Raw genomic sequence first — 69380 nt, 5'->3', positions numbered from 1 at the left:
CCTGAAGGAAGTGCCATGTTGGGACCCCAGCTTCCAGCTGTATGGCCGTCAGAGGCCACCCTCAGTTCCTGGCCACATCAGCTTTCCAAGCGGATTCATTAAGGCATGCAAGCTGTGAAGACAATGCAAGGCGGTTTCAAGAAATTCATGGACAAGGAAATTAATTCTAGTCTTGTGACTGGCCTTACACCTTGTACTTGCTTTTATAACACATAATGTAACCAAAAGCTCCATAAAGTCATAAAATATAAATATAGGCAGCTAGTTTTTGTCCTTATGAAAGCCAAACTGAATTCTTTTAAGACTTGGTTAGAAGAATTAACAAAAGATAACTTCAGCTGTTACAGCTGTAGCCGAGACAACTGGAAATAACTGGGGATAAAATAAAAGCTTCACAGAAACGCGCAAGGACCTTTCACTCACATTACCTCCCAAGCACTTTCAAGGTCTCCACTTTGGGTATACCACTGGGACCAGCATTGTGACACAGCAGATAAAACTGCCACTTGTAATGCTACATTCCATACGAGTGTCAGTTGGTGTCCCAGCTGCTCCACTTCTCATCTAGTTCCTTGCTGATGGCTTAGGAAAGTAGCAGAGGATGACCCAAGGATTTGGACCTTTGCTACCCACATGGGAAACTTGGAAGAAGCTCTTGGCTCCTGGCTTTGTACTGGCCCAGCCCTCGCCATCTTGGTCACCCAGGGAGTGAATCAATGGATTGAACATCTCTTTTCTACCCTCTCTGTAATTCTTTCAATAAACACATAAATCTTAAGAAACAAAAACCTAAAAATCATTGTGATTTAGGCCAAAAAAGATAATGCAGTAAACATTGGTAACTCTACATTTTTTAAGTTAAAGAACTCCTCAAAATATCATTTTTATGAATATCCATTTTAACCATATTTTAAATATTTCATTAAATAAGCCAATTGTAGATCTCAACTTTTGGGAAAACAAAGTTTCCAGCTTATCACTGACTTTCTTATTCCTCCTGTGCCAGTTTGGCCTGTTCTACTCCATTCTCCAACTTGGGATTCAGCAGAATTTTTTTACAATATTTTTTTTAGCAAGGTTTTTAAAATTTGCATAAGTGTAGGTTGGTCAGACTTTGCTGCAGCATCATCTAGCAAGCGCTGGGACTGGGGGACAAGCCCTGTCAAGCTAGACTGCAGAACCACCTGGAAAGTGCAAGGTCTGGGGCTGGAAATGGGCCTAGTAGAGAAAATGCGGGCACCTCTCTGATGGGCTGCAGCTCCCACGTGAGCATGAGAACCAGGGTTAGAGGCCTGTCTAGACAGGCAATAGCATTACCATGATAAAGTGTGGGCTGGATAGTGAGGTTGGTCAGTCTGAGCTAGGCTCCAATGCCCATTAATATGTATGAGAGCTGAATAGAATGTGGGACAGACCGGACCAGTATGCTGCACACATCATCATACGCAGGAACCATGACTAGGGCAGGCCTAGTGGGGGTTATTGGGGGCCTTTCTGACTGGAGTACACTTCCTGCTGGTGTGCATGAGGGCTGAGTGTGTGGTTGGCAGGGTTGGGCTGGGCCACAGCATCCATTGGTTTATGTAAGAGATGGGACTGGAGACAAAACTCACCCAGCAACTGCAACTATCAGTGTGTAGGCCGATTATGGTGATGGATGGAGTCGGACCCCACACTGGCAGCTACACACAGGAGTCAGGTCTGGGTTCATCTCAGATGAAGGTGGGATCCCCCAACTGAGCCACTGGACTCAGAACTCCAACCACAGGGAAAATCGCAGGATCTGTGATCTGACCATGGAGTGCGTGTATCAGAACTGGGCTTCCTTAGTTGCCGAAGCCGGTACAGTGGATGACATGCCCAGATGCACATGGGGCATTGGGCAATATGTGGAGGCCTCCAGAGGACATCTAATACCATAGCAGAGGATGGAGGGCAGAACAAATTGGACAACTCTCTCAGCCAAGCATTGACAGCAAGTGTTTGGGTGAATGGAGACGCTAGGCAGACTAACTCAGCCGACAGACCTTGGAAGGATTTCCTTATGCTTGAAGCAATGAAATCAACAGCATTTCAGAACTATCAAAATCATTTGAGCAGAACCCTCAGAGCAAGCTCCACATCAGGGATGATATCAGGTGTCCATGCCTCATGCCTAAGTACCGATTTTGTTAGGATGATGGGTGTGGCTTCTCCCCTTCTCCCTGCCTTCCCTCAGACACAGGATAAAGGAAAAGAAAATTGGAAACAACAGTCTCATCCACTTTCACCTATTCCTCTACCCTACCTACCCTAATCAGTGGTCCACAGGGACATGCATCTTTCTTGACTTTGTAAACATCATCAAAAATAAAATCAGGGTCTGACACGATAGCCTAGTAGCTAAATCTCTACCTTGTGCGCACCAGGATCCCATATGGGCATTGGTTAAACTCCTTGCTGCACCATTTCCCATCCAGGTTCCTGCTTGTGGCTTTGAAGGGCAGTCGAGGACAACACAAAGCCTTGGGACCCTGCATCCACATGGGAGACCTGAAAGAGGCTCCTGGCTCCTGGCTTCAGATCAGCTCAGCTATGGCCATTGCAGCAACTTGGGGAGTTAACCAGCAGAAGGAGAATCTTTCTCTGTGTCTCTCCTCCTCTCTGTAAATCTGACTTTCCAATAAAAATAAATAAATACAACTTCTTAAAAATTAAATTTTAAAAAAGAAAAAAATAAAACAAAAAAAGCAGAGTCACAGAGAGAGAGACAGAGAGAGAGAGAGAGAGATCTTCCTATCTGATGGTTCACACCCCCAAATGGCCACAATGGCCATAGCTGGCTGACCTGAAGCCAGGATCCAGGAGCTTCAACCAGGTCTCCCATGTGGTTGCAGGTGCCCAAGCACTTGGGCCATCCTCTGCTGCTTTCCCAGGCACTCTAGCAAGGAATTGAATGGGAAGTGAGCAACCAGGACATGAAACAGCACCTCTATGGGATTCGGGCTCTTGAAGTGGAAGGGTTGGCCGACTGAGCCATTGCACTGAAATCCATTAATATTTGTTTCACGTAGCTAGATGCTTTGGCATTTGGCACATATACATTTTTTATGGTGATCTCTTCTTGCTGAATGGCTCCTTTGATCATTATGTGGTGTCCTTCATCTTTTTTAATGTTTTTCACATCAAAGTCTATATCTGATATAAGAATGGCTACACTCTCACATTTTTCCTTGCCTTTTGCTTGGAATATTTTTTTCCATCCTTTTACTTTTGGTTTCCTCTGATCTTTGTTAGTGAGCTGTGTCTCCTGTAAGCAGCAGATAGATGGGTTTTGTTTTTTGATCCAGTCCTCTAATCTATGACATTTGATTAATGAGTTTAAGCCATTTACATTCAATGTTGATATGGATAAATGGCAGTTTGGTCCTGTCATTTTAGCAATGGGTTGTTCTTTGATTTAGTCTTCTGCTTGTCTTTTAGTGGGATGTTCTCCACATTTGCCTTTGGTTTGGGTAGCTGCTATTCCTTTTCTCTTTTACAAGAACATCTGTGAGTTTCATTTGTAGGGCAGGTTTAGAAGGGGTGAATTCTTGGAGTTTTTCTTTACTGTGGAAGAATTTTATTTCATTTTCAAAGACAAAGGAGAGCTTTTCAGGATATGTTATTCTGGGCTGAAATCTTTTTTCCCTTTTAGAATCCGGAATATGTCATTGTGTTCTCCTTTGGCCTGTAATGTTTCCTCTGAGAGGTTAGCTTGAGTTTGATTGGAGTTCCTCTATAGGTCACTTAATTTTTTTCATGTGCGCATTTAAGAATCTTTATGTTCAACTGAAGAGAGCCTGATTATCATGTGTTGCTGTGAAGATTGCTTTTGATCAACTCTGTTGGGAGTTCTGTGAGCCTCCTGTGTAGTGTTTTCCAATTCTTTCTCCAGATTAGGGGAGTTCTCATTTATTATCTCATTGAATGCACTTTTTTTTTTCGTAAAAAGATTTATTCCATTTTTATTACAAAGTCAGATATACTGAGAGGAGGAGAGACAGAGAGGAAGTGGAGCTGCCGGGATGAGAACCAGCGGCCATATGGGATCAAGGCGAGGACCTTAGCTACCAGGCCACGCTGCCGAGCCCTGAATACACTTTTAATACCAGCTTCTCTTTCTGCACCTTCTGGAGCTCCCATAACTGGTATGTTGGGTCTTTTAATCATATATTTTAATTCTTGGATATTTTTATTAGCTTGACCCAGCTCTGCTTCCAGCTTTTTTTCTTTCCTCCTGGTGACAGGAAATATTTTCCAATTCTGAGATTCTTTCTTCTGCTTCCTTCATTGTATTTTGGAAACTCTCCACTGTACTTTTGCTTTGTTCCACTATATTCTTAACCTCTGATATACCAGCTTTCATTTGATTCATTTTCTGTGTGACATATTCCTTAAATTCCTTGAACTCCTGAATTAGGTACTTTTCATTGTTGCACAGAAGCTTTATAATGATTTTTCAGAATTCTGTGTCCCCCATTTTCTCAATGCCTTCCTCATTTAACTCTGAGGATGGTAGAAGCTTTGGCTCCTTTACTGGAAAGTCTTCAGTAACATTCATAGTGCCTCTGTTTCTTCTTTTACCTTTTGACATTTCAATTCTGGTTGGCAGATTCTTCTCCGTAGTGCAGGTTTCCAAGATGTACTATCTACAGGTCTACAAGTCAATTTTTATGTTCAACCAGTGTCCCAGATTAGGAAGATGCCAGGTGTCCTAAGTAACTAGTTTGTCGGCGGCGCTGATCTTGTCAACACGTGCTGGCCATTAAGTTTGAGTGCCACCTGAAGTTATTGTGGGTGGAGTCTACAGAGTGCCACAACTGAACTGTTTTTTTGTTTGTTTGTTTTGTTTTGTTTTGTTTGAGGAGGAGCCTGTGCAGTGCTCTATGCTGGAAGTGATTTTGGTCCCAGCTTAGCTCTTGCGCAGCTCAGCTGTCCTCCCTTCATTCTAACAGTGCCTGGTCCCGTGAAAATGGCATCTGAATGCTATTGATTTAGCACATGCGCAGTTTGTGTACCCACACATCGGCAGGCCAAGGACTCAGGCCTGGCGACCCAATTCCCGCCAAACCTCCCACCCCTGAGGCTCAAAGGCCTGGTACTCACCATGTAGGCAGGCCAAGGACCTGGGCCAAGTGACCAGGTCCCTCACACTCAGGATACACACACCTGGCCTCCATCACCTAGGCAGGCCAAGGACCCAGGCTATGTGACCTGGGTCCCACCAGACCCCCTGCCCCTAAGGCTCAAGGGCCTGGTACCTACCACATAGATGGGCCAAGGACCTAGGTCAGGTGGTCAGGCCCCTGCCAAACTCCCCCCTGCCTTGCCCAGAGCTCACATACCTGGCACCCACCATGCAAGTGGGTCAAAGACCCAGGCCAGGCAACCTAGGCCTTGCCAGGTCCCCTACCCTGGGACTCATGGGCCCAATACCCACTGTGTAGACTGGCAAGGACCTGAGCAAGGTGACCTGCACCCTGCCACACCCCCAACACCCTGGGGCTCATGGACTTGGCCCTACCATGCAAAGATGGCCAAGGACCTAGACCAGGTGACCAGGACCCTGCCGGACACCTCACCCCCAGAGCTCACATGTCTGGCATCTCCCGAGCAGGTAGGCCAAGGACCCAAGCCAGGCAACCTGGACCCCACCAGACCCCTGCAACTGAGGTTCACAGACCTGGCACCCATCACACAGATGGGCAACAGGCTCTGGGCCAGACAACCCAGGCCCAGAGTGTGCTTTTTTTGTGTGGCTGGGGTTGTGCCTCACAGGGTTGTAAAGGGTTGATGGATAGGATTGTTGGAATCACAGGGAATTGGTAGGCTGGCGAGGATTAGAGGGAGGGGCTGCAAGGGATTGGTAGGAGGGTTTATCAAGAATGATGCCATGAGGTTATAGTAGCTCAGTGGGAACAGGGTTACAAAGTTACAGCGGATTGGCAGACAACAGTATTTAAAGCTGAAAAGCGCACTAATCTTTTTTTTTTTTTTTAAAGATTTATTAGTGGAAAGCCGGATATACAGAGAGGAGGAGAGACAGAGAGGAAGATCTTCCATCCAATGTTTCACTTCCCTAAGTGAGCCGCAACGGCCGGTACGTGCCAATCCGATGCCGGGAACCAGGAACCTCTTCCAGGTCTCCCACGTGGGTGCAGGCTCCCAAAGCCTTGGGCCGTCCTCAACTGATTTCCCAGGCCACAAGCAGGGAGCTGGATGGGAAGTGGAGCTGCCGGGATTAGAACCGGCGCCCATATGGGATCCCGGGGTGTTCAAGGCAAGGACTTTAGCCGCTAGGCTACGCCGCCGGGCCCAAGGCGCACTAATCTTAAGGAAGCCAACCTAGGGGAAGAAATATTTAAAACAGTACCAAGTCCAAAATGGTGGGGACCTTCAGGGCCGATGTGTGAGTCACTCCTCACAGGTAACACAAAGTCAGCTGAGCTAAATCAAAACAATGTTCCCCAGTACCTCATCTCTTGGCTGACAAATGAACTGAAATAGGTTTCAGAACAGCAGGTGTCATGAAACCCCAGGCAGACACAAAGTCCCCCCTTCCCAGCTCTCTCCTTGGAAACTCTCCAGCGAGAAGCCAATCACAGGAGGAAAACCCTCTAAAACAGGCTCCCCTGCCAGCATCAAACTGCTAATGAGGGACCTTCAGTACATGCCACAGGTGAGATTATACACCATTATATGTGTTGGAGAGAGAGCAGTCAAGGAGGACTTCAACATGCACAATGGTCATTTTTTAAAAAGATTTATTTATTTTTATTTGATTTTTACAGAGAGAAATGAAAAGACAGATCTCCCACCTTCTGGCCTACTCCCCAAATGGCCTCAATGGCCAGAGCTGAGATGATCCGAAGCTGGGAGCCTGGAGCTTCTTCCAGGCCACCCCTGTGAATGCAGGGACCCAAGATGGTGGGCCGCTGTTTGTTCCTTTTCCAGGAAGAGCTGGATTGGAAGTGCAGCAGCCAGGACATGAACCGGCTCCCATTTGAGAGCTTGCAGAGAGGTGATTAGCATGCTACACCACTGTGCTGGTTCCCATGATAGTCTATTTTACATATCAACTTAACTGGATTAAAGAATACCAAATGACCTGGAAAATCGTTATTTGGGGTCTGCATAGGTATTTCTAAACAAGATTAGTGTGTGGGTCTGAGAGACTAGGTGGGAAGACCCAGCCTTGTCATGGGTGAGCTCCACCAATTGGCTAAGGGTCTGGAGAGAATCGATGCAGGAGGTGAAGTGGTCTCTTGTTCAGAAGTTGCGACAAGTTTCACTCACTCAACTCCTGTCTTGGATGTCAGAACTCCCAGCTTGCTGGCTATAGGACTCCAGGACTCACCAGTAGCCGCCTTGCTGGCACTCAGACTTTTGATCTTGCACTGAGACTTAGACCTGCAGCATCCCTGGTTCTCAGGTCCCTGGACTTGGGACCAAGCTACACACACCAGCATCCCAGGTCTCCATCCTACAACCCCCTGGTATGGGACTTCTCACCTCTGACACACATTCATGCTAGAAATGCATGAATCCATTTCCCTAATGAATCCTGATTAATACACAGTGAGTATGCTTAAAATGTTCAAATAAAGCAAAATATCAGATGCAAAAAAGAAGAGGACGTGTGAAGAAACCTCCTCGTGCCAGATCTTCTATAAAAGATCCTAAAGCTGATTATTCACTACCAATCCAACCCAGCTCCACTGTTAGGGAAGAGCCCCTCCCACTCTCACTCCCCCACACCCCCTCTCCCCTTTACCCCAGAAAGACCTCAGTGACTCACCACCCACCCACCTCACAATGGCCCTGCTGTACTGCCCAGCCACCTGGTGAGAGATGGGCTGGGAATGCAAGCTGAGATAGTCGACCGACCACACCCAGCACAGCAACTGTGATAATTCCTGCTTTGTTTCCTGCTCTCGCTGATCCCTTAAATCTCCCCCAGTCACCTCTGAAAGCATTCCTGGACAACTGCAGTCAGTAAAGCAGTCCAGGAGGGAGGCGAGTCTGGACCGGCTGGGCCCTGGGTTATGGGTGAGTCCAGCAGTCTGCGAGAATGAGCAGGAGGAAGCGAGGGTAACGCGGGTTCCCTCGGCCCCACCTCACGGGGCTGAGGAGGCAAGCAAGGCTGGAGAAATGCTTCTGTCCTCCAGATTCACAGGTCACCCTTCCAATAATTCAGTGCCAGCGCTAAACTCGATCTGTAGAAATGCCAGGGCAGTGCAAAACAAAATCCACTCAGGGGTGCCCCAAGCCTGGGCTAGAGACAGACAAACTTTGAGCAGAGAAAGGAGCATAGATGTGACAATGGGGAGAGGTGAAAATGACTGTCAAGGACTCTGCAGCGATGACTGCTTCCTAGGTGCTAGCTCACCCCCGTCCGTCCTCCTCACCCTCGTCCGTCCTCCTCACCCCCGTCAGTCCTCCTCACCCCCGTCCATCCTCCTCACCCCTCAGTCCTCCTCACCCCCATCCGTCCTCCTCACCCCTCAGTCCTCCTCACCCCTCAGTCCTCCTCACCCCTCAGTCCTCCTCATCCCCCATCTATCCTCCTCACCCCTCAGTCCTCCTCACCCCCGTCAGTCCTCCTCACCCCTCAGTCCACCTCACCCCGTCTGTCCTCCTCACCCCCGACAGTCCTCCTCACCCCTCAGTCCTCCTCACCCCCGTCCGTCCTCCTCACCCCCGACAGTCCTCCTCACCCCCCTCAGTCCTCCTCACCCCCCCGTCCGTCCTCCTCACCCCTCAGTCCTCCTCACCCCCCTCAGTCCTCCTCACCCCCCTCAGTCCTCCTCACCCCTCAGTCCTCCTCACTCCCCTCAGTCCTCCTCACCCCTCAGTCCTCCTCACCCCTCAGTCCTCCTCACCCCCCTCAGTCCTCCTCACCCCTCAGTCCTCCTCACCCCCCTCAGTCCTCCTCACCCCCCTCAGTCCTCCTCACCCCTCAGTCCTCCTCACCCCCCGTCAGTCCTCCTCACCCCTCAGTCCTCCTCACCCCTCAGTCCTCCTCACCCCCTCAGTCCTCCTCACCCCCCTCAGTCCTCCTCACCCCCCTCAGTCCTCCTCACCCCTCAGTCCTCCTCACCCCCCGTCAGTCCTCCTCACCCCTCAGTCCTCCTCACCCCTCAGTCCTCCTCACCCCCTCAGTCCTCCTCACCCCCCTCAGTCCTCCTCACCCCCCTCAGTCCTCCTCACCCCTCAGTCCTCCTCACCCCCCTCAGTCCTCCTCACCCCTCAGTCCTCCTCACCCCCTCAGTCCTCCTCACCCCCTCAGTCCTCCTCGCCCCTCAGTCCTCCTCACCCCTCAGTCCTCCTCACCCCTCAGTCCTCCTCACCCCCCTCAGTCCTCCTCACCCACTCTGGACCAGCTGCTTCTCCCCAGTGCTGCTGTCACTCTCCTTCAAGTCAGACAAGTCCTCACTCCGTCAGCAAGTCCCGGAGCCTGATGCGCTTGATGTGCAGAGCTGGTGGACACTGCTCATGACCCCGAGTCCCCTGATATCATCTCCTTCCATACCACATGGTCTTCTTCCTCCCATCCTTGAAGTCCTGGGTTCTGGCCCCAGGTTTGACACACATTACTCCTCAGCTGGGGAATCCAGAGACCACCACCTGCCCTGACTTCCTTGTTTTAAGACTCAAGGAAATAGAACACGGCTGGGAAGGGAAATCTAGACACTAATCAATGTTTTTATCTCCTGTCCATTTTTCCTTTTTATCATAGAAAATTTCTGTGAAAATAGACTAGGATAGTCCAGCTTATACATATGTCTTGCACAATCTATACATTATCCATTGCCACCTCAAACCTGAGTTGTTTCTAATTCCAGAAAATACATCATTTCATTCATTTCAAATGTATCTTTAAATTATAAAGACTCTTATTTTTACAACAAAATCATGTTATTCAAACCTGGAAAGGTGATGAAATTCTTTGTTAGTTTTCAAATTTTTCCTGTCTCATCAGTGTACTGTCATTTTTAATAATTTGCTTAATTCAGTGCAAACTCGCTGTATTGCAACTGATGGATGGGTATCTTACATTTATCTTTTTTAAAATGTTTAGTTATGGGCCCAGCACGGTAGCTAGTGGCTAAAGTCCTCGCCTTAAACATGCCAGGATCCCATATGGATGCCTGTTCTAATCCCGGCAGCCCCATTTCCCATTCCAGCTCCCTGCTTGTGGCCTGGGAAAGCAGTCGAGGACGGCCCAAAGCCTTGGGATCCTGAACCCATGTGGGAGACCCAGAAGAACTCCTGGCTCCTGGCTTCGGATCAGTGCAGCACCAGCCACTGCGGTCACTTGGGGAGTGACTCATCAGACAGAAGATCTTCCTCTGTGTCTCTCTCCTATATAAATATATATATGGCTTTGCAATACAAATTAAATAAATCTTTAAAAAATAAATAAATAAATTTTTAAAAAGAGTGTTTAATTATCTATTCTTAATTTATTTGAAAGACAGAAAGAGAGGAGAGAGAACTTCCATCCACGGGTTCACTCTCTGAAAGCCTACGATAGTCAGGGCTGAGCAAGACCAAAGGCAAGAGCCCAGAATTCCACCTGGGTGGCAATGATCACCCACTGCCCCCCAGGACGTCCGTTAGCAGGAAGCCGCATCTGAGGCACAGCAGCCATTCTGATATGGACCGGACGCAGCCACGGATGTCCCACATAGTAACTTGAGCAGCTGTGCCAAATACACGCCCCTTACATCTTTCGCAGTTTGCTTCTCTCTCTAGAGGTCTCTTTCCCTCTTCCTCCTTGCCCCTTGCATTTTGTTCATTGAAAAAGAAACACCTTCATGGATCTTGTAGCATTCTTCCTAGTCTGAGCTTGCCAGTTACATCCCAGTGTTCATGTTTAGCATGCTGCCCCTTGTCTTCCACCTTCTCAAAACTGAAGTTGAATCGGAAGTGATATCAGATTCAGGGTTGAGTTTCTGGTAAGATTGCTCCAGACCCATGCCTCATCAGAGCACCTGTAACAGCCACTTTCTTCTCCTGTTTAGCAGCCATCAAGGCTCAGGGGCTAGTTCACTAGAGCTTGTAAGATCAAAGTAACTTTGTTCTGTTTTCCTTATTTAGTGAACAATTATTTCACAAAGAGAAACTTCTCATTGGTGATTTGTCCAGCCTAAAGGACAGTTTTATATTGGAAGAGCAGGGTAAATACTTGTTTCTTTCCTCTTATTTGCCGGTATTCAGAATAACAAATAATCCTCTATTACCCACTGAAATTAATCAAGGAGAACAGATTAAATGTTCATTGTTGACACTGCTGTATACAATTATTACGAACACGTGGATTTAAGTATATGCGATATGTTTTTGTTATTTTCCTTACCGATGCGTACACTGAGGTCCTACATCCCTTTAACCCCGGTCATCTTTGCTTTCTGATCTGGTGAGACACTGCTGACTCCTCCTATACCGGACCTCTAGGCATCCCTGCTTCCTTGGCAGCCTCACATTGGTTTCTGCTCCCTTGGAGTTCCCTTCTCCCTGTGCCTTAACCGGCTTCTTCCCCAAACTCTGACCTTACCATCTTGGGGAAGACCATCACCATCAGTGAAAGTCCAGTCAGGGGCCCAACTTGATGATTCAATGGCTAAATCCTCATTTTGCAAGCACCAGGATCCCAGTTTGTGTCTCAGCTGCTCAGTTTCCCACCCAGCTCCCTGTTTTTGCCTGGGAAAACACTATAGGGCAGTCCAAAGCCTTGGGACCCTGCACCTGCCTGGGAGACCTAGAGAAAGCTCCTGATTCCTGGCTTTGGATCTACTCAGCTTTAATCATTGCAGCCATCTGGGGAGTGAAACAGTGGATGGGAGATCTTTCTGCCTCTCCTTCTTTCTGTAAATATGCTATGCCTTTCCAATAAAAAATTAATAAATCTTTAAAAAAAAAGTCTAGTCACTCCTATCTTCGACTATACACCACTTCAGGCTGATCTACCTCCTCATTCAACCTTGTTTGCAAGACCTGCCCCTCCCGTTGTGCCTTTGCTGCAGCTTCCTTCACACAGAACTCCACTTGTCACAAAGCAACATTGACATATGGTCTTCCATGTCCTCCGTGCTGGGCCATTGTTGGGATTTAATAGGATGACAATAGCTCATAACATATTAGGTACTTACTATTGCGCCCTAAACTCTCCAAGAGCTTCAAACGCATGATCTCTTTAATTCTTTTTACAATCCTATCACTAACCCAGTTACTGACATCCGTCTTATAAATGAGGAAACTGAAGCATTGAGAGACTCAGAACTTTTCCCAGGTGCCACAGCACACATCACAGCCAAGGCCACTAGAAGGCTGAGAGACAGAGGACTGGATATTGATGCATGTGAATTCTAGGTTATAGGCAAAAATGACAGGTACAGCGAAGCCACAGAAGACAGAATCAGCGCTGCCCATGGAGTAGGGTGATAGCCCTGTGATGCTGAGGTGGGGGATGCAGTGAAGGTGGGAGAGAGAGGTGAGCTGCTGCAGGCTTGACCTGCAATGGTACAGGGAGAGCAGAGATCAGAGCAAACCCTGAGAGAATCTACAGGCCACCCCTGCTGAGCTGTGGACCAAGGAGAAAGGAGCCCGCACCATGAACCAATGCTGGGAGGAGGCACTGGTTCAGGAAGGAAGGTGCTAAATGAGTTACTCGGCTGCTGGTAGGTTTTCAAGAGGAGAACAAATTGCCTTGTGATTCAACTGTCTGCCCCTCCTCTGGCTCTCCAACTCTGTCTTCCATCTCTGCCTACCTATACCTGCTATTTCCCCAGACGTTCCCTGCCCTTTTTCTCTCAGCTTCTTCATACATGTTACTCTGTACCCACCCCCATGCCATTGCCCTCATCCAGGCACCTGTCCCACTGCCCTACTGATGCTTGTAGAATCTGATCCAGTCTGCAACACTCACTTCAAATCCTGCATTCCCCCATGAGGTTGGGTCCTAACCATGAGGGGGCTTGGAGTTCTGAATTCCTGCCAGGCTTATTACCTACCTCCGTGCCACACTGGCCATACATGCTACCTCACATTGGAGCTTTTTCTTTCCTTTTATTTTTTTTCCAAACATCCTTGGCATTCCGGTGATCCTCTCATGCAGCTGTCATGGTTGTTACTCTAACCACAGAAAGGCAGAGTGGGGTGTGGCAGGAGGGGAAGGTCTCAGACTAAGGTTATGGGGTTCCAATAGGGCTGGACCTGCTCGTACCCTCAGGAAGGAGGTTATTTAACCTCTATGAATGTTCTTTCTGCATCTGAAAGCAGTCTCTAGATCTATTTATGGCTTAGAGGCAACACACGTAAACCACAGTGACTACTAAGCAATTTAAACTGCTTCTTGGCATCAGGCCTGGGATCATCTCAGACAAAATTTCTTTGGGGATCTCCCCAATCGAATTGCCGGACTCAGAACCCCAACCATGAAGAGAAATTCAGGTTCCATGGTCTGCCATGGAGTGCAAATGTCAAAGCTGAGCCTCAGAGGCTCAGACGGAGCAGCGAACAGCATATCCAGGTGCACATGGAGGATATGGCAGTCCATTGGAACCTGCAGAGGATACCTGGTACCACAACAGAGGACAGAGGACAGAACAAATCAATCAGCTGCCCCAGCCATGTGTCAGCAGTGAAAGTCTGGGCAAACGGAGACTCTAAGGTGGACTATGTCAGCCAGCGGATTCTGCAGTGGTTGGCAAGATTGGCAGCAATTCAGAACTGCTGAATTATCAAAACCACTTGAGCAGGACCCTCAGAGCATGTCCCACATCAGGGACATGGGATGGGCGGGAGACTGGGTGGGGCTTCTCCCTTTATCTCCCCTTTTACCCCAGAGACAGAAAAGAAAAAGCAATAATGTGGAAACAACAGAGTCTTACCCACTTTCCTGTAGCCCTTGACCCTTTGTAATCAACTATGTAAAGATTGTCAAAAATAAAGAAAAAAAGGAAAAAATAAAATAAACTACTTCTTGGGATAAAACCAGATAACACATGGCACAAAACTCCATAGATGGTGAAATTATGATGCCAATTTTAATAAGACTGGAGATACACTTTTGAAAAATAACTGAAACATTTATCTTACCCACCTTCCTCCACACTTCGACTCCACACCCTAATCAGAGGCCCATGCGCGTATGCATCCCACTCAACTATATAATCAATATTTAATAAAAAGTTAAAATAAATTAATAAAATGCAGATTTTAAAAAAACACACTCTTTTCTTATATGATATGACTGATGTAGATCTAATGATATCCCCACCCGTTACCAGCAAGTGCATCCCTCCAACACAGCTAGGCACTCCTACTTTCCACACACCCGTGCTCCAACCCGCCAGAATGCATTTGCTTCAAAGCTGGTCGATAAACCTGGCTGAATTCTATACCTCGGCAGCAACCCTCGGCTGAGAAAAACATCTGTTTCTACTTTTATTTTTTGGCATACACAGAGCACGACTTCTTGCTGCTGAATGCTAGAAGAAAACTTCCTACAGTGGGAGCAAAAGGGGGACCTAGTGCCAACTTAAATCTCAACCTCTGCCTCAGGCCAACCGGGTAATCCCTGCCTCACGTTCTTTCCTCTGCTTTCCACACTTGGCTTCCGGTCCGTTAGCAAACCCCACCACAGAGCTACTCTCTCCGGCCACCAGGGGGTGCCACAGCCTCAGCTAGAACGCAAGGACACGCCCACGTCCAGTTGGAATCTCCGACCTCAAACCCCTCGCCAGCAGCGCCGGCGCCTGGATCCCGGGGTGCAGGCCTCATCCCCCAGCAAGCAGGATTTCACAAGGTCGTGGAGTCTCCGGGGCTCCACGGAGTCCAAGTTCTTTGCCTCTGAGCCCTTCCCAGCCACGTTCCAGCCTCAGCAATGAACAAGAGGAATCTGTGGCATGAGTGACCAGGATTATTTTTTGTTGTTGTTCTTCAAACCTATTCATTTATTTTATTTTATTTTATTTTTAACATATTTTATTGCATTTCCTTTTTTAAAAAATTAATTACAACCCAAGTATCTATGTAACTGTGTCACATAATACAATGTAATTAATGAAGTTAAATTAAAAAAAAATTAATTACATTGCATTATGTGATACATTTTTTTATGCACTGGGATTCCCCCCGCCCCTCCCAAAACCCTCCCCCCACGGTGGATTGCTCCATCTTGTTGCATTTCCATAGTTTAAATTCAGTTGACATTCTTTCTTTTTTTATATATAATTTTTTTTTAATGATACAAGGCACTTCTTTTTTTGGACTTCATTTAGGAAAAAAATGCTACATTGGTTTATTTTCTTTACAACCATTTTGGACAAAGAAAAAAGGGCTAGGCAACTCTGAAAGGAATATAACATTTGGCTTTTACAAGAAAATAAAGGAAAAGTCACTTAAAATCTAACACTATCCTTGTAATCTTTAAGTATCTGATACTATAAAGCAAAACAGCTTCCTTTCATCATTTTTTTTTCCTGTAGAATAAACAAGTTAGGAAGGTAACCGGAAGCATTAGTTAACTGGATATGAAAGCAACAATAGTTGGCTAAGTTCATGATTTAAAGATTGTTAACAACAGGGACTGAAGAAGAAAATGGCAAATTCTTGCATTTTGCTAATGTTTCTGTAAGAGGCTCCACGCTACAACTAAACTAAGATTATCTTAAAAATGTAATATATAGAACAGAAAGTGAATTTTTAGCAAATTTTTAGGAAATTCTTGTTATAAATTACCCAGATTTTATAAACAAATCCCCCCTAACTTGTGTTTTGTTTAAAGTAATAACTATATCATACAAATTTCAAGTATGAAAAAGTGCATTGTTGCAATAATACCTCTTTACAAGTCAAAAATTCTTGGTTTATAATAAAACTGTAAATTTTTTAAGGAGTAAAGCCATCAGTGCCGTCTACTGCAGAAGTCCAACATCTTAAAATGCAGAGTGCAGGACTTTGCCTGGAAGCAACACAGAACCAAACTCCTTCTGTTTTTACCAGTTTAACGTTATTATTGTCACTGTTTCCTTTGTTCCAAGCACACTATTGTTCCTCTTGCATCAGCCATTCTGTGCAGTCGCCACTTGCGTGTTTCCAAAGTCATCATCTTCTTCATGTGTTCTCTTCAAACTGCCTGTGGTTCCAGAATGAACAGATACTGATCTTTCCATCTGAAGCGGTGACATCATCTGTATTATTAATTTTGCTAGGTAGATGGCTTCATATTGCTGAAGCTGATGCACAAATCCAACATTAGGATTAATACAAAACCTCCTTTCTTGAACATAAGTAACTGCATCTCTGTACTTCACTCCAAATGTTTCCATAATGTATGCAATAACAAATGCAGCACTTCTGGAGATCCCTGCATTTCCATGCACAAGTACTTTTCCTCCACTTTGTAAGCTCCCATCAATAAATTCTTTAGTCATGGGGAAATAACGTATTATATTTTCAACTGGATTATCTGCAATATCCAAGACTAAATACCTAAATAACTGTTGAAACTTTGGTTTAATAAAGTTTGCTTCAATATTCTGTCGTATGCATATTATATGAGTTATTCCATGTTTCTGTAGTATATAGGTAGCTTGCTTTTCATAGCAGAAGAATATGGGCCTAAGAACAATCCAGGTAAAATTTCCTGCATCTCCCGCCTCATAGGGTAGGTCCACTCCTCGGCTTCTTCTTTACACTGGGGAAGCGAGGGGAACTCCAGTTTCACGTCCTCCATGGTCCTGGGCCGTCGCCTGGTGGGTGTGGCGGGACGGCGAGTTCCCGGCCGGCACGACCCTCGGGCTGGCACTGGCGGCTGGAGCAAAGAGGGCTTGCAACGCACACGCGCACACCAGGGACTCCCGACTCCAGCGACAGCAGAGGAGAGGGCTGGGCGGCTGGCACCCCGCCGCCATGCTGCTGCCGCCTCCCTCCCCTCAGCCTCCCGCGCCCCTCGGGCAGCCCTGGATCCCCAGTTGACATTCTTTCATTGGAGGTATTTACCAAGCATAAAGTCCAGCATCTTATTGTCCTGGTATGTTCAATGGTTTCTTGGTGAGACCATCTCTGGTCTGAAGGTAGAGCCGGCAAAGTATCATCCCAATCAATTAAAAGCCCCAACATAATATTTCCAACCATTTACAACATTATGGCATTAATTGACATGGTATTGATTAACCAATATGTTAACAGGAAAATGCAGGTTCTCAACCACAACCTGTGACTTCTTCATAGACATTTCAATTTTGGTTTATATTCAGCTGTGTTCTATACACCTTAAAATGGCTTAGATTGCTATTCAGCTGTCTCATGCCTATTTTAATTTTAGTCTTTAGCAGTTTATAGCATTGAAACATGATTTCGCTAAACCTGGCTGTTTTTCGGATGGTCTAACTCTATAATTCTAACAGGATATATGTGACCAGGATTTCTGCTCCAACACCATTGGCTCTCAGATTTGATTAAAGAACAGGGAAATGTGTGTTCACGAATGGGCGGACTTCAGCCGGTGGCGGGCAGGTCACATCTTGTAGGATTCTGTTTCTCACGACTCCAGGGATTCAGACAAACTGGATTGCCACTCTGGCCTCATTATGCAACCCAAGGTCCAGGGTAAGTTCCCTCCTCCCTGGAAGAGACCCACAACAGGAAGTGGGGAAATCAGGCCCCCTGTAACTACAAAGCCATTGAAGAGAACCAAAATTCTATTTGATTTTTCTCTCTGAGCCATCCCAACCAGCCCATAACATAAGCAGACCCACAAATGTGTAACTGATTCTGACTTAAGTTTTACTTGTCTCTTTGGGGGGTGTTTATTAACAGACTGGATATATTCAGGAAAACACATTTAAGTAAATAAACATTGCAAAAGGATATTTTATTTTTTAAAGATTTAATTACTTGAAAGGTGAAGTTACAGAGAGGGAGAGAGAGATCTTCTATCTGCTGGTTCACTCCCTAATGACCACAATGTCTGAGGCTGGGGTTGGGCCAGAGCAAAGCCAGGAGCCTGGAACCCTCCTCCTCACAAAGGTGGCATGGGCCCAAGCACTTGGATCATCTTCCACTACTTTCCCAGGAACATGAGCAGGGAGTTGGATCAGAAATGGAGTAGCTAGGACATGAAGTGGCACGCAAATGGGATGCCAGGGCCACAGATACCAGCTTTAACCTACAGCTGCACAATGTTGGCTCCCAAGAAGTTCTTTTAAAAAAAAAACCTTAAGGGGTTGGCACAGTGCCATAGCAAGCTAATTTTCTGCCTACAGTGCCTATATCCCATATGGACACCAGTTCAAGTCCTGGCTGTGCCACTTCCCAAACTAGCTCCCTGCTTATGGCTTGGAAAAGCAGTAGACAATGGCTAAGTCCTTGGGCCCCTAAACCCACGTGGTGGACCCAGAGGAGGTGCCTGGCTCCCAACTCTGGATTGGCCTAGCTCTAGCCATTGAGGCCATGTGGGGAATGAAAGTGGAGAGGATCTCTCGCTCTCTCTCTCTCTCTCTCTCTCTCTGGCTCTGACTTTCCAGTTAAATAAATAAATCTTTAAGAAAAAAAAATTTTTGAAAAATAGACTACCTAAAAGATAGGATTGGCCCCTATCTCTTGCCCATATCATCCCTACAGAAATGCGAAGCCCATTTCCCATCTCACAGATGAACAAACATCAGGAGTGGAGACATGCCCTTGGCACAAAGTCAGGATCCAACACTGGCCTGTCTGGCTACAACTCACCCTTTGCTCATAATAGCATGAGTGGAGCATTTACAGCGTGTCAGGTGCCCAGCTAAGTCCCAGTACACACACACATTCCTCGTTCATATCCACAAGATCCCTATGAGGAAGGCACCACCAACAGGTCCATTTGCCACATGAGAGAACCAAGGCTTGCAAAGGGCAGATGATGTGTCCAAGATCACGTAGCTGATGGGCAGCAAAGAGACTGTGATTCAGTCCCAAGCCTGTCTGAAAGCCTGGAGCCTGCCCTCTTTGTTGCTATATTACATGGCTGCTTTGTTCTATCTCTTGCCGGCAAGCTAGGCCCAGACCCCAGTCCCTCAGCTGTGCTGTATCCCAACCTTGCCTCACGTCACCCTCCCTCTGGCTCATACAGGCGATTTTGCAGCTGGCCGCTCAGACCAAGCACCTGCCCGCCTCAGAGCCTCTGCATTCATCCTGCCATTACTCTGGACAGCCTTCTCATCCCTTCTTTATGTGCAGCCCTAGTTCCTCTTCCGAGTGTCGGTTTCAGTACCCTTTCTTAGGAAAGTCTTCAACTTCCCCCCGAAGATGGGTGCCTCCTGTTCTCGCACCCGCACTCCTCTGCTTCCCATCGTTGCACTCACAACAGCTGGCCAAAGATTCTGTATGAGTCTGGTTTTTCTCTGCTACTTTTGTCTACTTTAGAATATACGGTCTGCCTGTCTTCGTTACTGACATTTCTCCAGTACCCAAACATGCCAGGAATTAGTAGGTGGGATCTGTTTATGTGCTGGACTGGGTTCTCCAAGGGCAAAAATAGTTTCTTTATGTCTATATTCATGGTGCCAGGCATACTGTTGGCACTGTCGATGATACAAAAAGTATTTATAAAATATTCCCAAAGATCGGCCAGCGGAATGGTGACCTAGCAGCTGAAGTCCTCTTCTTGAACGCACTGGGATCCTATATGCACACCTGTTCTAATCCCGGCAGCCCTGCTTCACATCCAACTCCCTGCTTGTGGCCTGAGAAAGTAGTTGAGGATGGCCCAAAGCCTTGGAACCCTGCACCCGCGTGGGAGACCTGGAAGAAGCTTCGGATCGGCTCAGCTCTGGCCATTGTGGTCACTTGGGGAGTGAATCAATGGACAGAAGATCTTCCTCTCTGTCTCTCCTCCTCTCTGAATATCTGACTTTGCAATAAAAATAAATAAATCTTTAAAAAAAAAAAGAAGAAGAAGAAATAAAAAAGAAGAGTATTTGCAGATTAAGCCACACTTCTCGTGCCAACATCCCGCCTCAGGGTGGTGGTTCAGTCGTGACTGCTCGGTTCCCAGTCTAGCTCCTTGCTAAGGAGCCTGAGAAGGCCGTGGATGACAGCTCCTGTGCGACCCTGCCATTCATGGAGGAGCTCAGAGTTCCTGGCTCCTGCTTGTCGCAGTCATTCAGGAAGTGAACTAGTAGAGAGAAGACGTTCTCTCTCCTTCTCTCTCTGTCTCCCCACCCTTCGAATTAAGAAGTCTCTGTTTAAAGGGGGATTAGCATGTATTGGATAAATAGTAGATGGATTCTGAATTCACTGCTTGCCTATAGAGGAAGGCCAGTGGTTTCCAAGCCCAAGTGAGGAGCTTTACTGCTTTTCCAACAGCTGCAGCCACCATCCCTCTGCTGCTCAAAGAGATAAGACAGCACAGCAGGTGCAAGCCCCAGGTCCCCAGGGGAAGTCTACTCAACAGCACTCCCCCACACCACACCACACCACACCACACCACACCCAGGCCGTGCTGCTTCTCCGCAGGGCGAGGGATCACACGGGAGAGGCTCCGATCTGCACTCCAGAACCCTCTGCCTGCCAGAGCTGTGCCAGACACCATCCCATTCATCAGACGATGCAGTCTTTGTCAGCCCAGAATGTAGGGATCCACCCTGCTCTGCCCACAAGGAGACTTTAGCTCAGAGGTGGGAAATGATTTGCTAAGAGGCACACAGCTGTAACTGGGAGAGTTGCACTCTCCCTGTGGCGTCCCTGTAATCTCAAAAGTAAGCTCCAAAGTGCCTGGCATGAAGAGTCAGGCTTTCGAGGGACATTGTCCCTCCCCATGCACAACTGGAGACAACTGCTCCCGGTTCTGGTTTCACCTCCTGCCTGCCCTCATGGACTGCGGCTTATTCCTCTGGTCCTGTAAGATTCTTGTAAACAAACAAGAAAGATCTCCTCCTTCTAAGAATCCATCCCAACAACAACAACAACAAAAAAAATGCGCGCAAAGTTGCTTATTCAAAAGTCATCCTTTGACATAATTATTTGTGACAGTAGGAAAAAAATTTACCAACAGCCTAAATGCTCTAGCCATAAGGGACACCTTTTTTGAAATTCTGGTATCTTCTAATGCAGGGTGTACCGGGAGAGCCGCCTTTGGGCTCCCTGCCCTGCCCTCCTTTTCCTTCCAGAATGGCCAGCAGAGCTTTCTGACCTCACCATTGTGAATGAGCGGTCCTCCACGGAGGAATGCAGAGGACAGTGGTAACTGCTTCCTGGGCCCTGTCCTGGGTGGATAAAGGCTCCACAGGCATGACTCACACTGCTGCCAGCAGGGCACCCAGGATGCTGAGCAATGCTGCACCACAGGTCTCTGTGCTGACACAGGGCACAGTCTGACCCATGGGAGGGAACAGAGAAACTACCCACTTGCCAGTCCCAGGAGCACTTTGCCTTATGGTCCCAAGAGCAGTGAAAGGCACTATGACAGGCTCAATGCCATCAGCACACTAATGTGGTTGCTTTTTATTTCTCCATTAATTTATAAAATTAGTTATTTAAGAGAGAAAGAGCCCCAATCTGCTGGGTCATTCCTCAAATGTCCATAATCAACGGGGCTGGGCCATGCCGAAACCAGGAGCTAGGCACGCGATCCAGGTCTCCTACCTGGGTGGCACAGTCCCCATTACTTAAGTCACACTGCTGCCTCCCAGGGTCCATCCGCCTTACAAGGAAGCTGAAGTCAGACACCGAACCAGGTCCTCTTATACAGTATGTGAGTGTCCTAGCAGGCAGATGGACTGCTAGACTAAACACCTGTGCCAATAGTGTAGTTTTGTTTTTTTTTAAGATTTATTTTATTTTTACTGGAAAGTCAGATTTATAGAGAGAAGGAGAGACAGAGAGAAAGATCTTTCATCCAATGATTCACTCCCCAAGTAGCCACAATGGCCAGAGCTGTGCTGATCCAATGCTAGGAGCCAGCAGCCTCTTCCAGGTCTCCCACGTGGATGCAGGGACCCAAGGCTTTGGGCTGTCCTCTGCTGCTTTCCCAGGCCACAGACAGAGAGCTGGATGGGAAGTGGAGCAGCCTGGACATGAGCCAGAGCCCATATGGGATCCTGGCGCATGTAAGGTAAAGATTTAGCCACTAGTCCCATGTATAGTTTCTATACATGCAAATTAATTCTTCTGAATGGGCTGCTAAAAATATCAGTATTCAAAGAATGCCATTCCGTTCATCAGGGTTATGCTGCAAGCCATGAAGCCCTCAAATCCCAAGGTTCTCTCTCCTTGTGGAACTTCAGAGTATTCCTGCTCAGGAAATGGTTTTCCTCCCCACTTGGGCGATTCAGGGAACCAGGCTCCTTCCCACAGCAGCCCTTGCATTCCTGGATCCCAAGTCTGTGCAGTTGGAGAGAAAGAACAGGGGCAAATTGCTCCAGGCTAACTTGGCCTACAAGGGACATCCTTCTCTTTCAGTGCTACTCTGCTGGTCACTAGTCACACAGTTCTAGCTAAGTGCTAGAGGTGCCAGGAACGTCATCCTAGCCAACCTCTACTCTTTGCCACAGCCACATACCCCACAGAACGGGGGACCACTGGGTAATAGGGTTTCATCATTATGCCACAGCAAGAAGCAGGAAAAATGTCCAATATTGCTTCAGCAGTAGAATGATCTCTTCTGCTCCCAGCATTTTGTGCACTGACACATACCTTGGGTCTGGTAGAGAACCTGACCATTGTTCCCTCTTCATTCCAGAGCCCATACTGACTAAAGCCTCCATTCTCAGCCCTCTTGACATGGGGAAACAGGTCAGGGAGTTAGCTGGGGAAGCTGGAACTGCCACAAGCCCTCACCTGTCAATCAAATAAATGCACTTCCTTTGCCAGGATACCTCTGTGTCTCATCTGGGACCAGGAAGGAGGAGACACCACAATGACCATGCACAGGTTCCACGCTGAGACCCATTAAAACCTCAGAAAGCTCCACAGATGCTAAGCCCTCATCCCATTTGTTTATTCAGTTTAGGCACCACCCCCTGTGTCATAAGATAGTAAGCATGGGAGAGGCCTTTTTTTGCCCTTGACCATGATCAGGCACCCTTCAGCTTCCTCTCCTCAGAGGCAACTCTCTGGCCCACTCAGGACAGGTGTCTCTACATGAGCAGCCCACACACATGATCTAGTTTTCATTTATGCACTAAAGGTAAAAGCTCCACTTTGAAGTCTAGCCACTGGGGGGCAAGCACCTGGGGTAAAGATCAAGGCACAGAGACCCACATTCCTGGACTGGACGGCCACTCCGCTTCTCTCTACGCATCTCCCCTTCACTTCTGGCTACAATGGAGCCCTGGAGGAGCAGCTCTGGCTCAAGTGCAGGTCCTTGGTCCAGGGAGTTCTCATCAGGGAGGCACACTGTTCTCACTGTACACACAGGCGTGCCGCTGTCAGGAGACAGACTGGCTTGCAAGCATTTTTCGCAGAGAGTGGTTGCAGGCACAGCAGGTACGTGGAGCTCTATGGACCTGCCAGTGCAGACAGTGGTGAAGAAGCTACGGAAGGCAGGGAGAGGGTCCACGTCACTGACCATCCTCACCATGGTGGCCCCAGCACTCAGAAGGTCAGAACCAGCTCCCGGGGGGCCCGCATCCCCTGGCCCTCTCAAAGTAGCCCTGATGGTGAACAGGAGAGAGAAACCACAGTCCACTCAACAGCTCCTAAAATGAGAGCGAGAGAACGAAGGCATAAATGAACACTCATGCTCTTAACAAATATCGAATGACATAAAAGTAGCAAAGATAGTAATTGAGTCATTTTATAAGAAATCACAATTATGGAAATATCTTGCATTGCATTCAAAGACTAGAGAGAAATACACGGAAATGTTCCTCTTTGGTTTGTGGATTTATACATATTTTTATTTTCTTTCTAAAACTGATCATTTTTGTTTTCTTTCTAAAACAAGATCATTATAGGTCAAAGTCACAAGTTTGTTTGTTTCATTTTCTTCTGTTTTCCATAAATGATTCTGCCATCAGTTGGGGGGGATATGGGGGTCCCTCAGCGTTCCCCCGTCTGTATAGTCTCCTCTGCCACTCACAGCCACCCTGGATTTTAACTATCTGCTTGTGGACTGACAGCCCTTCCAGAGCAGACTGACGGTAGGACGGCTGAGGCTCTCACACAGCCTAGGATGCTCTCCCAAACGTCTGTGGTCCAGATGAAGATATCAAATAAACCTAGACATTCTCATTCTTTAAAAAAAAAAAAAACATTTATTTGTTTTTATTGGAAAGGCAGATATACAGAGAGATCTTCCATCTGCTGATTCACTCCCCCACGTGGCTGCAAGGGTTGGAGCTGAGTTGATTTGAAGACAGGAGCCTGGAGCTTCTTCCAGGTCTCCCATGCAGATGCAGGGTTCCAAGGCTTTGGACCGTCCTCCACTGCTTTCCCAGGCCATAAGCAGGGAGCTGGATGGGAAGTAGAGCAGCCAGGGTACGAACTGGCACCCATATGGGATGTCAGCACAGGCGAGGTGAGGATTTAACCAGTACGCTATTGTGCTGGGCCTGACACTCTCATTCTAAATTCAGGGACAGAGAGACCCTGAATTTCCTCCCTGGGTGGCTGTAACCTGGGGCCTGGGAAGCACCATTTGGGAGGACCTTACAGAACTGCCCCCTTGAGGAGTCAGCGCCAGGGTGGCAGGAACCCAGGCACACTGAGGGCTGGAAAGCAGCTGGGTTTTCCCGACTGCAGCCAAGAGTCACGTGGTGGCACTTGGAGGAATCCCCGAGCCTGCGCATTCCTTTGCCATCACTCACGCCTCCCAGAACTTCCCCTGGGAACAAAGGAAAGCCCTGGGGTTGCAGCCTGAGCTTTTCTCCGCAGACAGCTGCTAGGAATTTGCCTTTAACCCTCAACCACAAATAAAATAAAGAGGGCTGGGGTGGAGGAGGCGGTGTCACGGCTAGGAAACACTTCGGAGTTCTCTAGATAACTTCCAGAAATTTCTCCTACTGAACTTCTGGGACCAAACAAACCCTGATCTCGGAGCAAAAAGGATGATGTAGGGAATTCGACGCCAAGCGCTGACTGCTCACACAAGGAGGCTGGGAAACGGGGGTTGCGGCAATAGCAACCATAACTGAAACTGAACTATTCCACAGGGCAAACCACACACCCAGGAGGAGTAAACCCCTCGCCCAACAGCAAAGGGCTCGCAGCGCCGTCTCTCCAGTTGACGGTGCCCAACAGCACCCTGCCTCCCGCGACTGAAGCTCAGGCAACTGCAGGCAGCTCCGAGAGCTCCGACCTCAGGCCAGCCATGTCTGAGCGCCGCGACGGCCATCAGCGCTCGGAGTCATTCCTCCAGCACCTGCAGGTTCGCTCCGGGACGGGGCCGGCGAGCCCCACCTGCAGCAGCGGGGCTGGATTCTTTGATTAACACTCACCCGCATCTAAAACCAACCCCGAGAGGAAGGGCAGGGCTCAGGGTGCGGCTGTCCTGAAATACTCAAGGAGTAGGCGCATTCCTTCTTGGGAACCCTAGTTTACGCGAAAGCCCTGCGGGCGGGGAGGCCGGGGCGAGGCTGGGCGCTGAGCTAGCAGAGGGGGGTGTGTGCGCGTAGAGCAGTGTGCGTGTGCTGGCGGTGGGTGAGTGGCGCGGGAGGTGGGACAGGGGCAGGAAGAGGAGGAGGAGATACCCGCCCGCCAGCCCAGGCTCCTCCCGCCCGCGCGTGAGCCCGCGCCTCCTCCCCTCCCGGCGCCCGGCCCACGTACAAAGGCGCACCGCCTGCGGCTCTGCTCACCGTCTGCGTCCCAGCTCGTCCAGCGTCCCTGCCGCGCCTCCCGGCCAAGGTGAGTCCCGCTCGGCCCCGTGCGCTCGCCCCTCCCAGGGAAGCCCCCCACCGGGTGGCGGCGCTGGCCTGGAGGGGTGGGCATGGGGCTGGGGCATCCCAGCACGGCAGGACCTGCGCGGGGTCGGGGGGCGAGGGTGGCAATCGGCTGTCCTGCGCTCGGCCGCCAGCCACACCCAGGCGAGGCCAGCTGCGCCCCTCCCCGGCGCGGGAGTGACGGCCCCTAGACCCTACACGCTTGATGGGGTAGGGGACACTGGGTGCCCCAGACCTCTGATCTCTCCCCATCTGTTTGCCCTCTCCTCCCACTTTACATACTTCCCCACTAGTCTCTCGAGTTAGTCCCGCTCTGCTGTCCTGTCCTGGCTGGCAAGTTTCCGTGTAGGTTTCGGCTGCAAGTGGACCTCGATCCAGATGTTTGCAACCCCCTCGCGGCGGTCTGGGGCGGACTACCCCGCCTGGCAGCGGCAGGATTCCCTTCCTGAGGGGATGCCCTCAGGCCCTCCTGCACTGCGGGCTGGCCTTCCTGTTAGCCAACTCCCTGGGAAGGGTCGTCCAGCGGAGGGAGGAGGGACTAGGGTGTGTTTCCTTTACAAATCAGTTTTGCTGGGGAGCTGGGGGCGGGTGGGGGGGAGGCTCTGTGAAGTGATTCTCGGCGGAAGGAGTTATGTACTTGCCATGTTCATTAAGGAAGTGGAACCAGAAAGAGATGGGGGTCTAACCGGCTGGAGGAAGGATTTCCCCACTCCCAGATTAACTGGGCCCCGCTGGCGAGACCAACGGTATTACTGTTGGTTCTTGGCTCACGGCCGCACCCTGGCCAGACTGCTCGTACCCATGCCCTGTCAAATAAACCAGAAACTCTGCCTTGCTGGGTAAAGGGGAAGAGGGCAGGAGAAGCAGAGCAGCCCAGACCCGCTCTGCGCTGCAGGATTCGCACCCCTTCCCAACACCCCCTGCCCTCCAGAGGAGCGGGAAGCGTGCGCTCTTCTGGGTGGAGTCGGCCCGCGAGCCCCATGCAGGATTCTCCTAGGGAATTGAGGCTGGTGACTCAGCGGTGAGGCCGCGTGGGTGTGGCCGTGCCCTGGCGGATACTCGCTGGACCCAGCACTTCGTGAAAGAGCAGGGGAACTGTGCCATCTTAGAGGGCATTTTCCAAAAGGAAGTGACTCACCCCATCCCCCGCTCCAGAGGAGGGGGGTTCTTGACTCAACTCCAGAGGCGGGCAGCAATTAGATGGGCAGAGCCACCTGCGGACTGCTGCTGGGTTATCGCTGCCTGGCATCCTGCCCCCACCTTTCTTGGGAAGCAGCCTTGCCCCATTAGGAGATCCGCAGTTGTTGCAGAATTTTTGCCCTGGGAGCCTTCAGGAATGGATTTTTTTTTTCTATCTTGTACTTAGGTGAGGCCAGCCTCTCACGGTTGGTGATCTTTGCCTCCAAGTGGCAAAAGATAGTGCCTGGGGTTGGGGTGGGGAAAGAGTTCATAGAACTTTCCACCGTGGCCCTGCCCCCACAGATTTCTATCCAGTGTGCCTTTGTAATGGAAGCTTCTTGGTGGTGTGTCCCTGACAGCCACAGGGTAGTTGCTTTGTGGGACCCTTGATTGCCATTTAGTTTCTTATTTTAACGTTTCCAGTTTTTACTCATTGGAGCTTCCAGATGATGCCCTGCCGTCTTTCCCTGCATGCAACCTAAGGGGATCCCTCTTTCCAGGGCTGGCCTCTGGCCAGTTTCTGAACAGCCACCCCAGTGAGGTCAGGCCTTGGGCGGGGTGCCGCCCTCCTTTCCACTGACAATTCCAAACACTGGGACATCTTCAGAGCGTTTGGACACAGGCCCCTCTTTTAAAGCATAAAGTGGAGAGAAACACTGGAATTCTTTCAGGGTTATAATGTGTACATTAGCATTCAGAGTGCAAGGGAAAGCTGGGCAAAAATTTTACGCTCTTGCGTTTCTCATTTTTCCTGGAGACCGAACAAGTTAGGACTATCACAGCAAAAGCCAAAAAAAAAAAGAAAAAAAACGTGATTTTAATCATTTTCAGCACTTCCTTTATCTCTTTACTAAATTACTGTCACCAGTTTCCCCCCAGAAGATTTTCTTTAAGCTTTATTTACATTATTTGGAAAGCAAAATGACAGAGAGAAGGTGGGAGATACAGAGAGATTCTATGCAGAAGTTCATTTGCCCAGTGCTTGCAACACACCAGGGCTGGGCCAGGCTGAAGCCAGGAGCCAGGATCTCCAGCAGGGTTTCCCACGTGGGTAGTGGGGCACAAACACCTGGGCCACCCAGGCCTGTGAGCAGGAAGCTGGATCGGAAGCAGAGAAACCAGCATTCACAGATGGCTGTGGGTGTCCCAGGCAGCAGGTTACCTGGTGTGCCTTACAGCTTGCCCCTCACCAAAGCTGTGTTCACAGCAGCTATTGTTGGATGATCTAGACTCATGTCCTGATTATTCTTCAAGGAAAAATGGGTATCCTGGGCTGGCAAAGAAGAGATTTCTGAGTTCTTTGTCCCCACTGAACTGCATGGAAACTTTGCTGCCCAGCTCTTTAGAGGGCGGGTATCCTTTAGCAAGAGGTGGGAAACAGCCTAGGTCCAGGACGCACTGCCACAACTTTTTTTTTTTTTTTTTAATTCCTGATTCTCCTTAGGATTCAAACTCAAAAAGCCTTTCTGGGTTTCGGTTAATCCCTAAAGCAAAAGGGAGGACACCTCACACACATCTGGCCTAGCAGCTGTTTGTTTTCATGGCCATCTTGCCAGTGATTTTCTGGGTGGGCTGTGAGAAAACTGCAGTGTGGATGAGCTGCAGAAGAGCAGAGCCGGCCAAGGCTCCTGCCCTTTAGAAGAGCCCTCTTTGAAATGAGGCTCGGAGCCAGCAGCTGGGACTCCTCACAGCAGACGCTTTCCTAAGGAGGCCCCTGCTTCTCTGAATTACATTCTTAAACTCGCTGAGCAGGTCCTCGGAGAGTTGGCCCTGGCTGTTGAGACCCTTCTCAGGAAGCCCACCATCTAGTGAGGAAAGAGAAACAAATAACTAGACTTCAGGAGATTAAATAATAGCATTCCTGTAGCTTGTGAACCTTCCAAAGGCTAGCACAGTTCTGGGTCCCAGCGATGGTGGGTTCCACCTGCCTGGCACCATAGCCAGCGCTTGCAAGGTAGGTGCTTCGTGTAGAACCCAAACTGGAAAATGGAATTGCTGCCAAAAGAACTGAATGTGTCAAGTCCAGAATTGTTTTGTATGCAGGGAAATTACACAAACAAAGCCGGTGGACTTCCATGTGTCCCCTCTTAAAGCCTGTTCTTCAGGTAGACCTGGAGACCGAGAGTCCTGGCATGAGAATGAAATGAATCAGAAGTGGATGGTGAGGTCACCGGATTGCCAACAGTGAGAGAGCAAGGCTAGAGACCCATGGTGGTGAAAGGGGATGAATGGAAAGCAGGGAAAACAACAAGCCTGAGAGACGGAGGGGAGGCTTGGCAGAGGCTGGCCAGACCTGTTTGGCAGGACACATATTTTTTCCTTGGCCAATGGAATGTGCTATCCTCTGTATTCTGTACACAGCAGACCCATTTGGGGACCTTTCCTGGCCCTCTCCAGATTTCCTGCACTCCCGCTGAGCTCAGAATAAAAGGGTGTTTAACTAGCCCCTGGTGCTTAGCCAGTCTCCCCTACCCCTCAGCTCCTGCCAAGGGCATTGCTTGATTGGTTCACTCATACAACAGTTACCTAGTGGTCCAAGGGCAAAGGCAGAAGAACCCGCAACTCTTGACTGAGTCTGGAGTCCAAGAAGGCAAACAGTTAAAAACACACCTGAATGTTTCAGGTGTCAGAGCAGAGGACGCAGGACAGAAGGAGATCCCAGCCTCAGGACCCTCACATACAAGTGTGTCCAGCCAGGGAACAGGAGACCTCCCCCTGCTGGAGGCAGAGCGTGTGGAGCCGGGCAGTGCCAGATGCCGGTTCCTCAACAACTGCTGGGTTCTGGAGCCAGTCTTCAGGCCACAGTCAGCCGTGCCAGCCACGCCCCATGCAGAGGGGCAGCCAAGCCGCGCCCTGGAAAGGCAATCACTGTACCCGGAGAACTCTGTGGTTCAACCTCTAGCCAAGAGAGCAGGGATTCCATGCAGCATTTCCATCCGTCTTTGTGCAAGACCAGTGTGCACAGTTCCTTCCTTATAGCCCAGTCAGTGCCTTTGGGCATTGGTTCCTGATGTGACAGAGGGTGTCCCTAGTTTGCAGGCGTTTGGGGAGCGAACCAGCAGATGGGAACTCTCTTGCGATCAATGATTTTCTCTCTCCCACTCATACATTTCTTAACTAATTTTTTTTAAGATTTTGGCCTCTCCTAGGCCCTTGTGCCACCGACACAGTGTGGCATGAGGCCAACACAGGAGGGTAGAGGGACTCCTCCATGAAACCCAGGGATGAGGCCGCCCCTCCTCTCTGGAGCCTGTCTGGAGGCACAGTTGGAAAAGAAAAAAAAATTATGTATTGTTTTTTTAATTGGAAAGTCAGATTTACAGAGAGAAGGAGAAACAGAAAGATCTTTTATCCAACTGGTTCACTCCCCAAGTGGCCGCAACAATAGGAACTGAGCCAATCAGGAGCCAGGAGCTTCTTCCAGATCTCCCACACAGGTGCAGGGTCCCCAAAGCTTTGGGCTGTCCTCGACTGCTTTCTCAGGCCTCAAGTAGGGAGCTGGAGGGGAAGTGGAGCAGCTGGGACATGAGTCAGAGCCCACGTGGGATCCTAACACATGCAAGGCCAGCAGTTAGCTACTAGGCTATCACACCGGGCCCAACATTTATTTTTAAAAATAAAAGAGAATTCTGGTGCTAAATTCTTTGAAATCAATGCATCGAGCAGTCCTCAAAAAGTTCACAGAAAGCTAAACATGAATTTCATACTGTTTATGAGGGGTCCTTATCCTGTTGCATTCCCCCTTATCTCTCTGGCTTTGCAGCACAGTTTCCTTCTGTTCTAGCCTGCAAAAAAAAAAAAAAAAAAAAAAAAAGAAAGAAAGAAAGAAAGAAAAGAAAAGGAAAAGACCGAGCTGTCCCACCCCGCTCAGTTTCTGGGATCTTTGTGAGTTAGTCAAGACGTGACCTGCTGCTCTGAGCTTGGGTACTGGTATTTTGAAAGCTCTGTGGTGTCTGTTTCCCAGAGTTCCTGAAGAGCTGGGTTGGGACCCGAGTCTTTCCCCTTTAGGTGTGTCAGTTCACTTCAGGTTCTTCAGCTGCTGGGCTTCAGAGACAGTCCTGGCAAGGTCGACTGCTTGTAAGCCCTCAGCCCTCTGAAGCCCATATGGAAGACAGGGGACGAGCCAGATCTGGGTGGTGTGCGAGGAGAGGGTGGAGTGTGTGATTGAAATTCATTTCAAGACAGACCTTGAAGTGTCCCTTTACAGCTCTCTCTAAGGGAAGTGCCTTCCAGATGAATCATGGCCGATTCTGGTTGCTAGCAGCCTCTCAAGGAGTGTTCTGGCATGCTGGCATGCTGGTAGGATGGACAGTCCCCAGCTATACCTGCTTAATCCCTGTGTTCACAAACCCCACCTTCTCCTCTGTCCCAGAGAGCACAGAAGAGTTTGCGTTAAACAGGTGTCTGTGGACAGCAGGAAACAGACCAAGGCTCTCTTCATGGGGGCAGTTGCCAGCCTCCCCTTCAGCTATGCTCAGAGCCTGCCCTTGTGATATTTTCTTTGAGTGGCATATTATAAGAATCTTCATTTGAGTTTTGTTTTTTTTTAAGGTTTATTTTATTTATTATTTGAAAGGCAGAGTTACAGAGAAAGAGGGAGAGACAGAGCCGTGCTTCTGGTTTACTCCTCAAATGACTGCAGCAATCGGAGTTGGGTTGGTCTAAAGCCATAAGCCAGGGGCATCATCCAGGTCTGCCCCATGGGTTCAGGGACTCAAGCACATGGGCTGTCTTCTGCTGCTTTCCCAGGCACATTAGCAGGGAGCTGGATCAGAAGTGGAGCAGCCAGGACTGGAACCAGCACCCATAGGGGATGCTGGTACTGCAGGCAGCAGCCTTACCAACTATATCACAGTGGTGGGCCCAACTTCACTGCTTTTCTATCTAGCAGTGCTCTTAGGTGATGCTGGCCAAAGTGTTTTGGTCAAAGCATTCTTTCCAATTAAGCCAAAGTTCAGCTAGTACCAGCACTGAGTCCTAAGGAAACCTATGCCCCCAGCTCCTTCTAGCTGTCAATAGCTACGTGGTATGTTTCCCCTCCTCTTATGAATGCTTCATGACAGAAAGCTCTTGCTCTCCCACCACATCCCAAATTGTAAAAACAGCTCCTGCCTCCACCACTATCAGAAATCCACCAGGCTGCCAAAGGAGTTAGGATATACATATACTGTTGCTTGTTCCTTCTCGGGTGAACCACAAAATCTACTCCCAGTGGGGCAACTGCATTCTACTGCAGAGTGGCAAATGTTTTTATTGCAGTGAGTAACAAGTTTAAAACTTCAATAAGGAAAACACACCTAGCAGAAAACTCAAGTGTAAGCAGATTTCTGACTGAACCAAGTTACCAGGTTGAACCTAGAGGGTTGGAACTTTCCTATTATCCAGGCTTTGCATGAGTTGTTGGGGTGCAGCCATATCTAAGAGTCCCTTTCAGCCCTGGTAAGGGAAATGATGACCTATCTGTTGTTTCTGTAGGGACCCTATCAGTTTTAAGAGGGACCCTCATCTTGCCTTCCTAAATGGCTATAGAGTTTTGCTCCTTCGTAAAGAGAGTTATACAAGCAGCAAGGTTCGTGTAGAACACCAGGACCTGCAGTGCCTCTTTCCACCTCCAGGAAGGCCCAAAACTGGGTGGGTTGGTGCTGACAGCTCAGGGATCTTGAGCTCATGCCCCACCTTCCAGTTACCTCAAGTCTGCCGGTACTGTGACCCAAGTGTTAATGCAAATTCTTTTTTGATTTTTTTCACATCCCTAACAGGTATCAACAGCTCTCACCACAATGCCGTCTCAAATGGAACACGCCATGGAAACCGTGATGTTTACCTTTCACAAGTTTGCCGGGGATAAAGGCTACTTGTCAAAGGATGACCTGAGAGTGCTCATGGAGAAGGAGTTCCCTGGGTTTTTGGAAGTAAGTCTGCAAAGGCTCAGAAAGAACCAGCTGTAAGACTCCATGCTTCCAGCTGCTGGTCCCTTTTTATCCCTCCTTCCCTTCCCTGTCAACCTCACTTGTAGAAAGGTGCTTCCATTCATTTGTTTATTGAGCAGTATTCAGTGCCCATGATTTGTAAGATACTCTAGGGGACATAAACATGAAGGAGCCCGCCGTCTGCAGGTGGAAGACCATGACACTCAGAGGATCACTCCGTCTGGAGTGATCTGCGTCTGTTGAGGCCATGTTGGGGCAGAGCTGGGGGAAAGCTGTCCCCCCAGAGAGTAATACACCGAGGAGTGGCCACCTCAGGTCTAGAAGCCTGGTGTTGGACGTCCCACATCCTGGTCACATTCCATTTTGAGCAGCTTGAATCTCCCTTTGAAAATGCCTTCATACAAAAGGATATTGTTTTTTCCACTCTGATCTACAAAGGAGTGGTGTCAGTTATTTAATGTTCAACCAGGGCGAAGGATTGCTTAACAGAAGAGTAGGTTGAAATGCAAGCTCTTCTCTGCCTGCTACGATTGCACTTAAGAGGTTTATAACTGTGTTGGGTGCTGAATAATGCATTAGCCTCTAAAGGACACTAAAAGGCTGGGCCATGGCTCTTCACATCTTCCTGGTGAAGAGCACGTGAGTCAAGCCCCAGCTCCTTTGTCCGTAAGCACGGGGCTTTAGAGAACCCCACAACTGCCAGGTCATCTCCACTGATGCACTAAGCAGCTACAAACAGCCTAAACAGCATTAGTTCGCACAGTGCTATCCCAGAAGGAGTTGGACCAGGCCAGGGCGTTGTAGAGGGCTTGCTGTGCCCTAACCAGCACTGGGAAACTCCAGCTCTTTGGAACTCCGCCCCTCGTCTGTCAACAAGAGGATGGGAACGTGATTATCTGCAAGGCTGCTTTCACTTCCTGTGACCCCTCAAGGCCAGCATAAAATGCAAGGACAAAATATACTCATTGGAAGCCTGCCCGTGGCACGAACAAAAACGTTCTGGACATACTATGCATTTGTCTAATGTGCTGTTGCCTCAATTAGAAGCCAGGACGAATGGCACGTACCATCCTCTCCTTCCTTGTATACTCTGTGGTGCAAAAGTATGGCCAGCATGGCGTACTGGGCATGGCAGGGCGCTCTGTCGTGGGTGCAGGGTCATAATTGCAGGCACCTTTGTGCGTAACAGCACTTTGTTTCTAAAACAGAACTCTTATGTCATTCGAATCCTTGTCACTCTGCCCACAGACAGGAAGCCAGGAAGCCGGGGGTGAGGCCAGAATTAGCTAAAACCCACCCAGAGCAATCCAGAGCAGGTTTTAGTTGATTACAGGAAGCAGGGTTTGTCCTTGGGTAGAAAGTGCTGCTGCTTTACCAAAAGGGCACTTCAAAAATACCCAGCACACTTGAAACCTCACATATTAGGGCACTTCAAAAAGCTCAGATAATGGAATTAAAAGATGTTGGCTTTGGTCCAAGCATTCTTGAGAACCATGCATAGTTTGGATTTGTTTTTTTCTTTCTTTCTTCATATACATTTTCTTTTTTTTAAATTATTTTTATTAATTATTTTTAATTATTTATTATTTTTACTTCATTAATTATTTTTATTAATTGTTATGCATTATGTGACAGTTTCATAGGCTCTGGGAATCCCCCCACCCCCCCAACGCACCTCCCCCCTGGTGGATTCCTCCACCTTGGTGCAGTATTACAGTTCAAATTCAACCAAGATTCTTTCCTTACAAACATATACCAAGCATAGAGTCCAGCTACTTATTGTCCAGATGGGTTGAACAGTTTCTTGGGGAGACCATTTTTGGTCCAAAGTTAGAGCTGGTAGAATATCATCCCAGTCAATTAAGAGTCCCAATATAACATTAACAGCAATTTGTAACATTATGGAATTGACATGGTTTTGCGTAACCAGTATGTTAAAAAAAAACAAAAGTTGTTAACCACAACCTATGATTTGCTCATTGACATTTCAATTTTAGTTTGTATACAGGACCGGCTGCTGTATACCTTAAAATGGCTATAAGGTACCATTCAGCTGTCTCGTGTCTATTTCATTTTAGTATTTAGCCATTTGTTGTGTTGAAGTATAATTTTGCTGATCTTGGCAGATTTTAGGATAATCTAGACTGGCTTGTAACTCTAACAAGACATTGGTCGACAATTAAGGTGCAGAACATTTTTTTGTTGTTGTTGCGGGGGGGTTGTGTGCAGGAAAGTCCCCAACACCATGGCGAACAGTGACTTATCTTTGTGTCCCACCCAGCAAGGCATGAGCCAATCCATGCCAGCTCTTTCCTGTCAGATTCCAAGCTCTACTTTTTGTTGTTTGTCTATTTATTTTAGGTTTTTTTAGTTTGTATGATTGTTTGTTTGCTATGAGGGGTTTTCGGAGAGATCCTGATGGTCATTGCAAGGGAGGGTGGGGGTCCAGAGGTGGAGCCAGGCTCGGACCAGAGAAAGCTCTCCTCCCTGGTCCCGAAGGACGTTTATCGTTCTTCTGTTTCTGCGGACCACTCAGGGCTTCTGGTTGTCTTTCCGATGACGTTGGTTTCTGCACAGTAGTGTTTGGACTTCTTCCATCCCCAGCGGAAGCTCCGGTTGAGGGTGGGTGACCTCAGAGTACTCGGCCTCCGAGGGCATCCAATTCCCTGTGGCCTCCTTGGCAGTTGGGATATAGTCCTTGTTGCTCGTATTAATAGTTTGTGGTGAAGGTCTGGGAGTCTTCATGGTTGGGATCCAGGCTTTCTCCTTGCCACCTGCTCCACCCTGGAGTGCCCCCCTGCTCCACGCACATGACCTCCTGTTAAGAGGTTGTCAGGATCACACCCGATTCCCCCCTCATGCATTGATATAGTAGTTTTACTATTGTTTAGTGCCGCTTTGAGTCTGTTGTCTATGAATTACCAGATTTGATGTTGATAGGCTATATTGTACTTTTTCCTCACTCTTTTTATGGTCCTGAAAGGCTTCCCTGCACTCCCCCCCCATTACGGATTAACATAGCGTATTGAGGGTATAGTAGGTTTTACAGTTTTACGATGTAGATCTTAAATATTCTGACATTAATTGTTGGTTTATAGATTATATCGCATTATCTTATTGTATTGGATACAGGTTGTTAGAGATTGTAATAATATTACAATATACAGGTACTATCTTTCAGGTTGTCATCTTTTCATCTCAAATTAAGGCAAACATGTGGTATTTAACCTTTTGGGATTGGTTCATTTCTCTTAGCATGATGGATTCCAGTCGGGCCCATTTGTCCACAAAGAACTGCATTTCATTTTTTTTAATAGCTGAGTAGTATTCCATGGAGTAGATGAACCATAGCTTCCTTATCCAGTCTTCTATTGATGGGCATTTTGGTTGCTTCCAGGTTTTTGCGATTGTAGATTGTGCTGCTATGAACATAGGCGTGCATGTTGGTTTCTTGTGTAGGAGATGTTTTGGATATATCCCTAGGAGTGCTATTGCTGGATCATATGGCATGTTGATTTTCAGTTGTTTGAGTATTCGCCTTCATATATATTTTCTGTGAACTTTTGAAAGTACCCTCATCTTGAATCACTGGAATTCATAAGACCGTCATCCGAGACCTTGAACAAACTCTGACAGGCCTACTTGGCCCTCTCTGATTGGTGGCATGAATCCTATAGGGAAAACTGCTATCCCTAATCGAACCAGCCTCGTTGCAGAAAGGCATGGTGATGAAACCAAACACCAGGAGACAAGGTGAAAGCATAGAGGTGTTGCTGGCTCGCACATTCGTACAGAGTGTCAAGCAAAGAATATGCAGACTTAACCATCTCTGGCATTGGAAGTGATCCCAGGGAGACTCTGGCCCAACCTCCTCAAGTCATACATGATACGCAGACCATGAAACCGTGTGATACTGTTACAGAGTTCTACAAAGTTCCACTAGCTGACATCAGCTGTGCTCAGAAGAAAGCCAGAACCGACTAACTTCACCAAAACTAAAACATCCCGTGACGTCATCAGCTGCTCCTTAAAATCCACAGGACAATGATCTGAAACTTATTCCTTAAATAAGCCTGTGAGAGTGTTGAGAATTTCCTTTTGAAAGATTGCCCATGCTCTCCAGAATACAAGATTATCACATTTATGTCATTTGCTCATTTATCTCATTTACTAAAATGCTCCCTTCAAGGTGAAAGGAAAAAAGAAGCATTTACTACTTCTAAAGGTTACTTAGCATCTAATTCAGGAGGTGGAATGTCCAGCCCTTGGGTTGCATAAGGCTCACAAAATCATCTAGTCTGGCCCTGCCAAGACAACCATGGACGGGGCTAGAAATTGAAAAAATCTCCAGCAGGCTAATTTTTAAGTTGATAATTTTGTTGGCTCTTGCATAATGTTACACATATCCAACTGCTCCAAGGCAGAAAAAAAAGAAGGCTCCTTATCCTGTGACTCAGCCAAGAGCCCAAACAAGGGGGAGGTAAGCTGCGTGACTGCCGGCAGCAAAACCCAGGGAGCTCCTTGCCACAACCACCAACTGATATGTCTTGCCTTTCTTCTCTTTTCTTTCTGCTTTTCAGAATCAAAAAGACCCTCTGGCTGTGGACAAAATCATGAAGGACCTGGACCAGTGCCGAGATGGCAAAGTGGGGTTCCAGAGCTTCTTCTCGCTGATCGCAGGCCTCACCATTGCATGCAACGACTATTTTGTAGTGCACATGAAGCAGAAGGGAAAGAAGTAGACAGAAGGAGGCCGCCACCCCTCCTGGGAAAAGCCCCCCCCAAACGATCACCCCACCCCGGTGTAAGGATTTCACGAGCAGAAATGTCCAAATGGAAACCAACTCCTGTTTGACAGAGACAGAGAAGTTAATTCAATGCCAGATAAGCTTTCAAGTTTTATATTGTTTGCATACTGTTGTCCTTCATAAATAAAGTGCTTTTTTTTTTTAAGGTCTATCTAAATTTGGGATAGAATTTTTTTTTTTTTTTTTTTTTTTTTGCTTCTTCAGAAATGTTTATTCCTGCTTCTTCGGTTCTTGGGCAGTCAGCAGCCAGCCAAGCTCTTGCAAAGGAAACAGTCAAGTGAGAACACACTCTCCACACAGGCTCTCCCTGCTCTGCCCTGTTGCTGAGTCAGGATGAAGGACCAATACTTGAAGAATTAGGAGAAAGGTCTGCAAGGATATATGCTAACTGTGTCATGAGTAAGCACAGGCTAGAAGGGAACCAGTCCCAGGTGGAAAGGGTAGAGTATGGCATCTGAATAATCACATCACCATCTATTGAATCATCTCCTAGATGTTGGAAAATATGCTAGGCATGACTTATATTTGGAATAATAACTTTTCTTATCAGAAATGAAGTGCCAGCACTGAAGCCTTAATTCAGACAAATGTTTGTTCTTTCCTGAACCTGTTGCAAGCTTCCGTGTGCATGCATTACATGCTATAGGCTGATGGAAATCCATGCTTTTGTACTAGAATAAACTTATCTTCTAACTCTATTTCCATGAACTTGTTCAAGTATCCTCATCGGAATTCCATGAAACGGCATATAAGTGTTCCAACTGAATGGAAACTTCATGGTTGGACACATCAGTATGATTCTGAGGACGTTTTCCATATATAGGATACTGAATGTAAGGTCATTCAGTATCAAGGAAAACTGCAAAAGAGGAAAGAATAGCTCAAAATCTGCTTTGAGGAGAGTTAGGTAGGTAGGTATTTAATGTGGTTAAAAAGCTATTTGGTATTCTTGCTTCTCATTGAAGTCCCCGGGTTGAGGTCCTAGCTCTGTTCCCCATTCCAGTTTTCTGATCGCATGTACCCTAGGAAGCAGCAGATGGTGGCCATGAGAGACCTGAACTCAGTTCCTAGCTCCTGGCATTTGGGGAACGAGCAAGCAGATGTGAGTGAGTAAACTGTTTGCCTCTCAAATTTAAAAATGCATTTTTTAAAAAAAAGTAGGTTTGGGGCCTGATGCCATAGTCTAGCAGCTAAAAGTCCTTCTCTTGCATATGCTGGGATCCCAAATGGGCACAGGTTATAATCCCAGTAGCCCTGCTTCCCATCCAGCTCCATGATTGTGGCCTGGGAAAGCAGTCAAGGACAGCCCAAAGCCTTGGGACCCTGCACCCGCGTGGGAGACCTGGAAGAGCTCCTGGCTTCTGGTTTCGGGTCAGCATAGCTCCGGCCATTGCAGCAGCTTGGGGAGTGAATCATCAGATGGAAGATCCTCCTATCTGTCTCTCCTCCTCTCTGTATATCTGACTTTCAATAAAACTAAATAAATTTTTTTAAAAGTAGTTTGGGAAAAAGAAATGTATGATAACAAAGTCAAAGATAAAATTCCAACCATTTTGCTCTATCACTGCACGTAGACAAGGTAAGATAAATTCTGTGAAGACTACTATTGGCAGGCAGTTTTTTTTTTTTAAGATTTTATTATTATTGGAAAGCCGGATATACAGAGAGGAGGAGAGACAGAGAGGAAGATCTTCCATCCGATGATTCACTCCCCAAGTGAGCCGCAACGGGCCGGTGTGCGCCGATCCGATGCCAGGAACCAGGAACCTCTTCCGGGTCTCCCACGCGGGTGCAGTGTCCCAATGCATTGGGCCGTCCTCAACTGCTTTCCCAGGCCACAAGCAGGGAGCTGGACGGGAAGTGGAGCTGCCGGGATTAGAACCGGCGGGCAGGCAGTTTTTAAAAAAGGAATTTATGACATGAGTATTTAATGTAAGATGGGAGTTGATGTAACCAAAGAAACTGACTCTATATTGACTCCCAAGTCCATTCTACAAAGATGGGCTACCTATGGCTGGTTCAGAAAGCTGCCGCTGAACTGAGAAGTCATTGCTATTTACCAGCAGCTCCGTAACCCGTTCAAACCATGATGCTGTATGCACAAGCAAAGCATGTCTGTGGCCTGCCTTTTTCCCACATGGCTTGGTTCCTACATTCGACTAACTTACTTTCTTTCTTTCTTTCTTTCTTTCTTTCTTTCTTTCTTTCTCCCTTTCTTTCTTTTTAGATTTTTATTTTTATTGGAAAGTCAGATGTACAGACAGGAGGAGAGACAGAGAAAGTCCTTCTGCCCGATAATTCACTCCCCAAGTGATCGCAAGGGCCAGAACTGAGCCAATCTAAAGCTAGGAGCCCAGAGCCTCCTCTGAGTCTCCCAAGCGGGTGCAGGATCCCAAGTCTTTGGGCCGTCCTCTACTGCTTTCCCAGACCACAGGCATGGAGCTGGATGGGAAGTGGGACTGCCAGGATTAGAACCAGCATCCATATGGAATCCCAGCACATGCAAGGCAGACTTTTAGCCACAAGGCTATGGCGCTTGGCCTCCTACATCCAACTTTCAAGGAAGGGCATCTGGCACAAGGTCTCAAAGCCCTGCTGTCAATCTAGAAAACAACATGTTACATTTTCCAGCCTCTGCACGCTAGGTGGGACACTGCACTATGAAGAGAAGTTACTGTAGGTTTGAGAAAAAGTAATTACAGGTAAAAGAATTCATGGCTCTGAGGCTAGGAGAATACAAGATAACCCCTGCGAGAGCTACAGAGAATAGAGAAGCGGACAGCCCCTTCCTAGTGAGGCGCACTACCTCTTCTTGGTGAGAGGAGAGTTTAAATCAATCCAGGTTTATCCCCTTGACTCACCTGCCTCCTAACACCGCCGTGTTTACTGGGTCTCGGGAAGATGGCTGGACAATTCACAAGTGGGCCGGTAAAATAGGAATACGGGGAGACAGCTTGGTGTGAGGTCCCTAACCTCACACCAAGCTCCCACAGTCTCAGCCTTTCCACCTCAAGTCAGAAATAGCACCTGCCAGGAGGAGGGCCCTAGGGATGGGAGAGAGGAAACATCAACTCATCCTCACAGTATAGGTGTCGATTTGAAGTTCCGAGGCAGGTTAGCGCACAAGTTCTTGCATTCAGAATGGACGTCCGCTGCTGGGGAATCACCTGAGTCACCGTGTTAAGGATGGGCTCCTGTGGATGTGTGTTGGCGGACAGGAGTGTAACACCTTCCTCACTTTGGTACCGTTGCTCACAGCGTTTAGCAGGGAGCTCACGCAAGAAAAATAAAAGATGGTATTTCTGACTGGAGCGCTTCCACAGCTCTTCGTGCCAATGAAAACACAGGGATCCCACAAGCCAACTTGTTCAAACAGCCGTCTAGTCTTCAGGGCCATGGCCTAATAGCTCCCAGCAGGCAAAGCTACAATTGTACCAATAGCTATCAAGAGGAACCATCTGGAAAATTCCACTCATTCTGCTACATGGCTGAGTTGTAAAAGCAGATCCCGCCCCTCCCTACACCCAGTGATGAAGGAAAAAGAGAAGGCAGCAGGGAAAGCCAGTTTCAAACATTCTGCAGAACTTGACCTGAAAATCAGCTTGTGTTCTCTCTTGGACCCGTTCCCTTCTCTGAGTCCCCTGAACACCAGCCAACTCTGAGTGATTTAATGCTTTCTGCCCAGCCCAGCTCACTGGGAGGTGGAATACCATCCTGGAAACCCCCTTCCCAATTTGAAAGTGATCTCTTAAGTGCACACCCCAGCTCTAATCTCCAGAAGGAGAGTCGTAAATAGGAATCCATTCACTTGGCAAAGATGGACAGGGCTGCTGTGTGAACCACGTGGGACAGAATTAGGGTGGTGGGCATAAACAAGCAGACACAATGCCTGGGGAGATTTTGTCTCAAAAGTTTATGAAACTATTTTTTCTTTTTCTCTAAAACAGTGTAAGATTATCAAAAATGTTTTGTAACAGTTCTTCTTTTATCAGCTAGAAAGCAAAACTCTATAAATAAAATATTTTGTAGGAGCATGCGAATTTGTGCAGGATCTGCTGTGAGTCAGGACCTGTGTATTCTGCCCAGCCCAGGTATTTCTTAAGTGGGATCTTATTTATTCCTCACAATAACGCTGTTGAAGTGTCACAGCCTTCGTTTTATAGATGAGAGTACTGAGACTTAAGTTCCTTATAGTCATATATTACTGCCTCGGACAATATTTGAACCCGGATGTTCTGTATCTTTCCTTCTGTAGCTGTTTTAAAAGAATTGGGGATTATCATGGGCAGAAAGAAACCAGTCAAGAAAGAATTTATGAAAGATTTAGGATGCATTCTGATCTTGAAGAGTAAGACATTTGACCAATAGCCAATATTCACTGAGTTCTTACTGTATTTCAGTTCTAATCTAGTACTTCACAAGTTTTAACTCATCAACGATGGAGTGGGGATTAGTGCTATTGATGCTTTACAAGTGGTTTGGCCAAGGCAAAGAGCAAGTAAGAGGTAAAAGCCAAATGTGAAGCGAGGCACTCCTCTCTGCCATATCCCATGGTATGGTATGCACAGGAAGCAAGCAAGCCGAGGACACGGGGCTCTGGCAGCCATATGAAGTCCTGCATGACTGAAGTGGAAGTGCTCCCAGTTAGTGCATGTAGGCAAACAGGAGAAGCAAGAGGGTTACATAAAGGACAATTCACAAAGAAGAAATGATGCTTAAATGTGGCGGGTGAGGCTGCTAGTGGGAAACTTTTCCAGAGCCAGGGTTTGGGTAAATGCTCTCCTTTGTCAGGAAGAGATGAGGTTTGTCTGAAAGGATACCGAACAGTTAAGCATGTTCTTGAATGTTCAACCCACTTCCCTCCAGCGCTCACATTCCAATTGCATTCCAGCTGCCAAAGATAAAGCAGGGTGGGGATTGGGATGGATCTTTCTGAGAAGATCTGAGTGCAGAGGAGGAAGGGAATAAATCAAGCTCAGATAATTCATTCCAAAATTAAGAAGAGAAAAATGAGAAGGCCAGGGCCCCAGCGCCTGGGTGAGAAAGGCTCCTTCCCGGAATGTTGGTTCATCTAGCTTCCTACCAAAATGTTGACTGCTCTACAAATGCGAAGCTCCCTCTGCCTGGAGCTGCTGTGTCCTTTTTAAATGCCTGGATGTGGGCAAAGCATAGAAGGGGCTGTGTAGACCTGAACGTCACGTTATCAACATGTCACATTATCAACATCTTCTTTAATATTCTTTTATTTTTTGAAGATCTGTTTATTTGGAAGACAGAATAACAGAAAAAAAAATCTTCCATCTGCTGATTCGATCACCAAAAATCTCCACACAAGCCAGGTTGGGCCAGACCAAAAGGCCAGGAGCCAGGGACTCCATCCAGGTCTCCCACATGAGTGGCAGAGGACCAAGAACATGGTTTAGCATCCACTGTCTGTCAGGTGCATCAGCAGAAAGCTGGGTCAGAAGCTAAGTAGCTAGGAAAGACTCATTCTCAGGCACTCTGATATGGAATGCAGGTGTCCCAGGTGGCAGCTTAAACCCATAGGGCCCCAACACCTGCCCCTTCTTGATATTCCTACATCATCCTGTCAGTAAGGAAGAAAAGTATTTCAGTGAGGTCTCTGGACACAGAACTTGATCTGCTCAAGGTAAAAATTGGATTTTTTTACCATATGGGCAATGGGCTGTGGGGGAGGCAGAGAGGGAAGAAGGCCATGTTGTGGCTTAGCGCGTTAACCTGCCACCTGCCACCATGTAAAACTGATTCAAATTCCACCTGCTGCATTTCCAGTCCAGCTCCCTGCTAATGTGCCTGGGAAATCAGCAGAGAATGGCACAAGGACTTGTGCTCCTGCCACCCACATGGGAGACCCAGAAGAAGTTCCAGACTCCTGACTTCAGACCAGCTTAGTTCCGGCCATTGCAACCATATAGGGAGTGATCCGGCAGATGGAAGGCTCTCCCTCTCTCTCTCTTTCTCTCTCTCTCTTTGTCTCTCATCTCTGTAACTCTGCCTTTCAATTAAATAAAATAAATCTTAAAAAAAAAAAAAAACCCTAAGAGATGAGCAGTGTCTGCAAAAGCTGGGCCTGTAACCTCTTTAGGGTCCATTCAGCAAGGCCCTGACACCAGCAAGAGCACTCAGCCTCAAGCCTGTTTTTCCAGAGGAAGGAGGGAGATCATTTAGTCCTGGTTTCTGCAGGGAACACTCTGCTCTGTCCTCTCCCACTGCACGACACTAGGGTGAGTCAGGGCACAGAGCCAGGTTTCATGGCCTTCTGACAAGTAAACAAACACTGAAATGTACACTTAACAGCATGGTTGAAAGAAAGCAGCAAATGAAGAAAGCTGTAGGCATAGCCCTGCAGAGTTGTGGCCTGGTGGAGCAAGAGTTATGCATTTCAAACCACCTTGACGTATGTGAGGGAGGGAACAACTGTGAGCGGCAAATGCTGGTGTTGACTGTGAGGGTTGGGCGCTCAATAGAGGAAGGATTCTGGCCAGAAGAACCGGGAGGAAACTCCACTTTGGCAGGGCGGATAGACAGAGCGGAGACAGCCTGGGCTGGAACAGGCCATGCTGTGAATGGGGTGGACATGCCCTAGATCTGCAGCTGACAGTGTTTGAGCAAGAGAGTGATGCTTCCGCCATGAATCATGAACGCCTGCTCTGTAAATCTGACACCTGGCAGAAGCGGGTGGTGTTACCATTTATGGAGCCCACTGAGGAAGGTTTCCATGTGCCGATTTGTGGCCATGTCCAAGATACAACATTAGATACAACATTAGAATGCACATGTCCTGTCTACGGCACTAGCACGTAGGGGGCAGTGAGGTGGGCAGTCTATGTGCATAGCTACTCGCTACACAAAGACCTCCAGAGACACGTGCAGCATACTGATAAAGGGGAAATAGGGTGACCGCAAAAGCAGCAGGGAGAAGGAGCATTCCGAAGTGTCCTTTTGTGCCATTAGAGGTTGAATCCATGGCAAGACACACAAAAATTAATAAGCTTATAATCAAAACATGGCTTGTAGGGGCTGGCATCATGAGCATGTTCAACTTCCCCTGTGGCAGTAGCATCTCATATAAGCACTGATTCAAATCCCAGTTGCCCCACTTTTCATCCAGATCCTCCTGCTCACACATCTAAGAAGGCAAAAGAAGATGGCCCAAGGACTTGGGCCTCTAGGAGACCAGGATGGAATTTTCTGGTTCCGGGGTACAACCTGGAACTGAACAGCCCAGATCTGGCTGCTGTGGCCCCTGGGGAGTGAATGGGAAGTCTTTCTCTCTCTCTCTCTCTCTCTCTCCCTGTCTTCCTCTTTCTCTCTGTTACTCTGCCTTTCAAATAAATACTTTTTTAAAAAAATTATGTATAGCCGCCTTATGTGATAGACATCTGTCCTTAGTAAAAGAAAAATGTATTCATTTACTAATGACATCTTATAATGTTATCTTCCAGTTTTTAAGTGCATCTGGCAATAATCAAGCAAGATCAGTAAGGTTTGGATTGGAGTACTGGAACAGGAATAGAAGACTGAAGGGACCTTTAAGCCCTGCTTCCCACAGTGCAGCAAGGTGCTGGGTAAGAGGCAGTAGCACAGCTCATGTATGTTACAGCGCTGAGAGGGACCGACTTTCTGTAGCACTCCCTTTTCTTGACAGCCTTGTGTAAAACAGTTTTATAATAACAAACAGGTCGAGCTCGGCAGTGTGGCCTAGTGGCTAAGGTCCTCGCCTTGATCCCATATGGCTGCTGGTTCTAATCCCGGCAGCTCCACTTCCTCTCTATCTCTCCTCCTCTCAGTATATCTGACTTTGTAATAAAAATAAAATAAATCTTAAAAAAAAAAATAACAAACAGGTCTTCAATCTAAAACATGGGGACTCAGAATAAAACACTTTCCTAGGAAGCAATTCTTTTTTTTTAAAGATTTATTTATTAATTTTATTACAAAGTCAGATATACAGAGAGGAGGAGAGACAGAGAGGAAGATCTTCCATCCAATGTTTCACTCCCCAAGTGAGCCGCAACGGCTGGTGCTGCGCAGATCCGATGCCGGGAACCTTGAACCGCTTCTGGGTCTCCCGCGCGGGTGCAGGGTCCCAATGCATTGGGCCGTCCTCGACTGCTTTCCCAGGCCACAAGCAGGGAGCTGGATGGGAAGTGGAGCCGCCGGGATTAGAACCGGCATCCATATGGGATCCCAGGGCGTTCAAGGCGAGGACTTTAGCTGCTAGGCCACGCTGCCGGGCCCGGAAGCAATTCTTTAGCTATACTTTCTAGATACTCCCCCCTCAACACATACACACACACATGCGTACACACACACACACACACACACAGGCAGGAATGCCCTTGCTTTGCTATAAATGAGCACTTCAGAGGCAGGCATACCCTTCCATACTAGGCAAATGGTGGCCTCCGTGGCAGGTGCCGATTTTGCTTGACCTTTTGGGCTTCTCACTGTCTGACCAGCTTCTAACTTCTTTATTCCTTCTTAGCACCAGGCCCCTGCTTCACCTCGGAACCTAAAATTCACCTTGAATTCACAGGCTAGCCATTGACTTCTCTCCTTAATGTAGCATGTCCCTTCCATGCTTTCTCAGGCCACCCTGAGAAGTCTAGAATCTTCCACATAACTGCAGCCTTCTGAGTAGGCACTCTCAAATAACAGATGGAGAGGCCAGGACACAGACATAGTTAGATTCTCCATTGATAACATATTAATGTGGATGAATATTAAAGACATGCTAAATGGGATAAGCCCATCACAAAAAGGCAAATACTACACGATTCCACTTAAATGCAAGACACTAAGAGTTCTGGAAACTGGCTGCACAACAATTGCAAATATTCAGGGTTGGCAATGTAATAATCTTGCATCCCATATGAGTACTAGATCCAGTCCTGGGTCCCAGAGAGCATCCAGGAAGTGTGGAAGAGAAACTGCCTGGCTGTGTGACCAGGGCACTCCAGAAGCAGTTTGTAAGTGGTGAGTGTTGGGGTGCTGGCATCAGCAGGCCTTGCTCCAACCTTGCCTAGGGGCTTTAGGACATTTTAGAAGAACAAGTAACACCTACTGCCTGCTTTCTATGAGCCAGGTGTTCTGTGCCTTATCTCAGGGACTGTGTCAGCTGAGTGTTCTTATTGCCCCCTATCTTACAGATGAAGAAACTGAGCTATAAAGAACTTTGGGAATTTGTCAAAGACCACATAATTCTTGTAAGTGGTATGGTTCATATCCACTCCTGCCTCTCCCATCTATGTCTTTAGTCAAACAACTGTTGAATGGGTGTGGGGAAGGAAGCCCAGAAAATCAGAGCTGAGAATCAAGTCTAGTTATCAAAGACCAATGGTTCCTGCCTGAGAGGTGATAGCATTAAGAAACTAGACTCAGGAGCCCAACTGAGTTCAGCTTCTGACTTTGAAATCTGTGGGGTGTGTGACCTCGAGCAAGTTACTCAGCCTCTTGGGGCCCCAGTTTTCTCCTCAGTAAAAGAGAGATAACAGTAGCGCCTGCAGAGTTTCTTTAGGATTAAGTCATACTTACAGCACCTACATCAAAGCTTAGTGTATGGTTAACGCTATATGAATATTGACCGTGGTTAGTCCTGCCACACTTTCTAAATTTAATTTTCAGGAACTTGAAAGAAGAAAGACAAAAATCCTGGAAAGCAGGTAATAGAGACCTGAAGATAATACAAAGCCTCACAACGCATCCCCGTGCCAGCGGGTCCATTCCCATCCCAAACCTACATTAAGCAATACACTGTTGAAAGAGCAAGAGCTATGAAATCAGAGAAGACTTGAGTTCAGATTCTTGCTTCACCTAGTCTGTAGCCTTGGGCCAGTAGATCTCTGAGCCTCTGTTTTCTCAAGGGTGACAAAGATGTCACAGCATCCACATGGCCTGACCGCTGGGAGGAGTGAAGGAGATCATTAGGTAGGAGGAACACGGGGTGCCCGCCACTCAGCTGCACACACAGGCAAGAGTAGGTTGTTTGTGCTCACAAATTCTTCTCAGGAAGACATGTGAGACCTTTGGAACTGAGTGGTTCAAATGTTAATGAAAGGCAGCCTCTTCTGCCAGATGTCTACCAAAAGGTGCTGTCTGTGGGTTCCAACAAGAGCTGTCTGCCTGCTGACTTATCAGGTCATAAAGCAAGCATGCAGTTAAATTTCTGTCATTTTTGGAGTACTCCTTACAGAGAACTCACTGTAAATGAGCATTATCTTGGGCTACTTGGTCTAGACTCCTCCTGTGTGACTCCACACAAGCAACCAACATTTGCTAGGCCTCCAGTACATCACTCAAAGCTGGAGGGTCGGGGGAGATATACCCACCACCCTCCCCAGTGAGTTTTGTAAGGGTTAAATGGCATAAGGCATACCCTGCACACATGTTATCCTGCTTCTGCTCAATTAAACTGGGCTAAACATCTCCCTTCCCTGCTAAGCCTTCCCTCTGGTTCTCTCCTCCCTGCCTTCTAAAAGATTTCCTTCCATCAGTCTTCTGCTCTGTTCTGTATCATTTACCCTGCTCTCTCCACTAGACTGTTCCATTCACTCCTTTTAATGTTAATACGTGTCCGACTCTCTCACTAGAAGGGGGAAAAGCCAGTCCCTAACATCTGTATCAATTACAATAGCAATGGCCCAAGTACTTGAGTCCCTAACATTCTCAAAGGAGAGCTGGATTGAGTTCCAGCTACTTGCTCTATTTCTGCCCAGCCCAGAGCATCTGGGGGTAAATGAGTGGATAAAAGAAGCATTTCTTCATCTCCCTCTGTTTCTCTCTCTAAAAAATAATGATAGGAGCCAGTGTTGTGGCATGCTGGGAAGCTGCTGTCACGCCACACCAGCATCCCACACAGGCACTGGTTTGAGTCCCAGCTGCTACATTTCTGATTCAGCTCCCTCCTAACGTGTTGGGGAAAACAGTGGGTCACTGCCACCCATGTGAGAGACCTGGAGGAAGTTCCTGGCCCCAACTTAACATCAATGACAATTTACAACATTATGGAATTAAATGTTATGGTATTGAGTAACCAATATGTTAAAAAAAAATGCAAGTTCTTAACCACATCCTGTGACTACTTCATTGACATTTTGATTTTAGTTTATATACAATCAGCTTCTATACACCTTAAAATGGCTATGGGATACTTTTAGCTGTCTCGTGTCTATCCTCATTTTAGTATTTGGCAGTCCATAGCATTGAAGCATAATTCTACTGAACCTGGCAGATTTTAGGATAGTCTAAACTGGCTTATAACTCTAGTGTAGAACTATTTTAGGAGGGGTGTGCAGAGAAATCTTCCATTTCCCAGTGAGGAGTATCTAATCTCTGTGTCCTATCTATTAAGGTATATGTGAATCCACGCTGACCATTTCCTTTCTGGTTCTAAGCTTTCTTTATTGTTCTCTGTCTGTCTATTCTGATTTTGTTTATTTGTTTTTTTTGGGTGGGCTCCAGAGCAGCCCTGATGGTCATTGCCAGAGAGGATGGGGATCCAAAGTTGGAACTAAGTGAGGACCAGAGAAAGCTCTCCTGAGTCCCAAAGGAGGTTTGCTGTTCTTCTGTGTCTACGGACCGCTCAGGGCTCCTAGGAACAGATGTATTCCTATTAGCTACCAAGCCTCAAAGTCTGATAGTAAATTTCTGCGATTTGGCAAAAAAGTCAGTTGTATCAGAGAAGGCAAACCACTGAGTCAACCAGCATAAGGAAGCCAAACCAGCCTGGCCACTCTCCTCCAGGGAATGCCAGTCAACAGGAAAAGTGAAAAATGGAGACAACGTATGAATGAGCTCACAGCTGACACCGGTCATCTTAGCTCCAACATGAACCTGCCTCTTCCACTTAGATTCCTCTGCCAGTAAGCCAGCTCCACCAGGATGTGACAGGGTGTGAACAACTCCCCATGTCCTGGGACAAGCTGCCTCTGCACCCCTTGCAAACATCCCCATCTCCCCCCACGATGTGCATGGCTCTATTTTAGGAAACTGGAGGGATGTGGGAGCTGAGAGATTCCTCCTTACAGACACACAGTCAAAATGGGAGACTGCTACAATGCTGTCTACTCCAGTGCTTCCAGGTTCTCTTTGTGCCACCCTCCTTCCCCTTGCAAACTGCCTTCAGAATGACTGCTTTAAATTCAAACCTGCCCTGTTTAACACCCACCGATGGCTCCCTGGTCTCTTTCAGATAAGAAACAAATTCCTCAACCTAGCATTCAAGGTCCCCCATGCCCTGGCTTTGACCTATCCCTCCAACGCCCCCTTGCCATCTCCACCCATTTCCTGCCACTCCCTGTTCCACTCTGTCTGAGCATCTGCAGTCCCAGGATTTCAGGCCACTCCCTGCCTTCCTGCCTGGGCACATGCCATGTCTCACTTGAGATGTTCCTCTCCACTTCTTCCGGATAACACCTGCCTTTGCCCTCAGGATTCAGCTCAAGGCTCAGGTCCTCTGTGAAGATGTCCTCAACTCTACCTCCCCAACTGTAGTTAGGAAGGTTTCCTTTGAGCCACTGTTTTTCTTCTTGCTTGGCACATTAACTACAATTATGTGTTCATACCTCTATCTTATCTGTTACACTGTGAACTCCTAAGTATGGGGACCAAGGCCTTTCATCACTGGTTTTCAGAGCCTAATAGGATAGCCAAGATGAACCAGAAGCTCAGCAATTAGATGACAACCGGGTGAATGCTCATGCATATACATGAAGAAATCATAAGTCACGAAGAGTGAAATCTGGAGTGGCAACATTCTTTAGTTACTTGTGGAAACCAGCAGATGAAGATAATGGTGCCAAGGCAACAAATATGCCCTGAGGCCTTTAATATACTTATTTCTTTCTAGCTTTCTCTTAAATTTATTTGAGGGGTAATAAAGACTGAGAGAGAAAGAGAGAGAGCTCCCATCTTTTGGTCCACTTATGTACAAGGCTAGACTGGCCAAAGCCAGGCAGTCAGTCCAGAGGTCCCAGGTGAGTGACAGGGACTCAAGCACTTGAACCATCTTCACCTGCTGCCCCCTGAAGGGTCTGATCCAGCAGGAAGCTGGAGCCTGGAGTCAGGGGTGGATATCGAGCCCAGGCACTCCAGTATGGGGCTCTCGAGTCTCCCCCACTGGGCCCACCCTGGCGCCTCTCATCGCAGTGCAGCTTACGATCAGAAAATTCATGCACAACTTCATTCTAATTTCAGGTTTCTTTCAGGGACCCAAAACAGCATCTTCTTTTCTCTGTTTGTCCCATTAATCATATTCACAAGTTTAGTCCAGACTTTGAGGCATCATGATGTAAGAGCAAGCCAGATGGACTTCCTGTCCGATGATAAATCAGCACAAAGAAGTCACGCCCAGTCTCATCAAGGCTCACTGAACAAGGTGGGTTCAAATTTGGTTTGTTTCTCCTGCCTTTATAACAAGAACCAGATAAAAATATGTAAGCAGGTCTTACAAAGAACTTTCCACTTTTTCTGCTTTAAAATGTCACTACTTATGCAAAACATGAGTGTCAGAGGACAATGACTTGCTATAAATGTTCCTACCCTTTCTGTTAGGATGTCATCTAAACCATATACATCCTAATTTCAGAGCTTAAGTTTAACTGTCTCCATATAATTTCATCCCTTGGGGCTCAATCCTGCTTATTGTATTAACCGGGAAGACACCAGTGAACAGTATGTATTGACAATATAGTGTGTATCTGCTACTATGTTAGATTACATATACACATATACATGTATACAGAGAATCTTATTTGCTCTAACAACTTAATCAGCAACATAAGCTCCAAACCCTGACAGGTTCAGGGTGCCAAACATCTGAACTTCACATACTTCAGTCTCAGGAGTTTTGTTGGAGACAAGAAAGACCTGGGTTTCATTTTTGCAAGATTCGCTTAAAACAAGGAAGTCAGCACAAGGTGTAGATCCCATCTCTTGAAAACTGATCCAGTCTTGAATCAGGATCTAGACAGAGAACTGGAAAAGCAGGTGTTGTGAAGGTTCACAGCCAATCAGTGTCACCTGGATAAGCTATCCACCGAGGGGAGGGTTGGAGGGCTGAAGTAGTCCTAGAATACTCTGAACAGAATTCGAGGTCTGAGAAGTGGAGTGGCTGCTGGAAAAGTCAGCAGGAAGGATTTTAAAAAGACAATAATAAGCTCAAAGTGTGCCATAGGTTGAACCTCAAAACTTCATATAGCTTAAAACTGTCTTTGTGTATCTTACTATAATAAAAAGTTTCACTTTTGTCTTTTATTTTTAAGATGTATTTATTCATATCGGAAAGGTAGATTTACACAGAGGAGAGACAGAGAGAGAAAAATCTTCCATTCGCTGGTTCACTCTCCAAATGGCCACAACAGCCAAAGCTGAGCTGATCCAAAGTCATCAACCACAGGAACTTTTTCCGGGTCTCCCATGCAGGTGCAGGGTCCCAAGGCTTTGAGCCATCCTCTACTGTTTTCCTAGGCCATTAGCAAGGAGCTTGATTGGAAGTGAAGCAGCTGGGATGTGAACTGGTGCCTGCATGAGATCTTGGTGTTTGCAAGGGGAGCATTAGACAAGTGAGTTATCACACTGGGCCTGATTCTTAATGTCTTTTGGTCACAATCCTGAAATAGTCCAAACAAACAAACAAAAAACTAAAATGCAAAACTTAAAAGCTTGACTCTCTATGTTGCTCAACTATTTAACCCACAGCCTCACTTGATCATTTCTGTGAAATATAGGTTGCTGAGCAGGAAAAGTTTAATACCAGGGACCAGCATTGTGATGCAACAAGTTAAGCCATTGTCTGCAATGCTGGCATTTCAAGTCAGAGTGAAAGTTCAAGTGCCAGCTGCTCTATTTCCAATATAGCTTCCTACTACTGTGCCTGGAAAGGCAGCAAAATATAGGCCAAATACCTGAGCCCCTGCCACTCTTGTGGGAGACCTGGATGGAGTTCCAGACTCCCGCTTCAGCCTAGTACAGTCCCAGCCCTAGCCGTTGTGGCAATCTGAGGAGTGAACCAGCAGGCAGAAGATTTCTCTCTCTCCTTATCTCTGCCACTCTATTTTTCAAATAAAATTTTAAAAAAATTTTTTGAAAGGCAGAGTGACAGAAAGAGAGACAGAGATCTTCATCCACTGGCTCACTTCCCAAATGGCCACATTGTCCAGAAAAGCTGGGCCGATAGGAAGCCAGGAGCCAGAAGCTTCTTCTGGGTCTTTCATGTGGGTGCAGGGCCCCAAGCAGTTGGGTCCTCTGCTGCTTTCCCAGCAGAATCCAAAGTAGACCAACTGGGACTCTAACCAATGCCTATATGGGATGCCGGTGCCACACATTTGTTAGTCCTACAGATAAATCTTAAAAAAAAAAATCTAGAATTGGGAGCTATGATAGGTTTTGGCAGACTCAACATCCTAAAATTTTACCGTTGCTGAGTCTTCCTCAGGATCAACCCCCTGTCAAAGGAGTGTTTTAGCATTTACACTGATCCTGCAACTTCAGGGAGACAGTGTTTAGGGGAAGGACCACGCATCTACTTCTTTGCTACACCACCACCTGTTGTCTTTGGAGATTAAACTCCAATCAGATCCTGGCATGCTAGAAGAAGTCAATTACGAAGTCAAGATCACCGAAAAGAAGGTTTATACACTCAAGAATTGTTAAGACTCGATAATTTACACTTGGGTGGGCAAGTTTATATGGGAACGGATATGGATTATTCTAGTTAAGAAAGTAAAACATGGCTTTAGATTGGCCTGTACTGATGTGGGTGTGCTTATCAATTTCTCAGATTTGCTATGCAAGTATGAATAATTGGGAGGAGCTCTAATTGCTTGTTTAGTCAATTGATTAAAGCCTGACAAGTGGTGGCCCAGCTTAAATGGGATTAAGAAGCCAAAAATTCTCTACTAAGGTTTTCACAAAGAAATGTATCGTAATAATGATAAGAGGGGGGTTGGCATTGTGGTGAAGTAGGAGAAGTCACTACCTGTGGTGCTGGCACCCCATATGAGGACCAGTTTGTGTCCTAGCTGATCCACTTCCAATACAGCTCCTTGCTAAAGGCCAGGAAAAGCAACAGAACATGGCCCAAATATTTGGACCCCTGACACCTACATGGAGACCCAGATGAAGCTCCTAATTCTTAGATCCTGATTTCAGCTTGGCTCATTCATATACTCACTCTATCTCTGTAACTCTTTCAAGTAAATGAATACTTCATTTTTAACATATTATAATCCATGGTGGGAGGGTTTGGGGAGGGGTGGGGAGAACCCAAGTACCTATGAAACTGTGTCACATAATACAATGTAATTAATGAACTAATAATAAAAAAACATATTATAATGATGTTGGATCTTATCATATATAAGCCATCCACACATTCCCTAAAAGTATTCCCAAAGAGACTCCCTTGACCAAAGCCTTGAGGATTACATTGGTAAAGGAAATACTTTCACCCTTGAAAAGTACTATAGTGGGAAGCAGCACAATAATTTATCAGAATAATCCTCCACCTGCAGTGCCGGCATATTATATGGGCACTGGCTCATGTCCTGGCTGCTCCACTTCTGATCCAGCTCCCTGCTAATTGTCTGAGAAAACAGTGGAGGATGGCCCAGAGCTTTGGGATCCTGTGCCCACATGACAGACCCAGAAGAAGCTCCTGGATCCAGGCTTTGAATAGGCTCATCTCTGGTTGTTGCAGCCATTTGAGGAATGAACCAGCAAGTGGAAGATCTCCCTCTCTCTTTCTCTCACGCTCTCTGTATCTCCTTCTCTCTCTGTAAATCTGCCTCTTAGATAAAAATAAATAAATCTTTAAATCAAAAGAAGAAAAATACTCTAGTGGCTGTTCATGTGAGAGGGGCTGCAGTGGAAATGGGCTTCTGGGCCCCACTGACAGCACTGGGATCCCAGGAATGCAGGTTGGACGTGATGGGCAGGTTGAGCAGTCAAGGTTATCAATATCACCTGTCCAAGAGGGTCTCAGCATGATGGCTTGCTCTGCGTAGTTCTTCAGAGCAAAATAGTTCAACTCTGTTTGTAGATCTGAAAATACTGAGGAACAGACACCTGACTTGACTCATCACGGAAGAAAGTCATTCTTTTTCTTTTTAAAAAGATTTATTATTTGAAAGGCATGGTTACAGAGAGTGAGAGACAGAAAAAGAGAGGGAATGCCTGGCAGGACTAGGCTGGAGTACCCCTCCATGAGTGTTGGAGTCGGGGAGAGGGCCACATCAGGTTAAGTCACAGCACCCACCAGAATGTGAGAGAACTGGATTTGGGGGCAGATTCTGTAGGGGTCTCGTGGGCTTTACTCTGTGGGACTGTAGCACCTGCTGTTTGTGCAAGAGCTGGGAGTGGTTACAGACCAAGCCAGGCTAGACAACGGATCTCACCAACACTCACAGGAGCTAGGGCTGGGAGGAGGCCAGGCTGGGCCAGACTACAGCACCTGTTGGCATATGCAAAGGTCAGGACAGGGGATGGACTTTTCCAAGCAGGGCCACAGCACCTGCCAGCATGCATGAGGTCCAGGTCTGGGAGCAAGCCTAGTAGGGAAACTTAGGGAACTCCCTTGCTAGGCCATAGCTCCCAACGGGTTGGAGATGGACTGGACTGGGCAAGGCTGCAGCACTGATCACCTTGTGTGTGTATTAGGTCTAAGGGAAGGCTGGGCTGGGCCAGGCTGCAGCACCTGCTGACGTGCATGAAAGCCAGGATGGGGTGTGGGCAGCAACACCAGTTCATATGACAGCCAGGGCTCAGGGCAGGCCAGGCTTGGCTAGGCTGCAATATTTGCTCGCTAGAATTGGGACTGTGAACAGGTTGGGCCAGGCCAAATTGTAGCATCTACTTTCAAGTGCTGAAACTTCAACACAGGCCAGTCTGGACTGAAGCATCCGCTGACACACACAAGATCTAGGGCTAGGGATAGGCCTGATAGGGGAACTAAGAGGATACCTCTGTTAAGCTGCAGGTCTGATTGGTGAGCATGAAAGCTGGATCTGGGGATGGACCAAACTGGGTAAGGCTGCAGCACCTGTGGCATGCATGTGGGGTGGGTCTGGAGGGAGGCTGGACTGAGTTAAGCCCCAGCACCCACTGGCACTCGTGAGAACTAGAATGGATATGGCATAGCCTAGGCTAGTACACAGATAGCACCCATAGATTCATATAAGAATCAGGTCTAGAAGTGATCCAGGCTGGGCTAGGCTACAGCACTCACCAGTAAGAGCTGGAATGGGTGCAGGTCAGTTAAGCTAGGCAGAAGCACCTACTGATGAGTGCCAGGACTAGAGACTGAACATGTGAGGCTGGACCACAGCACCTGCCAGTACTGGCAAGATCCAAGGCTGGGAAGGGGCCTGGTAGGGTAACTTGAGGAAATCCCCTGCTAGGCTACAGCTCCCATCTGTGAGCATTAGAGTCAGAGCTGTAGGCAGGCCAGGCTGGGCTGCAGTACCTATTGGCATATGTGTGGGCCAAGTATGGGGGGCATGCCAGACTGAGCCAGTCCAAACACTTGCTGGCACACACGAGAGCCAGATCAGTATGAAGGCCAGGCCAGGTCACATGAGGGTTGGGGCTGGGGACAGGCCAGGCTGGGTTAGGCTGTAGCACCTACCAGTGAATGCTAAGACTTGAAGCAGGCCATCTCAGACTAGGCCGTAGCACCCACTGGCACAAGCAAAATCCTGGGCTGGGAGCAGGGTTGGCAGGGGAACTTTGGGGACTCCCTGCTAGGCTGCTGAACTCAAACCTCAGCCACAGGGAAGATCCCAATATATTTGATCCAACCTTGGAGTACACATCTTGGGATTGGGCTTCCTCAGTCGCTGATACCTGTGTAGTGGACAGCAAGCCCAAATGCACATGTGGAACATGACAGCCACATCATCTAGGCCAGCAGAAAACATCAAGTGCCTGGTCAGAGAATGACAAGTAGAACAGGCTGGACAACTCTCCTGGCCAAGTTTTGAAGTATAGGGGTCTATGGATACAAACCGAGATGGACTTGGGCAGCCAAAGGTTCTCCCAACCCTGGTGCAACGAAGCTGAAGACATCTCAGAACTATCAAAAACACTCAGGAGCATTCTTCCCCAAATTGGGGTCTCTAAGTTGCCATCAAATGACTGTCTCCCATCCCTCGGAGCTGATGTAATTTTACAACAAGGAGTGGTCCTCTCCCCTTGCACCCTAGCAGACACAGGATAAGAAAAAATGTTTTTGAATACTTGCCGCCCATTTTCCTCCATACCTGGCTCTTTTCACCCTAATCAGACACCCATGTGGGCATGCATTCCTCTCAACTATGTAAAACAATGTTAAAAAGTAAATTAAAATTCAAAAAACAAATACTTCCTTATTGAGAACGGCAGCATCCCATATGGGTGCCTGTTCATGTCCCAGCTGCTCTACTTCCTACCCAGCTCCCTGCTTGTAGCCTGGGAGAGCAGATGAGGATGGCCAATGGGACCCTGCACCTGCGTGGGAGACCAGGAAGAAGCTCCTGGCTCCTAGCTTTGGATCAGCTCAGCTCTGGCCATTGTAGCTACTTGGGGAATGAACCAGCAAATGGAAGATCTTTGTCTCTGTCCCTCCTTCTCTCTAAATCTGACTTTTCAGTAAATAAATAAACAAATCTTCTAAAAAAAATAACTTGACCATCCTTTATCCCCAGTGCTGATATAGTTCGACAGCAAGGAGTGGTTTTCTCCCCCTTCCCATTTGATGGACACAAGAAGAAAAAAAGAAAAAAAGAACTGAAACATTTGTCCCATACCTTCCTACTTACCTCGACCCCCTGCATCTTAATCAGAGGCCCACACGGGTGTGCATTCCTCTCAACTATGTAAAAAAAAAAAAAACCTTAAAAATAAAATAAAAAGTTTTATAAAGGAAGAACTTCAACATCCAGGGACTAATGTACTGGCATAGTGGATTAACCCCTGAGATGCTGGTATCCCATTTGGGTGCCATTGTGTGGTCCAGTTGCTCCATTTCTGATCCAGGTCCAAGCTAACTGCCTGGGAAAGCACTGAAAGATGACATAAGTCCTTGAACCATTCCCTTCATAGAAGAGATCCAGATGAAGCTCATGGCCTCAGCCTGGCACAGCCCTGGCCATTGCAGCCTTTTGGGAAGTGAACCAGCATGTTAAAGATCTCTGTCTCTCCCTCTCTCTCTATAATTCTGCCTTTCAAATCAATAAATTAATCTTTGAAAAAAGAAATTAAAATTTTAACAAAAATGCTGAATGTTTGATGATTACATCAATCAGGGCACAATTAGAAAGTTAAAAATCATATAATAATATAATCAGAGAGTTTAATATAAAGAATAATTAACTTGTAACAGGGCATTAACAACAGGGTTTAAAAAAATCCTAAATAATATAGAAGTAGCAAATACAAGAAGTAAGTACATTTAAATTTGAGCAAAGTACCTCTGGAAACAGAAAAAAAAAAAAAACAAGCTGGTGCCTTTTACATATTCTCTCACTCACCAATCAACACAGAATGCTTCATGAGCAGCAACCAATCAATTCCATAGCAGACACTTCCACAGACAGCAGCTGGGTGCCCTCTCACAGTCACTGCTCCATTCTAGCAATGCCTGGAGATGACAACAGACCCCACAGGTAGAGGGCTCAGGCCCACACGACTACTCCCAATTTCTTATGTTAGCCAGGAGCACAGCCTGTGACCAATCAGCTCGAAGTTGGGGTTCCCACTGGGCTCAATTAGGTTGCTAGGACAACTCTCAGAATGAAATATTTTACTTATGTTTACTCATTTCTTAACAAAGGATATTACAAAGGGAGCCAGTGTGGTAGCAAAATAGGCGAATTCTTCGACTGCAGTGCCAGCATCCCATACATGTACCTGTTTTAGTCCCAACTGCTCCACTTCTAAGCCAGTTCCCTGCTTATGTCCTGGGAAAGCAACAGAGGATGTTGCAAGTTCTTGGGACTACCTGCACTCATGTGGGAGACCTGGAAGAAGCTCCAGACTCCTAGCGTTGGATCATCTCAGCTCTAACTGTGGTGGCCATTTGGAAACTGAGCCAGTGGATAAAAGATCTATGTTTCTTATCTCTGTAAAATCTGCCTTTCAAATAAAAATAAAATATACATTTTTTTCTAAAATAAAATAAAAAGGTATTGCAAAGGGTACAAATGAAGAGCCAGATGGGAGAAAAGCACAGAACAAGGTATGAAGTAGGAGCACAGAGCTTCCATGAATTCTCTGGTACACCTCATACCTCCCTCCAGAGACTTCCACCTGTATGGACACAAGGAGCATCCAGGAACAGTAGTCACTCACACCTCCATCCTTGCACTTGTGACCATCCTTTGCATTGTCTGGCTTCTGCTTGTATAATGATACAAAAAAAACGAAAGTAACCTTGGCCAAGTCTGCCTCATCATTCATACTCTTGATCTTTGCCCAGCCTTTATTGTCTGGTACAGCTTGCCATGGGATATCAGAGACAGCATTATATGACCTGAGTTGACAATCATGGACCTTAGTATTATTTTATCTCCTTAGCCAAGCAAAATAGAAGTGAATAAAATTAGGCCAGGCTTTAGAAAGTGCAAGTAAATTGCACCATCAAGAACTTACCCTCAAATGGCCTGCTCATGACACAGGGTGGCCTGTTCTCAACTCTATCCCACATGAATATCCCCCAAAGACTGTCCTCTGCAGATAAGACTCTTACCCAACAGAGGGACAAGAGGTACTATGCTCTGTGAGTGTTGTTCTGATTCTCCATCTCAATGAAGCTAGGTTTTGCTATTTTACAGGAATTACCACCCAAAGGATGCTCCAGTCTAACATAAGAAGGGACATTTTTTTTTAAGTTTGGCAATTGAAGATGCTATTTCAGACTCCTCTTGCCACTGGGATGACTGTGTAGTGTGGACTGATCAATCTTATCAAGAAGCCATGGGATGGGCCCGGCGGCGTGGCCTAGCGGCTAAAGTCCTCGCCGGGATCCCATATGGGCACCGGTTCTGGTCCCAGCAGCTCCACTTCCCATCCAGCTCCCTGCTTGTGGCCTGGGAAAGCAGTTGAGGACGGCCCAATGCATTGGGACACTGCACCCGCCTGGGAGACCCGAAAGAGGTTCCAGGTTCCCAGCTTCGGATCAGCGCGCATCGGCCCGTTGCGGCTCACTTGGGGAGTGAATCATCAGACGGAAGATCTTCCTCTCTGTCTCTCCTCCTCTGTGTATATCTGGCTGTAATGAAATGAATAAATCTTAAAAAAAAAAAAAAAAAAAAAAAGAAGCCATGGGATACTGCCATGCAACAGGTCAGGAAAGTATGGCTGCATCCAGGAAAGACCCAGAACCACTCCCAGGACCATTGTGCCCAAATACCAAAATGTGAAAACATGTCAGTGGGATTGTCAAGGGTTTAGATCCCACAGAACAAAGGATTGGGTAATCCCACTGTATGGAGAACAACAGTCCAACAAGGTGAAGTTTAAAGGGCTGCAGAATGAAAAGTGGAGGAGGTAAATCAGCTATCAGAAAGTGTTCCAAAGAGTCTGTAGAAAAGAAGCTGAAAGATAAGCTTGTACCGGCCAGCATCGGCTGGAACTGGGGTCATGCCAGGCCAGACCAGTTCGCAGTCTCACCAGCAAATGCTGAGGTAAGGCAAAACATGACAGACTAAGCTGTGACACCCACCAGCAAATGTAAGACCTGGGCGGCTGGGCAAGTCCAGTAGGCAGGCTGTGGGGGCTCCCCTGCTGGCAACTATCCCATTGGGTGAGCGTGAGAACTAGGACCAGGGCCAGACTAGGCTGGGCAGAGCTACAAAGCCTGTTGGCCTGATGTGAACTGGTTTAAAGTGAGAGCCAGGCTAGGCTAACTAACTGTATTCACTGGTGCATGCATAAGCCAGAGTAAGTACAGGCTGGTCAGGCTTTGCTGCAGCATCAGCTAGCAAGCGCTAGGAATAATAGCAAGTCCTGTCAAGTTGGACTGCAGAACCACCTGGAAAGTGCAAGATCTGGGACTGGGAGTGGGCCCAGTAGGGAAACTGTAGGCACCTCTCTGATGGGCTGCAGCTCCCACTGATAAGCATGAGAACCAGCGCTTGACATGGGCCTGCCTGGACAGGTGGTAGTACCTGACAACATAAAGTGTGGACTGGATAATGGGGACAGTTGGGCTGAGCAAGGCTCCAATGTCCATTAATATGTATGAGAGCTGAATGGAATGTAGGACAGACTGGAACAGTATGCTGCACACATCATCATACGCAGGAACCTTGGCTGGGATAGGCCTGGTGGGGGATTCCTGGGGGTCTCTCTGACTAGAATGCACTTCCTTCCTGCTGGTGTGCATGAGCGCTGAGTGTGTGGTGGACAGGGTTGGTCTGAGCCACAATATCCATTGGTTTGCGCATAAGATAGGGCTGGAGACAGAACGACAGAACTGACCCAGCAACTGCAACCACCAGTATATGTAGGCTGATGTGGGTGACCAACTGAGCCAAACCTCACACTGGCAGCCACACACACAGGAGTCAGGTCTGGGATCACCTCTTGTGAGGTTTCTTTGGGGAACCCCACAACTGAACCACTGGACTCAGAACTCCAAACACGGGGAAAATCGCAGGATCTGTGGTCTGTTTGTGGAGTGTGTGTGTCAGAATTGGGCCTTCTTAGTTGCTAAAGCCAGTACAGTGGACGACATGCCCAGATGCACATAAGAGGTATGGCAGTTCATTGAGACCTGTAGAGGACATCCATCCAGTACCATAGCAGAGGATGGAGGGCAGAACAAATTGGACAACTCTCAACCAAGCATTGACAGCAAGTATTTGGGAAAATAGAGATTCTAAGTAGACTCTGTCAGCCAAATAGACCATGGAAGCATTTCCTTATCCTTGAAGCAATGAAATCAACAGCAATTCAGAACTATCGAAATCAGCTGAGCAGTACCATCACAGCATGCTCCACATCAGGGATCCTGGGACAACATCGGGTGGCCTTTTCCCATGCCTGGATACTAATGTGGTTGGGATGCTGGGTGTGGCTTCTCGCCTGCTCCCCTCTCCCCCCAGATACAGAAAGAAGAAAAAGACGTTGGAGAGTGTCATCTATTTTCCCCTATTCCTCAAACCTTCCCACCATAATCACATGGACGTGCATCCTTCTCAACTGTGTAAACATCATCAAAAATAAATAAAAGCTTATTTTGTATCTTTCAACAGTTCATAAAAAAACACACCAGGAAATGTATGCATAGATTTCAAAAATGTTTGCACTCAAGTTATATCCTCTAATTTTATTTTCCATGACCTTTTTGACATGTTCTCCTATTTACTTTGGCCTTGTGACCTGATGCAGAGTACGGAATATATCATTTTCTGTATTGCTCTTTCATGCATATATTTATATCTTTCCACTGTCCCAAGGACAGTTAACTGCACAATGTGGTCTCTATATTGCAGAACCACCAAGATGGGATCATGCACACATTGGAAGATGAAGACTGTGTGGAGATGCTGAGGTGGGAGATGAGCACAGGAACGGGTGAGGCTGGCACATGCTTCTTGGAGTCAAGGTGAGAGCATTTTCCATTATGTACGAATCCTTGCAGCAGATTGTATGGGAGACACTTTTCTTATGTAAACAGAGGAAGATGTGCTGGCATTGGACAGCCAAAGGGATAGCTTGCAGTGGAAATGTCTTTTGGGGGAGGGGGCAGCAGTGAGCAAGTCAGAGGACACTAGCTGGCATCTGCATCTGTATCCTATGCTTGGTAAATTTTGAATATTAAGACCTTTGGTGGAAGGCAAAGAAGTTGAAATAGCAGGTATTTACTTTTCCAGACTCTTTCATGATAGGGAATGACCTAAATTTCCCAAACAGACACACCCTGCTCCAAACATTGTATTGGAAATGAGCGTTGCTAAGACAGCAGGAAATCAATCCTCCGTATTGGCAGGCAGAGTAGAAGTGCAGCCACCCTGAGCTTCCATGAGAAGTGGAAGGGGAAGGCCACCAGATACTACGTTTGATCTTAGCCAAAAGGCCGAGAAGTGATGGGGCAGGGCAGAGGGGGGACAGCCAAGCGTCACTGCCCAGTCCAGGGCGTCGCTGGCTCCCTGGAGCCGGCTTTGCAACGTCCTCCAGGTGCTGTCCGAGAGGCTGTTCAACCTATTTTGTTCCTCCGTTCAATCTTTCTCAAGATTCTGTGAGTTAGTTCTTCAGTAAATTCCTTTTCCGCGTACATGTGAAATTCAATGTGTTGTTGGCTTCTGTTGTTATGAACTTAGAACCCTGCCTGACCTGGGTGAATATTATCTCATTTCCTGGATATGGAAATGGAGACTTTAGAGAGGTTAAGTGACCTGTGGAATAAGACATAGCCAAGGAGTGGCAGGAATAGGGGTTGAATTTGGATCTGTTTGTCTCTTGCCTGAGCTCTTTCCTCAACAATTTTTTTTATAGTAAATTTATTTTATTTTCAATGATGCTTACATAATTGAGAAGGATATATGCCCACATGGACCACCAATCAGGGTGAGAAGGGTTAAGGAATGAAAAGTGGATGAGACGTTTGTTTCCTTTTTTTTTTCTTCCTGTATCTGGAAGAGGAGCGAGAAGAGAGTAAGGGCTGCTCCCAGAAACCCAACCACATCAGTACCTGGGGATGAGGGGCGGCCACTCAGTGTCATCCCAGGGTCCCCAATGTAGAACATGTTTTGAGGGTACTGTTTAAGTGATTTCAATAGTTCTGAGATGCTGTTGATTTCAGTGCTCTAAGGTTGTCTTTCCTTAAAATTTTGTAACACTTAGACCTGAAAAACCATTCAAATCAAAAACGCTGTTAAATTAATACATGGAAAAGTCATGCACAACATTGGAAAAAAATATTTTTTTCTCAACATGGTTCAAATTCTGCTTATCAGAAGCAACTGCCAGCATGAAAATCATTGGAATGCAACATTTCCATCCTCTTCAAAACAAACTGTTTCCTTTTTCGACCAAAATATTCCGGGGGTGGGGGGAAATGTTGCTGAGAAACACTAAGACAAATTTAAAGGACAGTGTCTTTTGTCCCCCTGTACTAAAAAGTGGAAGCAATCTTTTGAATAATTCATTAAATGGACATAACTCTAGGGAAACATGGGTTCCTGTTCTTTCATTAAACAATTGTGGGAGGTACACAAATTCCAAATACACCTTCTCACAGGAACAAGGGGTTGGCTACATGCCTTTTTAATTATTTGTTTAATTAATTTAAGAAGCAGACAGGGAGACGGAGTACATGTATCTGACTCACTCCCCAGACGCCACATGAGTGGCAGGAGTCCAAGGACTGGAGACATCACCACAACCTCCCAGGGTCAGGATTAGCAGGAAGCTGGAGTCAGGAGCCGGAGCCAGAACTTAGCATTGAACCCAGCCAGTCACTCCCATGCAGGCAGGTCACCCACCAAGCCCTAAGTGACTGTTTTAATTAGAAAAACTCACTTAGACCCTACCCTGGCCTCAGAGTTTGTACAGTTCAGTTCTACACAGTAGACACTTCATAAAGACTTACTGAATACATTTTTTCACTGTTTCTGTATTAGGAGTCATCTATCTTAGAGTTTAGATGGTAGGTATATTGAATATGTGAAAAAATAGGTATTATTTCAATCCTTTTTTAGTAAATAATGTTCAAATATTTCATTCATTTTCCTTCAGGCCACTAATTCCATTCCCTGGCATTGTCAGTGTCAAAGATGAGCTGGAACCAAATGAAGCGTGATCAACCATCCTTTCTTCTGAAGGATCCCTGGAAAAGCCCTGGCTCAGAGGGAGGGTGTGTTTGGCCTTGATGCTGGCAAAGAATACACCCTAACAGAACTTGTGAACTAAGAGGAAAAGCCAAACTTAGCAGTCTCTGTCCAGGAGTCTACCCTACCAACCCAAGAGAGACCATTTACATTGAATAAATCTTTATCCATGGGGCTGGTGTTGTAGTATAGTAAGCTAAGCTCCCACTTCTAACACTGGCATCCCATACCATTTGTTTGAGTCCCAGCTACTCGGCTTCCCATCCAGCTCCTTCTTAATGTGCCTAGGAAGGCGGCAGAATGGATGGCCCAAGTACTGGGGCCCTGTACCTATATGGAAGACCAGGATGTAATTTCTGGCTCCTGGCTTTGGCCTGGCCCAGACCTGGCTGATGCAGCCATTTGGTAAATGAATTGGCCAAATAGATTTCATCTCCTCTCTCTTTCCCTCTCTCTCTCTTTCTCTCTGTTTCAAATAAATAAATCTTTTTATTTATTTTTTTTATTGTATTGTTGACAATCTTTACATAGTTAATTGCGGTTTAAAAAAAAGCTTCAGGGGGTATAGGGAAGTGGGTAATATTATTATGTTCATATTGTTTCCATCATGTATCTGAGGTAAAGGGGGATGTTGATGGAGAAGCCCCACCCGGTTTCCCGCCCACCCCAAGTCCTGGATGTGGGGCATGCTCTGAGATCCTTGCTCAAGTGGTTTTAATAGTTCTCCAGTTATGAATCGCTGCCAGTTTCGCTCGATGAGATTGTCCACTGATTGATATGGTCCATCATAAAGTCTCCATTTGCCCCATATTTCACTGCCAACATATAGCTGAGATGAATGATTGACCTGTCCTGTCTTCTGTCTTTTCTTGGTTAGAGTTCTGAGTCCAGCAGTTCGATTGGGGAGATCTCCAAAGAAACCTTGAGGTATTCCCAGACCAGATTCTTGTATGTTCTAGCAAGCACAGGGCCTGGCACAGTCCATCACCCTTATCAGCTGGTGGTTTCAATTGCTGGGTTGGTTCTGTTTTCAGTCCCGAGTTGCACTGCAACCAATGGGTGTTGCAGTCCAGTCTGGTTCTGCCCAGCACATACTCGGCCCTTACATCAACCAGTGGGAGCTGCAGCCTAGTCGGGGCGACCCACAATAACCCCCATCAGGCCCACCCCCTACACTCGTTTGCCAGTATGTGTAGCAGAAGACCAGTCTGTCCCCCATCCCATTTGGCTCTTATACTTATCAATGGGTATTAAAGCTTAGTTCGATCTAACCAACTCAACCATCCAGCTCTCACAGATGTTGTTGAGTGCCTCTCTGTCTAGCCACCCCAGCCCCCATCCTAGTTTTCATGCCCTCCCGCGGGACTAGTGACCCAGGAAGGGGGAACCCACTTTTTCCCTCCCAGGTCTCTCTCAGTCCCGGTTTATGCACTCTTTAGGTGGTTCTGTGATTTGACTTGACAGAATTAGTCCCCAGTGCCAGCTTCTGCCAGCTGATGCTGTGGCCAAGCCCAAACATCCCTCACCCACTCTAATTTATGTTTGCACCCACAGGAATAATCAGCCCAGCCTGGTTTTTCCCTGATCTAGTCCACATGCAGCACACAGGTGTTGCAGCCTTGCTTAGTCTGGTCTGTCCCCATCCCAGCCCATGCTTTCCAGTGGGAGTAGCTGTCCAGCGAGGGGACCAGCCCCTTAATCCCCTTGCCAGCTCTGTCCCTCCCTTCCTGGATCTCATGTGTGCTGGTTGGGTGCTGCGGTCAAATCCAGTACAGGCAACCTCACCCTGGCATTCCATAATGTGTACTGGTTTTGTCGCAACCAAACCTGGCCCGACCCACACTCTGTTCTGGTGTTTGGATTTGCCAGTGGATGACATGAACTGATTCAGCATGGTCTGCTCCTGACCCATGCTGAATGTGTGCCAGTGGGAAATTTTCCATGGCCTATTCTGGGCTGTTTCCTATCATGCTTCTTGCGCTTACCTGCAGGGACTGTGTCCTGCCAGAGGAGTTGCCCAGGCTCCTCCATCAGAACCCCTCCCAATGCCAGATTTTGCACATACCAGGGGGTCCTTGAGCCAACCCTACTCAGTTCACCTCCTGATCTAGCAGGAACAGTGGCTTTTCCTGGCTGACTTTCACCCCATTCTGGTTCTTGTTGTTGGATGTTTCAGCCCAGCCATGGCTCGTCCATACCCACATACAGCTCACACATGGCTCAGTAGGGGGTTGAGACCTAGACTAGTCCGTCCCACATCTACTCTGGTCCTCCATGACACCAGATGGTGTTGGGGTCTGAACTGGCCTGGTGCATCCAATCCCAGCTCACACTAGTGCCTCGGGTATCTGCAACTGTTTCCTAGATAGAACGCAGCCCCCATTCCAGCACACGTGCCCCTTGGTGGGAACCTCAACCCTGTTAGGGTGTCCAGCTAGGGGAACTTGTATTTCCACAGGGTTAGGCCCACACAACCCCATAGAGTCTACCCCCAGACCAAGTTCTCTCGCGTGCTGGATACAGATTTGACCCTGCCAAATGTGACCACTCCACCACTCCACCAAACAGTTGGGTAATGGTACCCATCACTGCCAAAGAGGCCCCCATCCATAGTATTGTTGTAGGCTGGTGTGTGACGATCAGTGATGTTCTAGGCAAACAGGCCATTTCTGTATTCCGAATTGGGTTGGTGTATCTGACTAACCGTAATTGTCTCATGGGTACGTCCCTCCAAACGACCAGGTCTCAGTCCCCATGCATGCCTAAACCTTCCATGACCCTGTCAGTGGGAATCACCCAAAATTCACTACTCACCTACACTAAAATTGGACATAGTCATGGATGTCCCCAGGCAGCAAACATATCAAAAAAACCCAGAGTTTGCCGCCAGGCGGCCAGCAGGTAAAGCCTGGCACCACATGGTGCACTGGCCACCCTGGGTGAGGCCGAGGACTCGTTCACTACCTTGCAGCAGTGTCTTTAGGGTGAGCCCCCAGCATTGGGTCCGACCCGGCAGGGGCACCCCCCACAGCCGCCACACTGGGAGGAGCAGCACTTGCCCCCAAACCCAAGGCCCGAACCCCTCCCAAACTCACCCAGCTGCAAGATATTAGCAGCTGGGCGGAGCTAGGAATTTTAACCCAGTTCCCAAGTTCCCTCATGGCGCACTTACCCTGAGGAATGAGCTCTCTTGGGTCCTGGGTGAGGCCGAGGACTTGTTCACTGCCTTGCGGCAGTGTCTTTGGCGTGAGCCCCCAGCATTGGGTCCGACCCGGCAGGGGCACCCTCCACAGCCACCACACAATAAATCTTTTTATTACAAACAAACAAAAAACACACTTTTTTTTTCTTCACCTCCAGAATCAATACTCAGTAATCAGAATGTAAACCTATAACCTACCAGGCATCACTAGTTTCAACTTCTGTTTTATCTTTTAAAAGATCTTTCCCTGAAAGCACCAGGGGTAGAATAACAGTCCCAAGTTCTAATCCCCAGATCATGTGAATGAATTATGTTTCAGTCAAGAGACTTTTCAGGTGTGGTTAAGAAAACAGATCCCAAAATCAATGTTTCTGCATATCTGGGCGGGCCCATTGTTAAGTGATTAAGTCTTTTTTTTTTTAAAGATTTATTTTATTTTTATTACAAAGTCAGATATACTGAGAGGAGGAGAGATAGAGAGGAAGTGGAGCTGCCGGGATTAGAACCAGCGGCCATTTGGAGTCAAGGGAAAGACCTTAGCCACTAGGCCACGCTGCCAAGCCCAAGTGATTAAGTCTTAAAAGCAGAGAAAGCTTCTTGGCTGGGTTGGGGAGATGGGAGATTTAAGAGGGACTCAACCGACCATGGTTGGCTTTGACAATGGAAAAGGAAGCCCTGACCCAAGGAATTAGATGGCGGCTAGAAGAGCCCTCAGTGACAGCCAGTGAGGAAGCAGGACTCACGATCCCACAGCAGCAAATTCTGCCAAAAACCAACATGAGCGAGGAAGCAGGTACTCCCTTAGGATCTCCAGGGGACCGCACAGCTGCCTGAGATCATGCCAGACTTCTGACTTATAGACCTGTAAGAAAATAGAGACATCCATAAGATACATTTAAGAGACAGTTAATACAAGTTATAAGTCTCTGCTGGGGAGTTGGTTTTCCTCTTCCTGTTTGAAATCACTTTAGAAACAAGTGAGGGCATCTATAGGAAGTGGAATGAAAAGATAAATTTATTTTTGTGCAAAAAAAAAACCCTGAAATCCATGCATAGCTTTTTCATAATATGCACTCTCCATGAATTTTTCAGCTCCTCCACCCCTTCACACACAGGCACGCCCAGGGAAGTGAGCCTGTTTTTGCTGTTGCTGGGTTTTGTTTGCGCATCTTCATTTCCTGCCCACCTATTCAAGTCCCCGCCCGAGTCTCTCTGGTAGTGACAGCTAGCACCTTCCTTCCTGTGTGAAATCACTCAAGAATGACAGGGCCATCAGGGTGTGACTGTGGGTAGCTTGACATCTGAGTTGAGAAAAGGAAAACCATCTATCAGACCTCTCTATGAATCATGGAATGTTGGCACTTGCCGGGGCCTTGTGCTGAATCTCCTTATTCCGCAAGCGGGAGACAGGTGCCCTCACAGGTCAAGTGACTTCTCTGAGACCTCGACAAGCTATGTCAGAGCTGGGACTTGAGTTTTGGCCTCAGCTCGGCTCGGCTTACATCATACCAGAGGTGCCCAGCCCTGGGTGTGGGCAGGAT

General features: G+C 47.3%; 2 protein-coding genes and 1 non-coding gene across 3 annotated transcripts; 2 read left to right on the top strand and 1 right to left on the bottom strand.

The window, feature by feature from the left end:
• Positions 1 to 15873: 15873 nt before the first annotated feature.
• On the bottom strand, positions 15874 to 16853 carry LOC101535620 (serine/threonine/tyrosine-interacting protein-like). Its single transcript, XM_012928164.3, is given in 2 exon segments — positions 15874 to 16613; positions 16616 to 16853. Coding segments are annotated over 2 exon segments (672 nt in total). The 5' UTR covers positions 16766 to 16853; the 3' UTR covers positions 15874 to 16091.
• An 8814-nt stretch (positions 16854 to 25667) lies between these two features.
• Positions 25668 to 37949, top strand: S100A10 (S100 calcium binding protein A10). The gene is made up of 3 exons (XM_004588913.3): positions 25668 to 25854; positions 32828 to 32980; positions 37579 to 37949. Exons 2-3 carry the CDS (start codon positions 32849 to 32851, stop codon positions 37738 to 37740), a joined length of 294 nt encoding a protein of 97 aa, XP_004588970.2. The 5' UTR covers positions 25668 to 25854; positions 32828 to 32848; the 3' UTR covers positions 37741 to 37949.
• LOC118758763 (small nucleolar RNA SNORA26) lies at positions 30216 to 30336 on the top strand. The gene has a single exon (XR_004995845.2). It is a non-coding gene; the product is annotated as a small nucleolar RNA SNORA26 (small nucleolar RNA).
• Positions 37950 to 69380: the final 31431 nt, after the last annotated feature.

The sequence above is a fragment of the Ochotona princeps genome, chromosome 2 (genome assembly GCF_030435755.1).
Source record: "Ochotona princeps isolate mOchPri1 chromosome 2, mOchPri1.hap1, whole genome shotgun sequence".
Taxonomy (NCBI): domain Eukaryota; kingdom Metazoa; phylum Chordata; class Mammalia; order Lagomorpha; family Ochotonidae; genus Ochotona; species Ochotona princeps.
This window is presented reverse-complemented; position numbering and strand designations above follow the sequence as displayed.

Bases quoted from the DNA above. Each gene is read 5' to 3' on its own strand.
- S100A10 (XM_004588913.3), top strand. From the start codon at position 32,849: ATGCCGTCTCAAATGGAACACGCCATGGAAACCGTGATGTTTACCTTT. The intron at 32,981-37,578 runs GTAAGTCTGCAA...TCTGCTTTTCAG, and splicing joins AGTTCCCTGGGTTTTTGGAA to AATCAAAAAGACCCTCTGGC.